The 72,089-nt window shown below is 41.9% G+C and overlaps 1 protein-coding gene across 1 annotated transcript; it reads left to right on the forward strand.

Annotated features, from left to right (window-relative positions):
• Positions 1-23,020: 23,020 nt before the first annotated feature.
• Positions 23,021-58,093, forward strand: LOC147426624 (photosynthetic NDH subunit of subcomplex B 3, chloroplastic-like). The gene is made up of 6 exons (XM_086498565.1): positions 23,021-23,376; positions 56,452-56,565; positions 56,646-56,699; positions 56,805-56,867; positions 57,643-57,705; positions 57,784-58,093. The coding sequence occupies exons 1-6, from the start codon at positions 23,077-23,079 to the stop codon at positions 57,817-57,819; spliced, it is 630 nt and encodes a 209-aa protein (XP_086354691.1). The 5' UTR covers positions 23,021-23,076; the 3' UTR covers positions 57,820-58,093.
• The last annotated feature ends 13,996 nt before the right edge of the window (positions 58,094-72,089 follow it).

A 72,089-nucleotide genomic window follows, 5' to 3' on the forward strand; every position in this document is an offset into this window, starting at 1 on the left:
CCCGGTACCTGACTCTAAATAATACAACGTTTATAGATCATAGGGTGTCTGTGTGCCGTGAGGGTTAACATGCCCCCCTTCCTGATGTAGATTCCGTCCTCGGAAGCTATTGAGTTGAAGCTCGTTCGTCGAGATAGGAGAGCAGTCAACATGGATGTGCGTAGCCTTCTTCAATCACTGCAAAATCAAACAACATTGGCACAGTAATTGCATTCTCTTAAAAAGCATATGCAGTTTTAGGTAGACAAATTGATTGGTAAAAGAATTTTAAACAGTTTGTCAGCAATGAACATTAAATTGCAATGTAATCAAATGCATAAATAGATGTAAAGGTAAAAAATTAAACAAGTCTGGGGTCGCTAATTTGACGGTCGAAAGGCACTAGAGATCGAATATTAATACCATGGGTAAGCTTCTTAATTTTCAGTGGTCAATTAAGTTGTTTAATCGCGAGAGCCAAGTATTCATGTTCGAGGGCTGACTAGAGGCTATATCTAGAAGACCTTGTAGTTAAGCTATTATAAAAGGAATTTCTCATGAAATCATCGCCTGACTGATTACTTTTTCTTTGACCCCCCAAAGTCTTTTCACATTGATTCAATTATGATGTGTGTGCTTATTTTGTATGCCTTGGGTTTTTTGCTTTTCAAGGAAAAGCGCCCACACTGGGAACCTCTAGGGCTCTAGTACCATAGGCGATACATGTGAGTGAAGTACCAATTTAAGCAGGGATTTCTCTTCCAGCTTAAAATTTTACATTGTGGCACTTTGATTTTTTGTTTGTTCATTTTCAGCATTTTAATTTTGTAACTTTGGGGGGTCATATAACACTGTTACCCTCCCCAGGCTCATCACATTAGTAAACTCCCTTTATAATACTTAAGCTAAAGGTCGATAGGGTTAAGCCCACTAGAAAGCCCTAGTACATTTCATACAATGCTGCCTAAATCGGATTAAGAACCTAAGTAACCATTGCTTATTAGGAAGGCATTCCCCATGGTATTAAGAGAAGATTTCTAATACCTAGCGTGGTCAAACTAGCTTAGTCGGACTGCTTGATTTTTACACCTAGACAAGTGATTATGACAAAACATTACATTGAATTAAATGTTTGATAGTAAGCAAATGCGGTGAATATTAGGCTACCAATCACAATCAAAGCAGACAAACATGGATGCAAAAAGATAAGGGCAATGCTAATGGACATAAAACACCTGTTTGTGTTGATGGTCACGCTTGATTTGAAGTGTGAACGAGAGAAAGGTTCCATGAAGGTCCAAATCCTACCAATAGCAACACGCTCCTGTACACACTAGGAAACAAAAGGAATACCTCCATGAGGCACATTAGTGGGAAAAGAGAACTTCGCTAATCTCTCAACTCTAAAACAGAAACACTCCTATCGTACTAATCTTACCTACCCTCCATCACTCAAGTGATGAGGATCAGAGGTGTTTTATGGCATAGGTTTCTGTTTCACTGTACCATATGTGACATGTGTAGGTTTGGGTCAATGTTTTGACTTTTAATGTGCATACTCGTTTGCTAATTGCTCTTGCTCTTTTTCTTTTTTTTTGTGAGTATAAAGCTTTATATGTACATTCCCTAAGATTGGGAGATATAGAGGTCAGGGAGAAAGGTTGAGAGGGAAGCAAGTGAATGATGGATGTCCACAAACACTCCCCCCTTCCTTGGGTAGATCATACCATTTGAAATGAGCTTGTCACCCTTTGAAACCAATTGTTCCAGTTGGTAATAGGTGAGGATTTTTGCCAGTAGTTTTCTATTACCCTAGGTGCCTCGTCAAGTTGCAAGGGTGGTAAGGTACTCTCCCACGATCGAACATGAAGTGGTTCATCAGGTGATTCTTGAACACTGGGAGGTGTGGATTCTTTTGTAGCTTCATGGAGGTCCACTACTATAGATGGAGGCTGTGTAGAAGCTTTTACCTCTATGGATGTATTACATGAGGAGCTAGAAGCTTCATGGGACTCCCCCCTTCCTGAGCTCGGTGGAACAAATCGTTCTTTCTTTGGTACCCAAACTAGCTCGGGAGCGGGTGTGTAGCAGTCTGTGATTTTTTTCTTTCCACGATCATTGATTCGTTTTGGAGCTACGGGATTGGGCTCACTTGGGTCAGGTGATAGGTAAGAGCACAATCTACGTTTTGGCACCCAGATTTGATCATTTCCTTGATAGTAGCCTTGGGCTTCCAATAGTCGTTTAGGGATCCATCGCAACATTTTCTTACTTTTCTTGGAGCGAGTGGTACGTTTCTTACAAGGCTTCTATTTTTTAGCACTAGCTATGGTCACTAAGGAAGCTTTAGGGACCCACTTGTATGTTTTCTTCGTTACATTAGTATGAGTCTTGTCGGAAGCGATATGCATTGCTTGTAGCATATTTAAGGGTACAAGCATTTCATCCCCCTCAGGTGTTACCCAGGTCGTCCCCCTATTTCCCCAAGTGTCTATGGTTGCTGCTAGGTGGACCCAATCCACATTTTCCGACTCAGTCATCCCAGGTAGGATATCCATATAAGGAGAATCTTGGCCAATGTCTGTATCCTTCTTACAAGTGTAACAATATTGTAGTGGGACCGAGTGAACTGTGGTGTCAGAGCGATGATCAATAATGGTTTTACTTCCTAGGGGGTGTACCTTACCAGTCACCAAATCCACTCTAAGGACAGAGTCTTGGAATTGCAAATAGACATGATTTTTAGACCAATCATGAACCATTTGTGCTTCCCTCATGAATGGTCGTCCTAAAATCATTTCATATGACATAAGGTGTTTAGAGAAATCCATTACAATGAACGTATGTCGTACCTTGTGTCCTAGAACTTTGATCTTAAGATCCTTGAGCATCCCCATAGGTTTGGCTATGGTACCATTTGCCATCTTTACCACAATGTTAGTAACACTGAGGCGGGGTTTTCCCATTGATTCCCAACAATCTTTTGTAACGATGCTAACTCCCGCACCACCATCAAGAATTCCCTTTATAGTTAATCCCTTGGTAGTGATGGGTAGGGTCGCATTAGACTCGTCGCCTTCAAAATATTGCCCTAATTCGTTAATGGGTACCTCGATCACAGACTTGTGTCCATCTAAGTCAAGTGATTGCACATGATTTTCCTCATCAATCATAATCGAGTCAGGCCTATTTGGTTGCACAAACTGCAGTAATCCCGTTCGTAGCTCTCCGTTAAGGAATGCTCGAAGTGCAAGGAATAACTCAGGATCTCCATACAGCTTTGCTATGATCGTGGTTCGGACCTCAGAAGACATGAAGTCCACTAGTTTGGCAACATTCATTGGCATTTTGCAGGGTGTAGGTCCTTGACTAGGAACTGGTGAGGATGGAATCTCATATTCCTCAATGGGATCAGGTATTCCTTCGTTAAACATCCTTTCCAACAAGAAGGGTGTATGCTCACTTTCTGATGTCCCGTCCTCACTCCCTTCTTGGATGATACTAGATATGGCTAACGGTCTATGGTTCATGTGGGGTGGATGAACTTGCGTGGGAAACACTGTGTCATGAATTTTGACATGCATGGGTTCTGGTTCTAGTTTCCTTTGAGTCTCCTCCACTAAACCTCTTAGATGTTTCACTTGCTCAATCTCGTCTACTGGGTTTGGGTACGTCCCAATCTTCTTTTTACGATTTTTCCCTTTTTGCCCCTGCGGTTTATCTTGGGGGTCTCGGATTGGATTTGGAAACACTTGTGGTGTTTCCAGAGGCTCTTTATGGTTTTCCCTTATTCGGTTTTCATTTGGTTCCATGTTACGGTTTTCTTTGTCGGTCTTTCCCTTTGTGGTATTGGTTCTAGTCTCCATTGTCTCGATTGAATCTGAATCATCCTCTAGGTCATTCATATACACGGGGTCATCTCCTATTCCTATGTTTGTTTTGGAACTTGGCTTTGAATTTCCCGTATTCTGCGACCTCTTCCTTCGTGTCTTCTTTTTCTTTGCTTGGATAACTGACGCGGTATCTCTCTCTTCGAGGATATGGCTTGGCCCTTGAAGCATGGACCGTGTAATCGCATAAGCGGGTGCGACGGGTGGTATTGGCGATGTCACACTAGCAATTTTGACCAAATTTAGGGGTGTGATTTTAGGCGCATTTGGGTTATAGGGGCATTGGGCAATCAAGTGATCTATGCCACAACGATTACATGTGAGTATTGGCATTGCAGAAGTGCTCCCTTGATTCATTTGCATCTGTGCAGCATTCTTTTGCAGCCTAATAGGGCACTCCGCTGCCCGATGTGGTCCACCACACTCGTAGCATTGAAGAGGTGGCCTCCTAGCCTGGGTGTTGATATTTTGACCTCTGGATGCGAGAGCAACAGCTTGATAAACCGGCTTGACGTGCCCCCAACAATCTTCCATGTAGTATATAGGACACTCTTCCAATGTATCAAGTCCGTAGGCAATACTAGTGTCTATTTCCTCCTCACAGCCATCTGCATAAGCATTAGATGGCTCGCAACCCACTTGGTTCATAGGGGCGACTCTTGGATGCGAGGGCTGCGGTCCTAGCACAGGAGGTGGTAGCGGTGTAGCTTGTACAACATTTTGAGATCTAGGGACCATGTGTTGCGGTAGTTGCTCAATAGGTGGAGCAGCCATCAATACAGAAGCTCGAGGCGCATCCGTCCAGGCTACAGGTGGTCTACTTGCCATCATACGTTTGATCATTAAACAATCCTTAGCTTGGTGACCATACCTACCACATGCGTTGCAAGTTCCATTAAATTTTACTCTAAACGTAGGGCACTCACTAGTGCTATGTGGACCTAAGCAAATGGAACACCATTGTTGCTCCCTTCTTGGATACATTTGACTATTTTGAGGGGGTCGATTATCCTTAAGAGACTCTTGGATTGCCTTGGTGAGGTCTGTCAAGAATGTTTCAAATACCTTTGGCTCATTGGCAATGGGCTTTGCAGTCATGGGTTCATACTCAATGGCTTGTGAGCTAGTGGATCTCGTGTCAGTAGACACCCTCATGCCTGCTATCATCAAGTTGTCCTCTAATTGGATTGCATTGGCAGTGACATCTTCCCAGGTTGTGATACCTCTAATCACTAGTCCATTATAGATTCCTTCATTCCTCAACCCTCGAATGAATCGATCAAGCAGTTGGTTATTGTTGAAGCGCTCATTTACAGGGCAGCGAGAGTTTAAGTGCTTTAGACGACTAATGAAGTCCCTTACTGACTCTCCTTCCTTACGTTCGGCCTTCTGTAGCTGAGATGCTACACCCCAAAGCACACCTTCTCGTATGTACTCCTTTAGAAACAACCTTCGAAGGGTAGGGTAGATTGTTTTCTCGTCCACCCTTAGGGTTCTATACCAATCTCCAGCCTTCCCACTTAATGTCAAGCTTAAGGCATTGCACTTATGTAGTTCGTTGCGTTCCCCTAAGGAATCACATACTTGTTCAAACACTTCAATGTGTTTTCTAGCATCTTCGTCCCCATTGAATTTTTGCGTGAGTTTGGCAATTTGTACTGCCTTACTTCTAGGCTCTCTATCAGATGCATGACGCATATTTTCCGCGATAGATCGACCTATGGTTTGAGCAAACGCTGCCAAGTCACCTATGTGAGGAGGCAGGGCCGGTGGAGGTACTCTTGGAATCATATGTGGGAGAGGGACGGGTACCGGTCTTGGCATATGTGTGGATGATGCAGGATATGGAACATAACCGGGCATAGGTCCACTCGGATAAGGGCTAGGGAGCGGCACTCGAGGAGCATAAACAAGTGGTACAATTGGAGGTGTGGGGGCCATGTGTGCATAAGGGGCTAGAGGCACATACGGTCGAGGCCCCATATCAGGTACTACGACACTAGGTAGTGGCACTGCGCTAACCGTAGATGTCATCGGTACATTCTCTGTCAGGCTTATCCCTGGAGTGAGCACTGTGTTTTCCTTAATAGAGGGTTGAGCCAAGTTAGGGAAGCTAAAGTTGTCGCTCGGAGGCTCAGATTGCATAGAGACCCCAGGTGAAATGACGTAAGATGGGTCCACGGGGCTCATTAGAGGAGTCTCCATTTGTGATAGAGTAGGCTGTTGAGCCTTGCTCCTATCCAGAAATCTCATGGGGCCAGTTGAGAGTATATTTACCCCTCGGTTTTGCCTTTCTGATTGAATAATGCCATGGATAACATTACAGATCATTTTCTGTTGATCTTCGATGCTCGTGGCACTAGAGGTGGATTGTACAATCTCTATCCATCCTACATGGTAGGCGTGGCCAGAGTGTAGATCCGTCAACACCTCAGTGTGGAGGTCGTATGTCCAATGATCATTAATGAACAATCCTTCTAGAGTCGACGTGTTAACGGTTTCTTGTGAGGTAGAAGCAATGTTGCTCCCCGTGGTTTTACTTGTCACCAACGGTACTCTAGAGGGAACTTCTGAAGGAGGCAGCTCAACAGGGCCTTCTTGGTAAGAAGTTGGCAGGATATCCACATGGACACTCTTTGGGGGTGTGGGGTCCACGTGCGATGTGAAAGGAGAGTCCACTTCCCCACCCCCTTCGTGTGCTTCATTTGCATCAGGTTCCAAGCGAGTAGCTCTACCTAATGTTTCCATGAAACGGCTAAACATACTAGTACTAGGCTGTGGAGCTTCGGGAGGTGCATGGCCTTCTCTCTCAGTGTTTTGGGTAGGGTATGCTTCCATGATTTCTGAGTCGGAGGAGGAATCACTAGCGGCTATTTTAGGGTCTTGGGTGGTGCTACCTTGTGTCCCAGCTGAGGGTCTAGAGCCTATCGTGGATGGGTAATGGGTGTCCGTATGAACAGAGGCACCCTCAATATGCTCGTGTTCTGGCACCCGCCCAGAGCGTAAGTGCATGTGCTTTTGATACCCTAAGGTGTCAAAAAGCTGCTCTAGGAGGCCTTGTGACTAGTTTTTAGCGTGTTTTTTGTTTGTTTTTTTGCTAGATTTTTTAGAGTGTGTCGTGGAATGGGCCGTGTGATAGCTCGAAACGAGCGTATCGCTAGGAGGGACGCGCTGTGCTTTACAGCCCACCGTTTGGTTCTATTTTGCTCCAGAAAAGCCCGAAACAGTCTTTTCCTAGTTGGGGAACTAGGCTCCAAATAGCAAGTCTAAGGGTGCAAGTGGGAAGAGAAGGGAGGAGAGTGGAGGACTTGTCCCACATGCTCTCATTCCCTCTTGAGGGAGTAGGGTATATATATAAGAGTGAGTCTCGTATATATCATAGGACTGAGGCCTGGGCCTGGGCCTGGGCCTGGGCTTGGGCTTGGGCTTGGGCTTGGGCTTGGGGAAATGATCCCGATCCCGATCTATATTTTATACAAACCAACCCGTCCGTTTTTATAACTCACGTTTTTTATTTTCGAAAATTTAACCTCCCCCTCACTCGCGTTTTTATTTTTTGGATTTTTATTTTTTTATTTTTTTTTGGTGCGCGTTTTGGTGCGCGTTGACCTCACCTACTTACTTTCTGTCTCGCCTAATTACTAGCCTGCTTAATTAACTAACTGTGCGTCTAACTGTGCACAAACCAAAAAACACAGAAAATGCAGAAATTGAAACTTGACAGAACTGTGCAGTGCAAACCAAAAAATGCAGAAAATGCAAAAACGCCAGAAATGCTAACTGTGCAGTGCAAACCAAAAAACGCAGAAAACGCAAAAAACAGAAATCTCCACACAACTACACACACTCATTCCCTGCCTTTCCTATGATAGAAATTGCACCACAAGAAAGCGTAAAGTGCTTAACCGAGCTTAGTGTAGGGCATTTTCCCGGCAGCGGCGCCAAAAATGTGCGCTCCTTGCCGCACTGTCGAAGCAAGGGACTTGCCAATACACCGTGTGCGAGCCACAAATGGCTCCAAGCACACAACAAGCCTAAACTAGCAAGCTCAAGAGAGCAAAGGGTGTGTCACTCACCGCTCTACGCTCGCCTTCGTGGTGGATTCCTCGCTGCGAAGAAGAAGAAGCTGCAGTCGTGCCGCGCTCAACCGCTTCGCCGCCGTCGTGCCTTCATAATGCTCTATCGCACACACACTCTCCCTCTCTCTCTCTCTCTCACACACACACACACACACACGAGGAGGTGAAGAAGAAGAAGATGGAGATGGAGATGGAGCAAGAGCACTCTTCTATTGCACAAATGAGAGAATGAGTGAATTTTAGGTTTAGTTGGCTTTTATATGAGCTCACCCCATTCACACTTGGGCGTCCATGCTTAGCCAACTAATCCCTTGAATGTCCCAGTTAGCGTGCGCCTCCCATCGGCGATCACTCTTACCCTTTTCCTATTGGTCCGACAAGCCCGGTACCTGACTCTAAATAATACAACGTTTATAGATCATAGGGTGTCCGTGTGCCGTGAGGGTTAACAAATATTTTGGTTGGTCTTTATGCAAGCCACAATGAGGCTAAAATTGCATTGCTGCGTAAAGAGCTGGAGTCAAAAATTATGCATGAGGAAGATGAAATGGATATTTTCCTTGCTGGTATCAAGGATATTAATGAGCAACTTATTTCTATAGGCAAAGTCATTTCTCGCAATTCCCTTATGCAGATTGTTCTTGATGCTTTGCTAGATTCCTACCAAACTTTTGCTCTAGTACTTGGAGACTTATGACCCAAGGAAATCCCAAAGTTATCAAGTTTGATGCATTATGCACATTGATGTTGCAAGAATCACTTTCAAGGAAAAACAGGGTTAAACAGCACGTAGTTGAATAGGCCTTTATTGCTACTCAAAGAAAAAGTGGTAATAGCAATGTAGCCACTTCTCATGGTTCTTCTGCAAGTGGTAAATCACTTGTTTCCAATGCTTTTGCTGGCAGGACTTTGTCTAGGAATTTTGGTGAAAAGGGAAAAAATAAGATGCGTTGCCATTATTGTAACACTAATGATCACTTGATCAAGCAGTGTCCTAAGTTGAAGGCAAAAGAGGCTAAGAAAAAAGAGGCTAGTTCCACTACAAGTGCACCTTTGTAGAGTCCTCTGTGAAAGGAGAATGTGATGCTGATGTAGATACAAAATGGGCTTTTAGTTCAGAGTGCACTTATGATCCTTGTGTCCATGATGCATGTATGTCAGTTGCAATAGATGCTCATGTGTGGTACTTTGACAATGGTGCTACAAAGAACATTACCTCTCTTTGTGACTTGTTTACCTCTCTCGAGGATGTCCCTCATGGGAATACAATCACTTGTGCCAACAATGCCTCTTATCTGGTCAAGGGAGTTGGAAAGATTATGAGATGAGTGTTATGAATGGCAGTTCTTTCACACTTGTTGTTGCACTTTATGTACTTGGGAAGAAGAATTGTTTGTCTATATCTGCACTTGCTAGACTTAGTCTTGTTGTGAAATTTGTGGATGACAGATGCACAGTTCATGATCTCAGTTTTGATGATGAAATTGTTGCATCTAGTATTTTGTGTCATGGGCAAATGTGGGCAAAATTTTGCAAATGTAGTTGTGGATTCAAAGTCTGTTTCAGATGCAAAAATTTGGCATGCACGTTCTAGGCATCTAAATTTTGCCAGTTTGTTGCATTTGTAGAAATCTGATATGGTTGCTTCTTTGCCGCCTCTTGAAGCACTTGTGAAGCATGTTTGTGAAGTTTGTATTTTGGGTAAGATGCAGTGTTCAAAGTTTAAAAGGGATGGTTCAGTTAGGGCTACATGCAGGTTGCAGCTAGTGCATAGTTATGTTTGTGGGCCCATGCAAACTTCGTCCTTGGGTAGTTACCTTTACTTCATGACTTTCATTGATGATTACTCTAGGCATGCATGGGTGTATCTGGTTAAAGCAAAGTCCGAAGTGTTTATGTGGTTCAAGCAATTTTTGGCTATGGCTAAAAATGTCTCTAAATGTACTATGGGCACCCTTCGTTCAGATCGAGGGGGGCAGTATATGTCTCATGAATTTAATGCATTTTTGGCTAATCATGGGATAGAACACCAATGTACAGGGCCATACACACCTCTGCAAAATGGTGTTTTTCTTTCAGCAAAATGGTGTTGCTGAAAGGAAAAACGGGTCGCTTATAGAAATGGCACGATGTATGATCAAAAGTCAAGCTTTCCCACATTTGTTTTTGCTCGAGGCTATCATGTGTGCCACGTATGTACTCAACAGGTGTCCTACAAAAGCTTTGTAATCTATGAATCCATAGGAAGCATGGCATGATAGAAAGCCATCTATTGATCACATGCATATTTTTGGTTGTTTGGATTATGCTTTGGTTCCACAAACGTAGCACAGAAAATTGGATGATAAGGCTATCACTGAAGAATGTATGTGCACGAATGCATGCGTTTGTGGTGTGGTGCGGTGTGGTGTGTGCATGCAAGAAGGGGAGAGAAGAGAGTAGACCATGTGTGGGTGGAGCAAGACTCAAATGAGCAACTCCTTATTCTTGATATATGTACAACCAATAAGGTGAGTAGTGGGTGGTTGCTCATAACCTGGGTGGTCGGGCAAGGCACAAGCACCTTTACCCCAACAATTGCAGAGTGCATGTGCGGGTGGAGCAAGACTCTAATGAGCTACTCCTTGTTGTTGTATATATGTACAACCAATAAGGTGAGTAATGCTTGCAAGATTTTCTAAATAGAGGACATACAATCTTGAACAGACCATTTAACCCATCATTAACAAACCTCACAAAACCAGTGAGGTTAGTAAATAGTGGAGGATCACCAAATATTGAGTCGGGTGGATAGAGATTCCCCTTTGTTGATAGATCAATGGCTTTGGCTCTAGCCATTTGAAGTTGCTCGTGTGGAATGGTAATACGCTTGGTGCGTAAAGTAGCATACTCCAAATCCAAATCTACATGCAAATGAAACTTGGATGGCTTGTTGGTGACATTTTTGCAATGGCATTTTTAAGAATGGAAAGAGAAAAACTCTATGGATGGAAGGGGATGCATGTGGAGAAGGAGACTAAGGAGAATGAGAATATGCTTGGCTTCTTGAGCTTAGAACATGGAGATGGATATGGAGATAGGGAAACGCAAAGTGGTGGAGATGGAGGTAAAGAATTGTGGTGGAGATAGATTGGTTGGTGGGGATGGAGATAGAGATGAGGATGGTGTAGATCTCATAGATATGGCTTGTAGAGATAATGGTGGTGGATATAGATTAGAGGGTGGGAATGGAGATGGAGATGAAGATGGTGTAGATCTCATAGCTATGGCTTGTAAATAGAGAGGGTGGGAATGGAGATGAAGATGAAGATGGTGCAGATCTACTAGCTATGACTTGTAGACATAGAATGGTGGTGAATAGATATTGGAGGGTGGGAATGGAAATGGAGATGAATATGGTTTAGATCTTGTAGCTATGGCCTATAAATTTAGCCTTGGTCAAATTTAGATTAAGATTTAAGAATTTTACTAAATGTCCAAATAAAAGGCCCCATTAAGACTCCATTGAAGCCCAAGCCTAATAAAAAGTCCCCCTTTACACATTTTGTGGATTGGAATAAAAATAATCCTCGTTCTTCATAAATCCATAGAGCTATAATTATAGTAGGTGTGAAGACCACTTTTTGCTATTTTAGGTAATAAACTCATAGGTTATCTTTTCTTACAGATAGAGAAAACTTTAAATATCACTTAAGTAATCTTTCTCATGGATTAGATTGAACAAGCAAAATAGTCTACAATACAAATCCAACTTAAAGTTTTTTGGATTTTTTTCCAATCTAGTTCCAATGTATATATTGTTTATTTTATAGCACAATGATTTGTAATTCAGAGAGATGAATATACGTTAATGTTAAAAATGCTAGTGACCTTGGCATGCCTTTTGATGAAAAACTTGTATATTGGAGATTGATCACCTAGAATGTGAATAATCAAGAAAAGAAATTTTAGAAATTTTAGTATAACATACTCACCTTTAAGTTTTATTTGATCCCAATTGTAAGGTCCTTACCTTTCCTAGCCTATATCTATCATTAAGAAAATTTGTTAGCATGTACCTTTGTTCATTACAAATTCCTGCCATGCTCGGAACGAGCCATGACAGCTTCAAAGTGTCATCGATACATCAATTGACAGGGGAGCCACCCCATGACAAAGGATGAGCCCACACCTTTACCTATGCAAGTCAATCATTGCGCCGCACATGGCCCTGTTCCACTCATCCGAGCTGGATTATCTCCCAATGGTGATGATCGCCCCCCTACTTTCTTGGATTATCTCTATGAACTTAGATGTTTCCATAGTGTTCTTGAAGATCTGCAGTTCCTTGCCTTCCAAACATGTTTGAAGTAACAAAATCTCACGATTTGCATTGCAATGAGTAGCGCGTGGCTCTTGAACAAGTTCCCTACCAAGAAGAGATCATTCTTGAAGAATTCTATTTTCCATGTCTTTTGAACCCATTTGCAGATCTTCCCTGCTAGGCCATAAATTGTTGGGCACTCCTTGAATAGGTGTAGGAGGTCTTCATAGCATTGTGAGCATCTATCTGGACCAATTCACTTGGATGAAGCATACAATCTTAAGTGTATCCTAAATGCCTAGATAATAAGAATTAACTTTTTCGAACAATAGAAATCTAGCAATGTGGGTGACGTTGATAACAAGTAGAAATTCTATTGAGGCCTACAAAATGCATAAAGGACCAAAACATTTTTTGTCTTTTGTTGTATGGATGATTTAGAGCTAAGATGCTAAAAGGATTCTATGAATCTACAAAGCAACTAGAATCACTATCAAGGCATTAAGGTTGAAAGAAAAATCCATAGCTTCATTAAATGGTAGAAGGTGAATTTGCAACCACACAATGATTCTTAGATGGTTAAGTTTTCTACATGAGATCTCTCTCATCTAGAAATGTCCCTTGTTGAGATCTCTATAAAGGAGAGACATGTCCATGTAGTTGTGTTTGGCTATGTACTCAAGAAAGTAATTAAGTACCTCCAAGGGCAATCTACCTATGTGCTGTGTTTGTCCATGTTTGGCTATGTACTCAAAAAATTGATTAAGTACCTCCAAGGGAAATCTACCTATGTGCTGTGTTTCATTTAAATACCTAATTTTCAAGTAGCATTGTTTTAGTACAAGTTATGGCTATTCTGAATGAAAGATACTAGTCTATCACTAATTTTTATCTTTGTGGTCTAATGAGTACTCTTAATTACTCAATTGCAACAAAATCATTAAAAGGAAGATACAAGTGATATTATGCCATGAGTTCCATGTAGTACACCAAAAGGCCAGATGATGCCCTAGCCCAAGCCTATTCTCATTTAAATAAACTTTGTTCTTGATTTGTTAGGCCATATAGTGTGATTAAAAAACATCTTTCAAAGACGTTTGCTAAACCAAAGGACAACCCTCCTTGTGGAGCTATGAGAGTCCTACTAGTAAGATGGTCTTATACATTCATAAACCCTTCTCCACATATCCCTTGCAAAACAAAGATTAGTATCCAAGCATCCTCGGATCAAAGTTGCATGTAATAGAAAAAAGTAAGGCACTAACACGGTAAGTCTTCCAAGGCCTACTTAAACCACCCATCCATAGTGTATGCATCAAATTGCAAGGTACTTTAGTAACCTTATTAGAAGGTAGATTCAGATATTATTAGAAAAAAAGAAAAAATAAAGTCTTCTTTTGTCTGCTTGAAAAGGCAAAGCCTTGCAAAATCTAGTTAGCAGGCCTTGCCTCGTGCTTTTGAAGGATGGAAGAAAAGTAAACATAGAGAGGGAATCTGTGAAGATTCCTAATAAGGGTCAATAGGAGGTTTGTTTGGAAAATATGACAATAAAATAAAAGTCTCATTTGTGCACCTCAAAAGGCAATACCGTGCAAAACCAATTTAGTAAAACACTATTTGCCTTCGCTGAAGGTGGTAAAAACAACCAGAAACCCCCAACATTTTTGCTCAATGATTACCAAGGGCAACACCCATTAAAAAATATCAAACATAGAAAAATTTTCCACATGCACATACCCGAGAGGGAAACATGTATGCGGTGTCAAATAGCGATTCAAAAAAAACATACAAGAAGGGATGAGTTCCGACCTAGCTAAATGAAAGCATTAACTTGTCCCCGACCTCAGTCCCAAGACCTCAAAGACCTTCAAAGGTGGAGAAAGCTAGCAAGGAATGAGGGAGTGGAGAAAGCTAGCAAGGAATGAGGGTAGGGAAGAGGAAGAAGTAGTATTACTACGGGAAAGAAATAGTGTCCTCTCATACCATTAATCATAAAGATTATCATAGCATAGTATCATATTAATGGAGATGAAGAAGATGGCTAGCATAGCATTAAAGCATGGCTCTTGGTGGGATTTTCATTCCATAGCCAAGAGTGTTGGTGTAGGCTCTCAACTTCTCAATCTTGGAGAAGGAGATCGGGTTCTTGCACTTTCACCAAGTGAGAATGAAAGCATGTGAGTGTGTGTGAGAGAGAGTATACCCCCAAGCACACCCCCGGCTTGCTTTGGTCGACCCCTCCTTGTAGCTCATCCCTGAATTTGATTGGACCTCTGCAAGCCTAGCCAATCACATGCATAGTGCATATCAAGCAACCATGGTAGCATTTGGACAAGTGTCCTCCTTTCCCCTTTGAGAGAGAGGGGTTGAAGAATTCTTTAAACAATTAATTAAATAAACTACATTCTCATTGGACACCTTTAGAGGTCAACCAATAGGCTTTAGGCACTACATGAGGCTAGCATGTGTAGGTGCTTGACTTTAGGGCTCGCCCCCTCCTTTGTAGGGATCATGTTGACTTTGGGACACCACAAGCCTTAGTCATGAAGCACCTTAAGCACCTCAAGACCTCAAGCACCTCAAGCAGCTTAGTCATCAAGCACGACAAGCACCTCAAGCTTGGTCACGTTCCCACCTCTAGCTCATCCCTAGCTTGCCTAAGGTCCTAGGTCTAACACTAAACTTTGGAGGTATTTAATGAAGCTAACCCTAAGGTCTTTCAAGCCCCATTAGCTAGCATTGCTCTTTACCATCTCTTATTTGGACCCATTGACTTTGTCTATATTCTAACTCTTGTTACTAATGATTCTCCCACATTAAATGATCAGTTTAATATGAGAAAATCATTTGGGTTAATTAGATATAAGATTTTATGACATTACCTCTTTCTTGAAATCATGGTCATCCTCGACTATGAGGTAGAGGAGATAAAGGCTTAGTCATTATTCTATGTTTCTTAGCGGGTAGAGGATCCCTTTTTACCCTAGGACATCATTCCAAGATGAATGACTAATCCATTTGGGATTTGGGAGACTTAGCTGCCAGAGGCATGTCTGCTCTTGAGTCCATTTCTCCCAAAGTAGAGTGACAAATTCTACTTGGTGTTTGAGAGACATCGTCATGACAAACATGACTCTAAGCATGCATACTACTTAAATTTGTGCAGAATAAAAAGAGAACTAGTCTTATAAGATAAATACATTGATCATTTAAAAGAAACATTTAGCTTACTCTAATGTTGCATTGTACGCATTGAAAGGTTCATACTATCCTTAAGCGTTGTTCCTTGCATCCATCTAGCATCTTCAAAAGAATAATTTTTAAACTTAATAAGATACCGTCGGATAATCTTACCATGTCTTAGTACCTTGTCTTCATGTCGAAGATCGATTCAAGCTGAAGCACCTCTTCTTGATCTTCAATCTCGGGCTCTCCTTTGTCAGGCTTAAGTAGGCTCACATGGAAAGCATTGTGAATGAGCCAATGGTTGGGCAACTTGAGTTGATAGGCCATCTCATTGATTGGTTTTAGAATTTGAAAAGGACCATAGTATCTTTTTGCTAATTTAGCATAATAATTTTGGTGGCCCGTAGGATTTTTGCTCGTAGTCGTCTCAATCGAGCCTTGGGAAATTTGAGTAGGACCCAATCATTTTCTTTGAAAGCTAAGGCCCTTTTGTGCTTGTTAGCAGCAACCTTTTTCCTTTGTTGCAAGATGGATATACCCTCCTTAATCTTTTGGAAAGATTCTTGTAGGTTTCGGCTATACTCATCGACATCGAAGATCTTTCCATGTACTTTAAGTAGCAAGAGACTTTTAGGTCTTCCTCGAATGATTTTGAAAGGTGCCTTCCTCGTAGTAGTATGGACAGTGTTATTGTATGCATACTCTACAAGTGGCAGATACTTATCCCATTGTGAGCTTTGATCTACTTTTGTAACATAAGTCTTTAATAGTAGATCAAGAATCGTAAGGTTAGCTATCTCACTTTGGACATCCGTTTGTGGGTCGAAGAGAAATTCAATCTTGTACACCTAGATTTTCAAAGAGACCTTTCCAAAAATTGCTGGTCATTCTAGGATCTCTTATCTGACACAATGGATGTTGGAAATCCATGGTATTTGAAAATCTGAGATATGAAGAGGGTTGCCATTTGATGTGCCTTAATAGTCTTTGTGACAGCAATAAAGTGTGCTTGCTTGCTAAACCTGTCGGCTATTGTCCATATTCCCGTATTCCCATGGATAGACTTGGGTAATCCAAAGATAAAATCCCCCACGACGAACTAGGGATTGGTAATGGTTGGAGTGATCCAGGTTGTTTCCCTCTATCATACTTGGTCTTTTGTCATACCACACATTTGGAAACATACTCTTGTATGTCCACTTTCATGGTGGGCCAATAAAAATACGTCTCCTCAAAGAGTAGGTTGAATCCCTCTATGCCCCACATAGGGAGGAGCATGGGATTCATACATCACTTTCTCACAAAGGGAGTGAGTAACACGTAGCCTATTGCCATGGAGAAGATAACCATCCTACAAGGTGAATGGTTTCTCTTTCTTCCCTAAGGCAAGGGTTGACATTATGTATTTAAAATCAGGGTCAATAGCATACTCATCTATCATGCAAGATAGATCATTGTGAGATGCTATAGACACCACATTTGACCTCGATCATTGTGATAGTGCATCGGCCACTTGATTATAGCTACTAGCAATATGAAAATTAAATTGCAAAAGAAAATTTTCCCACCTCATTTGTTTGTTGGAGAGCTTGGTTTGCGTCATGAAGTACTTAAGATTTTGGTGGTCTGTTTGTAAGATGAATGGAGTCCCCAATAGATAGTGCTTCCAAGTGTCGAGGGCATGTAGGACAGCTAATAGCTCCTTCTCGTAGATGTCCAATACTCTCTCGTCAAAATTGAGTCTTTGACTCTCATATGCTATGGCATGCCCTTCTTGAAGCAAAATTGCTCCAAGGCAATCTCCACAAGCATCACATTGGACTTCAAATGGTTTTGAGAGATCCAATAGTGTAAGTACAGGTTGAGAAGTAAGATTTTTTTTAAAGCTTTTCAAAAGCACTTTGCTCTTTACCAGTCCATGTGTACTTAACATTTTTCTTGGTCAAGTCATGTAGTGTTCTTGCTATTTGGGAGAATTTAGCTATGAAGCATCTATAGTATGCACACATACCAATAAAGATTTGTAGCTCATGTAGATTTCTTGGGTTAGACCATCCTTTTATTACCTCAAGCTTGGTTGGATCCATATGGATACCATCTTGAGAGATAATATGACCTAAGTATTGAATCTCTTGGAGAAAAAAATCACTCTTCTTTTGGTTAATAAAAAGTTTATTCTCCCTCAGAGCTTGAAAAACTACATGGAGGTGTTGATTATGCTCCTCCAAATATTTGGAGTAGATGATAATATCATCAAAGAACTCTCCAGTGAACTTGTGGTAGGGTCTAAGATTTTCTCCATTAGGCGGTTGAACGTGGCTGGAGCATTTGTCAAACAAAAAGGCATGACAAGATATTCATAAAGAACAAATGTTGTATAGAACGCAGTCTTTATGATATTTTCATTCACTATCCTCATTTGATGATAACCACTTTATCAAACAGACCTTCTACACGCGGTACGAAAAATCTGTTTTAATAGTGATACGATTTAGTGCTCGATGGTCCACACACATGCGAATTGTGCCATCTTTCTTTTGCACTAAAAGGACTAGTGAACAAAAGGGAGAGGAGATAGGCATCACCATCCCCTTGTCTACCAGCTCATGCACTGGACTCATAATCTCCTCTTGTTTAGCTTGAGAAACTCTATAAGGAGGTTTATTAGGTGATGAGCTCCTGGGTAGAAGCTCTATCATATGGTCATCATCCCCTTGTTTTGGAGGTAACTCCATGGGGATGTCATCGATAAATACTTCTTGGAATCTATTTAGAAAATTAGAAAAGTCTTATTCTTCTTGGTTCCTATCACTTTGTTTTGTTAAAACATTAGCATCATTTAGAGACTCTTTGACAAAAATCGTGTACGAGGAAACTGATCAGATGAATTTACAAGTGGTATAGTACGACCGGACTCATTAGCATCTATATACATGCTCGTTTCCCTGTAGGTGAATCAGATTCTCCTTTCAGGGAACTTCATGTTGGCAGCCATGCGGTTGAACCATGGTGCCCCTAGGATAACATCCTCATGTTGGAGAGGAGAGATGGAAAAGTCTTCTTTGTCGATGTAGCTTTGGACATGAAGCCTCAACTTCTCAATCAAGGGAGTAACGGAGGCTTGATGTCCCATGAAAGCCCCAGCGGCAGCTATAGTATCTCCCATCTTGAAAGCTTGTATGCCCTAGCTTTGTGTCCAACTTCATTGATAGAAGTTATGAGTAGAACCAAGATCAAATAGGATGAAGACATCATGCTCCCTCACCTTCCCCCAAGCATATGAAAGGGATGATCCTTTGCAATGAGCATCCTCTTTTAGAGCTTCGACCATGGAAGCTCTAGGAGCCTCATTGCGGGCATTTCTTTTGGGCAAGAACAATAACCATGTCCTTGCTCCCCACACTTAAAGCATTTGTTATCTTTACAAAAAGCCTCTAGCAATTCAGGATAGATTTTGTTTTTACCTTTGTAAACTCCTTTTTCCTTGGTCTTGTTGTTGTTGTGAATTGCCTTGGGAAGAACTTTGAGCATTGTTCTTCCCCTTTGCATCATTTTGAACTTTGTTTTCCATGGGCTTGGCATTCCTTTTAGCCCCTTGTTGGAAATTGATACGAGATGCAACCATAGTGTGGTGGATGTCTTTGGTGATAGAACTGGGCCATTGGGAGTTGGCATACTCGGACATTTCTTCGGGTAATCCCGCAGAAAATTGTTGTTTTTGCTCAGCAAATTTGATCTTTTGAAGGACTGTAGCTTTGAGATGTAAATCCCAAAATTTGTCTACATATTTGTGGATAGACTCGTGAGAGAGTAGCTTCAAGCTTGTCCATTCAATAAGCACTTTGTCCTTGGCATCGCTTGCAAGGAATTGCTTCATTATGGAAACTCGTAGAGTTTTCCATGTCCTTGGGGCTTCGCCATTCCTGTGGAGACTGGCCCACCATTGACGGGCAGATTTTTGAAAGTGCATAGCTACATGGCCCTCGTCTCCAAAGGCCACATTGAATTGCTGGATGAAGGCCAATACTTTGTCAGTAGCACCAAATGTGCCATCATAGGTGAGAAAAGAGATACTCTTTCCTCCCTCTTTGAACTTCTTAAGCTTTTGGGACCTTTTTCAAGCAGGGTAGGATTTGTGATGTCCTCTCCTCTTGTATTTTCTAAGAGAATAACCGTTGCTTTTGTCGAAAGAGGAGGAAGGTGAAGAAGAAGGAAAAGAGGGTGACCACCTTCTTGCCTTTTTCTTCCTTTATTTCTTCTCTTCCCTTTCGGAATGACGAGGAGAAGGACTTTAGGATGATCTTTTCCTCTTGGGAGGAGTTAAGGATCATTGATACTACCGTCTCCGTGGAGCCACATCTTCAGAGGAATTCAAAGATTCACTTATTTCTCGTTCATTGGGTTACTCCTCTTCTCTTATTGGAGAGAGTCTTCTTTTGGAAGTCTCAACAAGAGGCTTCCTAAGCTCTCTCTTCTTGAGGTAGGGACATCCCATAAGCACAAAGTTGTTGTGGGTAACTTCGGCTTGCAAGGCATAGTTCACAAACATTGGGGCATTATCAGTAGCACCTTCATGTGCAAAATCAAAGTTGTCAATATTCATTCTACTCTCTTGATTATTGTGAGCCATGCTAATTAAACTTATGTGTATGCTACTTTGTGCTTTGGTATTCTCAGAAACCTTAGTTGCTACCCTTCTTTACCTTTGAAAAGTAGCTCTCAAGCAACCACACCCATGGTTTAGAGACTGTTGATTGCAAAGAATAGTGGAGAGGGTCTAACATTGCCCGGTTGATTATGGTTCCTGTTGAGCTTGCTAGTAGCTCAATAATGGTTAAGCCAAAGGCAAGCCCCGAGAGACTCCATTATTAACTCTATAGTTTCCAATGGTGTACTTCGAACTGAGTCCTTTTCAACCAAGATAATAGATCCCTGTCCCACTTACCCTCTTGCAATGAATAGGTCCAACCTTTAAAGGACAACTTAATGACCTCTCTTCTTAAGCAAGAAAAGAGAAACCAATAGCTATGATACCAATGTAATGGAAATGGACTATGAACATTGAGAATAGCGGAATTATGAAAACTATAGTGAGCATTTTTATGAGGATACTTTGAGAAAATAGAGGGTGAACTTGATTACAGGTAACAACATAGACATTATGCTTAATTAACTTGGCATGAACAATACTTTGCAAGAGAGATAATTAGAGAACTTCACAACAGTTGATGACCGGATTTATGTGGAGTTGGTCCCCCCTTCAAAAGGCTTTTGTAATATAACTTCTCTCCTAAAACTTGGTACAATACAAGCTTTGTATTCCTTGAGACCTTGATGGTGCAATGAAGATAGAGAGCTTCATGCACCACAATTATGCCCGTAACTTAGCTAAATGAAAGCATTGACTTGTCCCTGGCCTCAGCCCCAAAACCTCAGACACCTTCAAAGGTGGAGAGAGCTAGCAGGGAATGAGGGTAGGGAAGAGGAAGAAGAAGTATTCTTACAAGAAAGAAATAGTATCCTCTCATACCATTACTCATAGAGCTTAGCATAGCATAGTAATAGAGATGAAGAAGATGGCTAGCATAGCATTGAAGCATGGCTCTTGGTTGGATTTGCATTCCATAGCCAATAGTGTTGGTGTAGGTTCTCAACTTCTCAAGCTTGGAGAAGGAGATGGAGTTCTTGCACTTTCACCAAGTGAGAATGAGAGCATGTGAGTGTGTGTGTGTGAGAGAGTATACCCCCAAGCACACCCCCTGCTTGCTTTGGTTGACCCCTCCTTGTAGCTCATTCCTGAATTTGATTGGACCTATGCAAGCCTAGCCAATCACATGCATAGTGCATATCAAGCAACCATGGTAGCATTTGGACAAGTGTCCTCCTTTCCCCTTTGAGAGAGAGGGCTTGAAAAATGCTTTAAACAATTAATTAAATAAACTAAACTCTCATTGGACCCCTTTAGAGAGGTTAATCAATAGGCTTTAGGCACTACATGAGGGTAGCATGTGTAGGTGCTTGACATGTGTCCTTATTACCTCTTGAGTCTTGGGCTTGTCTTGAGTGTGTGTGTGTATGTGTTCTCTGTCATGCCCCTAGCTTGAGGGCTTGCCCCCTCCTTTGTAGGGATCATGTTGACTTTGGAACACCACAAGCCCCTCAAGCACCTTAGTCATGAAGCACCTCAAGCACCTTAGTCATAAAGCATAACAATCACCTCAAGCACTTAGTCATCAAGCACGACAAGCACCTCAAGCTTGGGTCGGGTTCCCACCTCTAGCTCAGCCCTAGCTTGCCTAAGGTCCTAGGTCTAAGGACTTTTAACACTAACCTTTGGAGGTCTTTAATGAAGCTAACCCTAAGGTCTTTCAAGCTCCATTAGCTGGCATTGTTGACATACCATCTCTCATTTGGACCCATTGACTTTGGTCCCGTGTTGAGATAGATCCACAAGCACATGTCTATATTCTAAGTATTGTTCCTGTTTATTCTCCCACATCAAACGATCAATTTAATACAAGAAAATAATTTGGATTAGTTTGATATTAGATTTCATGACATCTGCTTTATATGTTTCATTTATGCATTGCCTATAACTCATGATGAATAGTTTAATGGTATGGCGTTAGTGAGCTTGAGGTGGTGAGTTAGAACACTAGTGTCCCACACAAGTGGCATTTTTGTCTTACCAAGGCCAAGAAGATTCCTTAGAATCTTAAATTATTCCCATTGCCCATGGGACACGGCCCTGGAGGCAGCTTACATGCACATTGTTGATCTCGTAGGGAAAAGGGTGTCAATTAGTCTTGTTGCCGGGGGGGGGGGGGGGGGGGGGGGGGGGGGACACTATCTAACATGAAGTCATAATGACCCCAAGGCGATGGGATTGACGACTACAATTTTTTTTGCGAACCTCGAGGAGGACGGGCGGTTGAAAAAAAGTCATCATGTTGACCCGCTTTGCCTTGGTCGAAGACTCAAACATGTCACCTCATGCTTGACAGGCCAACGCTCTAACCACGTGCCCGTGTGGGATTTCTTGTTTCCAAAGCCATTCCACTTCATGATAAAGTGCACTCGGACAAGGGGAAAAGTAAACACGCACAAAAGAAGTAAAACATGGACAGATTGGACGAGTCCGAGCTTTGCGGGAAACGCGCTTCACTTTAACGCCGTCCTAGTGCCTGCACTTCATTTAAGATCCCGTGTCAAATAGTGCTGGACACGCTCAAAGTGAAGGTATCAACGGTGGAGGTTTAATTCACAGTTGATCGAGTTAGGTTAAGCAAAAAGTTAAGGGTCCCATTGCCTCGCGGATGTGCATTGAACCCCCGATCCCCCCTTACACAGATCTACACCTTATCCATCCCACCTAGCGCATGTCGCTGAATAGGAAAGGGATGCCATGCGTATAAAACTCGTCCCCCGCTGCGGAGATCTGACGTCTCAGATCCCTCCCGTCTTGGAGATTGGCTGCCAGCCGTTGATCCCCTTACTCCTCCTCCGTTCAATGCAAAATTTCTGTTTTCGTTGATGTCGATTAGAGAGGATGCCTAACTGGTTGCCACGTGGTTGAATGCCAAGCGCAAGTTTTGGAATGACAAACAGCAGTTTCTGCACTCTGACGATGTAAAGTTAAATGGCGCCCTCTGCTCTTGGCCTTCCCTCCGCTACTCGTTTTGCTGAAGGAGTACATGCATCGTCCTCTTCGGCATTCTGGCCAGAACCTAGGAAAGGCTTCCTCAGGGTCACTTCCTGCCCCGGTAGGTCTGCACTCATCAGCGTGCGCTCTTCCTTCAAATCAAGCACTGGTGTAGCAGAGCCTTCATTGCCTTCTACAGAGGCCTCTCAGGGCCCATCATCTTCAACATACTCAGCATCATCAGCAGAGCCAACAGTCGATGCAGGACCTCCCACCATTGATCTTGAGTTCCTTGGGGTATGTTACCTTTGCACATGCTCATGTACACATTTTCAAGTCAAGTGTAATTTCCTATATAGTAGTGCAGAAATCGTGCACAATGATATGCATATGCACGTGCTTGTATGCACAAGGTCTGCATTATAGCAGTGTGCGCATGTAGCATGTGTATGTGAAACACCACCGTGATGGCTTACTGGTTTTTTTCAAAGCTACCACTCCTTGGTTCACAATCGGCCAAATAGATTGAAACTGCTGATCAGCATACTTGATCATAGGCTGGTGATGAAGTAATCTTAGAATGATGATGTTGATTCTAATGAACAATAAGGATAATTGCCAAGGTAAAGAGTGAAAGCAGGCACGTCAGGATTTTATGCATATTGGGATAGAAGGATGCTTGTATAAGCAGGAATAAGATGGGCACATGTGGCCATGTTGAAAGTTATCATTAGAAGTGCAAGAGGGTTAAGAGAGGGCTGAGTTAATCACTCAAATATCCTCGATAGATCTTGCTGATTTGGAAGGATTCATTGCAAATTGTCAAGTTATTGAATACCTAAACACTATGAAGGCCATGGAAACTAGTGGCTTTGTAGCATCAAGTCTTTCAAGTTGGCTACCTACGATGAAGAACAATCTTTATATAGGCTTTGTTGACAATGGCATATAGTACAAAAGTGCAATGGAAATAGATGGCTTGAAGGAGGGCGGGGGGGGGGGGGGGGGGGGGAGGAGAGAGAGAGAGAGATTCGACATCTTCGAGTTTTACCCCTTTAGTCAGTTCTTGCTCCACGGCAACTACCACACTTGCACCGAGCGTCATGACATTTGCCCATGCACCCTTCACCTGGACATACGACCTGACTACAGAGGGCCTAGTCAGTATCGAGGTGGCCACTAGACATTACTTGGGTCAGCCTAACTCAAGCAGCTTGTGACAGATTGACGCCATGTGAATCCAACCAGCTGGATCTGGTTGGTTGGCATTGATATGAACCTCAACAGATGTTTGACCATCTCTCTGAACTGTGGTTGAGAGTTGGCTTTGCCGGCCAGTTCTTTCTCAGGAATCTTTGAAGCTTCCACTGAAAGTTGGAGTAGCCCATTGGTATACTTAGACACTGGTTGAGGGCATGGTGGGCCTCTCCCTCTCACGCGGCACAACTCAGAAGTGGCTTCAATTTGCACTCGGTGGCTTCGACGACAACATCTTGAAGCTCATCAGGTTGGGCCATGGCATCTTTTAGGTTCAACATTTAGACGACCATTGTGCCAAGTTTCTCTACAGTCGTTCTACAGTACGACTCCTATTGTGGCTGGGACCCGCGGCTGTTAGAGCGTTGGACAATAGATTGACATTGGCTAGTAGAGGATCCCTCATTTTCGGTCACTCTTTCCTGGCCATTGCTTCTTGTACTATGCTGTGGAAGTGATTTATGGTGAATGCTCTGGATGAGTGCTCAATGCATCTTTTAGGTTCAGCTTTTAGATGACCATTGTGCCGAGTTTCTCTATAGTCGTTCTACAATACGACTCCTATTGTGGCTGGGACATGCGGCTGTTGGTTTTAGAGAGTTGGACAATTGACTTTGACGTTGGCTAGTAGAGAATCCCTCATTTTCGGTCACTCTTTCCTCCATTGCTCCTTGTAATATGTTGCGGAAGTGATTTATGGTGAATGCTTTGGATTCAATGCATAATCAAGGTTCCTTTTACTGAATGAGAGAGTTCCTTTTACTTCATGAGAGATGTACAAAGACTAGAGAGAAGAGAGAATTATACCATGAGTGAAGGTTCTGTGAATGAAGGAGAGAGAAGAAGACTTAACACCGGATTGTGTCCCATACCCCCCTGCAAGGGCCCCCCTCTCTAGTGATAGAGAGGTATTTTCTTTAGATTGCACAAATGCTGATACAATGTTCCTACATGCTGCTTATGGTGCTTGGATCTGCGAGGCTAAGGGCTCAAAACTCAAAACACTAGATTGATTGGACTGGATTTGGAAATTGACGATGAGGCTAGGGTGAAATTTGAAAACGTTGGGTTGATTCTGCTATTGAAATTCATGGGAGAGTATTGCTATGGATTTTATCTTTGGCTTACCAAAGTCTATCCATGGAAATACATGGATATGGACAATAGTAGACACGTTTCACTAGCATGCTCATTTTATACCTGTCAAAAAGACTATCAAGGCTCCACATATGGCACGACTATTCATCTCTCAAATATTTAAGTATCATAGTTTGCTAACATGTATCGTTTCTGATAGAGATCCTAGAATGACTAGTAAATTTTGGAAGTGACTCTTTGAGAATCTTGGAACAAAGCTCAATTTTTCATCAGCCTATCATCCTTAAACAAATGGGCAAAGTGAAATTGTGAACTCCATTGTGCTTGATCTACTCAAAGCCTATGTAATGGAAGTAGACCAACGCAACCAATGGGAGGAGTATCTACCTTTAATAGAATATGCATACAACAATACTGTGCATTCTTCTAGAGGTAAAGCACCTTTTGAAATAATTGAAGGAAGGTCAAAAGTTCTCTCCATTTTGAAATTGCATAGGAAGATCATCGCCGCTAATGAGTATAGTCATGGCTTACGTGATGCTTTCGCTAAGATCAAAGAAGCTATCTCTATCGCACAACAAAAGCACAAGGCTAGTGTTGACAAGCATAAAAGAACTCTTCAGTTCAAAGAGAATGATTGGGTTCCCTTAAAGTTTCCCAAAGCTCCCTTAAGGCACACTACAGGCAAAAGTTGGCATGGAGAACTCACAGGTTATCAAAAGTACTATGCAAAATTAGCACACAGGTATTATGGACCATTCCAGATTCTACGGCTAATCAATGAAACGGCTTATCATCTTAAGCTCCCCTCTCATTGGATAATCCATAATGCATTTCATGTAAGTCTACTAAAGGGCTACAAGGGTGATTGACCACAAGAGCCAGTAGCAAAGGATCCTCTAGAATTTGAAGGGGTTGAAGAGATATTGCAACCGGAGCATATAATCCGCCACGAAGACAAGGTGTTACGGAATGGTAAGGTACTACTAAGTATCTCATTAAATTTAAAGACCACTCTTTTGAAGATGCTAAATGGATGCAAGAACCACAATTGAAGAATAGTATGTCACTTGTCGCTACCTACAATGAATTGCATGCAAAGCCCTAATGTTTTTACATCGATGTATTCAATGAAAATGCAATGAAGAAAAACATGATTCTTACTATTGAGGTCTGTTTTCTCAAGTTCTTAATCAATGTTTATATGTAATGTGTATGCATACCAAATGTTGCACACTCGCGGTAGAGTTTCTCCCAAGTACCGAGTAGGCTTGCAATCTACTGCGGGAAGGTGCTTGTGCTAATAGGGTAGACATACTTGCAATAGATTTTCTCCCAAGTACCAAGTAGATTGGTCATCTACTTTGGAACGATGTCGAATGTGCTAAAAGTGGATCGTGAGCTAAAAGCCAATGGACTAAAGATATCTCTTGAATAAAAGCATAGTTGAGGACGACTATGATTTCAAGGGTGGGGGAATGTCTCCAAATTTCATTTTTGGTCTACTTAAATAAATTTCTTTCTCGTTACAATTGGTCATTCTAGTGAGAGAAAATAAAACTAGCCAATTATGTATAATGGACATATGAATGAGTTTGTGAACGAGAGAGTTCCAAAAGTTTGAATGAATTCTTCACAAGTGCCAACGGAATTCAATAAGGACTCAATCGGGATCTTATGGCGGGAAGACGGGATATTAGTGAGTCAAACGAGTCCAAAACTGATCTCGAAAGTCTCCGAAAGTGAGAAGGGTAACCAAAAGGTGGGAATGGGAGCCAAGATGTTATTATCCACACTTGTTGTAACAAACTTGGACACCCCAAGTCAAGATTCTACCGCGACACAGCAGAGATTCACTTCAAAACACTTCACATAATCAAAAGAGAGTCGACACGGCCTGGCGTAGTTCTGTGCCAAGAGATACTGGCCCCAAAGATTGGCGCCCCTTTCGGTATTTCTTTTATATTAGTCTTTGAGCAAAGTACAATAGCCCGCGGGTGCTCGCTTTCAGACTCTGCGTCCAGATGCTCTCTAGAGTGAACCCCTTGGGTTCAATTTTTAAGTTACAAGGATTGCTACAAGAAGAGTCCCAAAAGCATTAAAGTTTAAAAGCAATGGCTCCCAAAATCTAGCGCAGCCAAAAAGCAACAACAGAAATTGCGGAATTTCGTACAGTTTTGCTATGTCAGTAGCCAGCGCGTTTTACCGCAGTCTGGACAGCCATCGCTTTTTTTTTTGGGATACTGTACGCACCGTCACGTCAGCTAGTCATTGTGCAGAGCGGAGTTCCGTACGATCAGCCACTTGGATGTGTGTGTGTCCGGGCATTGCCACGCCATCAATTTGTGACATACCCCCCTCTTGAAAGAATTGTAATCGCCCTCGATTTCGCCTGCAAAATAGACAGAGGCCATAAACTGTCTTAGTAGACACTGAGTGTTAGTACCGACGCGCTAGACACGACACATCTAGCACTTGTACAAAACGACAGTCACATCACAGGACATCACTCGACATCGCAGGACATCACTCGGCATCACATAACAAATCACAGAAAAATTCATTTCAAATCTCAGACCATGACTGTCAGCAACGTATTTAGTAATCGCATCTAGATTTAGTCCGGACCTCGATGATGCCTGATTAATTAATCCTTCTTGCGATCATGTCTATAGAGATTTATGAGACCGAAATGCTGCAGTCATTTCGTCTTTCAGTTCGTGCACTTAAACAAATTAAGTGAGAGAGTACAAATCAATCATATTCATTTTCGGGAGTTCCGTGTCATAAAGTCATACAACAGAATACTAGTCAGCCCATTAGTATCCCTGAAACCCAAAGGGGACATCAGTGACCTTATTCAAAAATCGGGTTAATATGTTGACAAAGGAGCGGAGTAACTCCCCTCTTGTGCAAACCCGCTGCACTAGATTCACCTTGCTGAATTCGGGGTTCTATCAGAGTAGACTATGCTAAACCGAATTATTCAAGGTGAAGTTCCAAAATCTGAGGAGTATCTAGGGGTCCTCATCCTCCATCCACTTTGCATCCAATGCGGGATAGTTCTTGAATTTAACCAAGAACTGCCGAATCACTTTACCTTTCATCTTTCTTTCCTTGTGTGCCAAAATCTGTTCTGGAACGAGTATCTCCTCGCTTTCCTCCACTTCGGGTTGGTCATTAGGCTCCCCATCAGCTGCCATATCACCTTTAAAAAGCTTCAATAGACTCACATGGAATGCATTGTGAATCTTTCAAGTATCGGGCAGCTTGAGTCTAAAGGAGACATCATTAATCTTTCGTTTATCTGGGCCATAATACCTCATGGCTAAGCTTTGGAAAAAGCCGTTTCTTTCCCTTTCGTTTTCTTAGGCGTGCCTTCTCAAAAGGTAAGAGCACCCAATTGTCTTCCTTTAATTTCAAATCTCGTCGATGTCGATCTGCTGCCTTCTTATCTTGTTCTTGAGATTTCGCTAAAGCCTCCCGGACCTTGGCAAAAGCAGTGTCCAAGTCCCTCGTGTATTGGCGGCGTCAAAAATCTTGTCTTTAGTGCTGAGAAAGGGTGGAACCTTTGGAGCACCTTCAATTATCTCAAATGGCGCCTTCCCTTTCGAAGAGTGAACCGTGTTGTTGTAGGCAAATTCCACCAAAGGCAATTTTTTTTTCCATTGAGTCTTCCGATCCAAAGATGTAAGACTTCAATAAATCAAGAACAATTGAATTTGCAATCTCAAATTGCCCATCTGTCTACGAGTGAAATGATGACGAGAACTGCAACCGTGGGCCAATGTTCTTCCAAATAGCCCTTCAAAACAAACTCGTAAATCGAGGATCTCTGTCGGAGACTATTGCTCAGGCATGCCATGTAATTGAAATATCTGTGCAATGAACAGTCTCGCTAAATGGTCCGGCTTGACTGTTTTCTTCACTGGAATGAAGTGAGCTTGCTTGCTAAATCTGTCGATGACAGTCCAAATGCCATCGTGCCCACTCTGTGTCTTCGGGAGATAAAAAAGTGAAATCCATTGCAGTACTTTCCCAGGGGTGGGTGGGAATAGGTAAAGGTTATAGTAATCCTGTGCCTTATGCCTGTCAAACTTGACCTTGTGGCATACTAAACAACTGCGAACAAAGTGGTCCACATCCTTCTTGAGTCTCGGCCTAAAGAAATAACGCTCCACACCTTTCAAGGTGTGTCGATGCCGTGGTGACCTGTAAAAGGTGGACAATGGCACTCAGTCAAAACCTTTTTCCTCAACGGCTGTGTGGTGCACAACATCGTTTTCTTCATCATGTAGCCATCTCGTATGGAATATCCCGCTACTACCTCCCCATCTTGTTGTCACGTGACACATCCAACCCTATGTGTCCGTGGACAAGCTACACCATAACAGCGTTTCTGTCCATCTAGTAAGTCTAGATTAGAAGTGATCTAGCACTTTTTGTGAGTCTATTCGTAGACCGTGCATGGCCAGTCACTTAGCATAGATGCATATCCTTTGGTTGCACACAGCATGATCATCAGTATTTCCATCAGAATCCATTAGAATCAGTTAGGGGATTTTTCCAGTGCATTTAGCCTATTTTCCCTATTTTTAACATTTTTCACTTATTAATTTAAGTGACTTCCCAACAAAAGTAGGTAGGGCAATTTGGGTAAGAAAATATATAAGCAAACCAAAGTTAGCTCTAAATGGCAGATGAGCAAGGAGAACAGTAGGCTTCGGCGAGACAGGTTCCCCCCTCTCTCAGCAAGACTCGTCAGGATCCCCTTGGCGTTTTCCCTCAAAACCTAGCGTTTTGCATCCTCGCCAGCAGCCCACTTTTTACCTTGGCGTTTTCAGCAAATGCTGGACCGCAGCCCCACCCTTACACCTAGCGTTTTCAGCCCAAAACGCAGCAGACCCATCAGCGTTTTTCAGCCCAAAAACGCAGCAGTAAATCAGCGACTTTATTAGGCTACTGCAGCGTTTTCAGCAGCATAAAAACAGCCTCGAAATCAGCGTTTCATCTCGCAGCAGATTTCAGCATTGAATGTTTTTGGACAACAGTCAGAAGGTTGTAGATTTCAGCCCTTATGTCAGTGTAGCCATTCCCGTCGTTGTCACCGACATAGCCTTGAGTTGCATCAGCCCATGCATCATCATTGTACCCATTTGTGCAATCATAAGTAGACCACTCTCACCGACGAGAGTGGGGCCTTGGGAGGAGGGTTTTACGTCTCTGGTGTCGTATCTCTCTTCTCTCTCTATCTCTCAAGTCTCATACACTTGCACGCACAGTGTCCATTCACTTTGTTTGTGATCATAGCATTCTCTCATCAAGAACGGAAGGCTCTACCTTCCATAAGAACAAAAAGGAACCTTGAGCACAGTTCGGAGCACTCATCTTGAGGAAAGCGCAAACATTCATTCCGCTGCACCTAACATTGGTATCAGAGCTTTGGCAGTGCTCTGTATCACTCAAGGAAAGAACCACAAGAATCACAAGATTTTTTTTTGCTTGTTGCGGTCGCACGAACCCAAGTTCGCTTGGGCGTGTTGATTCCTAATCGTGTTTTTGAAGAGTGACAGGAATCCCAGAAAAGAAGGGCTTGTCTAGCCTCCCCTTGTGTCTCTTTTCACTCATTGAGAGCGGATCGTGCACTTAGCGGCCGGCCAATCGACGTGAGGTGGGAAAAAGCAACCTTGGTGTGAGCGCAAGGCCGCCAAGGGGTGCGCCAGCAGAAAGGAGTAGAACTCGGGTGAAGAGAAGATCCTTCTCAAACGCGGTTTGCAAGCGAAAGAAAACCTCAAGAACCTGAAGGCCCTCAAGAACCAAGACCCCCAAGAATCCAAGTTCCGTCTGAACTTAAGAACCCAAGACCCCCAAGAACCCAAGTTCCTCGTGAACTTAAGAACCCAAGACCACAAGAACCCACAAGAACCCACGACTTCAGAATGGTCATCACTCGAAGCGGAATGGATACTTCGCTTGGAGGTGATGAGCATGAGAGAGGCAAAGAAGAATTTTCCCCACTAGGAGGTTTTTCCGACCCTCCCCCTTTCCCATCTACGTCAAGGATTGCGCTAACTCCTATGGAGGAGTTGGACCAAGAAAGAGAAGCAGACAGAAAGGCATACGAAGAAGAAATGGCAGCCATAGATCGTGACTACAAAGAAGAAATGGCAGCCATAGAGCGTCAGTACGACTTGGAAGAAAAAGAAAGTCAAGCAAAATTTGATCGCAAGAACAAAGAAAGACTAGCAGAATTTGATCGCGAGACCAAAGCAAGAATGCAAAAGATGTTGCGACTCTTTTCTCAAATGCAGGCACAGATGCAAGAGATTCGGGAAAAGGAGACTCTTTCAGTCTCTTCTTCTCCAAAGCATGACACAGGATTTGCATGATTGTGAGAAGCATGATGAATTGAATGATTGTGATAAGCATGATGATTTGAATGCCAATGATAAGCATGATGATTTGGATGACAATGACAAGCATGATGATTTGTATGATCAAGATGTGATTTCTCACGAGCATGATGCTTTGCATGATCAAGATGTGATTTCTCAGAAGCATGATGCGTTGCATGAAGAAGATGTGATTGTTCACAAGGATGATGTGTTAGTTGATGCTTTTTCTAGCGAAGCTAACCTCGTTGCAGATTCGCTCAATCACGAAGGGGCGATCTTGGCTCTCGAGCCTAGGTCCAACGAACCCTCACAGGAAGTATATTGATACGCATGCATTGTTCGAATGTTTCATTCGTGATCGTTTCCTGTATTTTAGTCAGCGTCTTTATGTGATCCCTTTTCCTAGGCATGACATATTGTATGTTGAGCACGTTTCTCTCATGGATGAGCACAAATGTATGTGGATTTCTCATGAAAAGCTGAAAAGTGCGTATGAAAGGAAGTCACATTCCATGTCTCTTCCTTGGCATGACACATTTGTAGAACGAGCACATGAAAGTATGAGCACCAACCATGGGCATTTCCATTGTGATTTGCCACAGTTGATTGCTCTAGATCATAAGAGAGAGATTCGATCTCATTGTTTGTGTGTATGTGGTGAACGGTTTGGCATTCCGTCTATTGGTTCATTTACATTGCATGCACAATCTTTAGAGAAGACGAGATTTTTTCCACTCACTTTACATGGAATGGGTATGTTCATGGTTTTGTGTTGGAAATGGTTTCAGGAATTTTCAACCATGGAGATTCTTGAAGAAGAAAGAAGCATGACTAAAGACGAAGTTGAAGCATCGAAGGAGCCACAGAAGACTTTGTGTCGCTTTCGGCACGGCCCAAAGAAGCAAGCGTTGCAGGCCTTTATGAAGTTCAAGTACCGCACGACCCACACATCAGAGTGGGCCAGCGAAGAGTCCCTTCTAGGATTTCGGATGCTGTTGGCGATCTCCCTCGACGCCATACAGTTCGGTATCAGTACCTCACTTTGAAAAGGAGGGGATGTCACGTGACACATCCAACCCTATGTGTCCGTGGACAAGCTACACCATAACAGGGTTTCCGTCAGTCCAGTCAGTCTAGATTAGAAGTGATCTGGCACTTTTTGAGAGTCTATTCGTAGACCGTGCATGCCCAACCACTTAGCATAGATGCATATCCTCTGGTTGCACACAACATGATCATCAGTATTTCCATCAGAATCCATTAGAATCAGTTAGGGGATTTTTCCAGTGCATTTAGCCTATTTTTCCTATTTTTGACATTTTTCACTTATTAATTTAAGTGACTTTCCAACAAAAGTAGGTAGGGCAATTTGGGTAAGAAAATATATAAGCAAACCAAAGTTAGCACTAAATGATAGATGAGCAAGGAGAACAGCTGTAACAGACTTGGACACTCCAAGTCAAGAATCAACCGCGACAGCACCAAATAACCACTTCAAAACAATTCACAGATCACAATAGATTTGCACTGGCCTGGCGGAGTTCCGTGCCTAGAGATATTGGCCCCAAAGATTGGCACCCCTTTCGGTATTTCTTTTTATATTAATCAATCATCAAAGTACAAGAGAGCGGTTAGGGTTTCACTCTGAGACTCTGCGTCCAAATGCTCTGAGAAGTGAGGCCCTCACCACTAATTTAAAGGTTACAAGGGATGCCCAAAAGCAGAGCCCCAAAAGCTTTTAAAATCAAAAGCATCAGTTCTCTCTCTCTCTCTTAGAGAGTCTTTTGCAAAATTCGCGTCGCTCTTCATTTTCCAAAATTTTTTTTCCCCCTTTTAGCCTTCGCGATTTTCGGAAATTAGGGTTTTTGGCAGAAATTAGGGTTTGCAGGAATTTTAGGGTTTCTGGCAGAAATTAGGGTTTCTGATGTCCGCCACGTCATCACTTTGTGACATACCCCCCTCTTGAAAGCATTGTAATCGACCGCGATTACGCCTGCAAAACCGACAAAAGCCATAAACCGTCTTAGCAGACACTGACTGTTAGTACCTACGTACTAGGAACACACATCTAGCACATGTACAAAATCGACAGTCACATCACACGACATCACATGACATCACTAGACATCACATGACATTCAACATTCATTCGGATCTTAGACCATGATTTATTGGCAATGTAGCTAGCAATCACATCTAGGTCCAATCGGGACCTCTTCGATGTCCGATTGACTAACCGCTATTGCAACCATGTCTATTCGAGATCAATCAGACCAAAATGCTGCAGTCATTTCGGCTATCAGTTCCTGCACTCAAAAGAAGTCAAGAACAAATCAGTATCATTATCAGGAATTCCATTTCATAAAGTCATCCAACAGAATATTGTCAGTTCTCAGTATCCCTGAAGCTCAAAGAGACATCAGTGACTTTAGTATCAAAATCGAGGCATCTGTTGACAAGGGAGCGGAGTGACTCCCCTCTTGTGCATCCCACTGCACCAGATCTTCGGCCAAGTTGAATTCTGGGTTCCGTTTGGAGTAGACTATGCTAAACCAAAACATCGAGGTAAAGTTTCACAATCCGAGGAGTATCTGCTAGGTCCTCCTCCTCCATCCACTTCGCATCAAATGCAGGAAAGTTCTTGAACTAAACCAAGAACCGCCTTCGGACTTTATCTTTCTTCGTATCGTTATGTGCCAAAATCTGTCCAGGAACAAGGATCTCCTCGTTTTCTTCCACTTCGGGTTGCTCATCAGGCTCCCCATCATCAAGCACATCACCCTTAACAGGGTTCAAGAGACTCACATGCAATGCATTATTAATCCTCCAAGTATCTGGCAGTTTCAATCGGAAGGAGACATCATTTATCTTGTCAGTGATCTGGAAAGGTCCGTAGTATCGCATACTAAGCTTTGGAAAAAGCCTCTCCTTTCCCTTTTTCTTTCGTAGGCGTGCCTTCTCCAAAAGTAAGAGCACCCAATCATCCTCCTTCAATTTCAAGTCGCGACGATGGCGATCCGCTGCCTTTTTCTGTCGTTCTTGAGACTCCTGCAAAGTCTCGCGAACCTTGGGAAAAGCCGTATCCAAATCTCGCGAATATTCATCTGCTTCAAATATCTAATCTTTCGTGCTCAGGAAGGATGGAACCTTCGCAGCACTTTCAACAATCTCACATGGCGTCTTCCCCGTCGAAGAGTGTATCGTGTTATTGTAGGCAAATTCCACCAAAGGTAAGTTCTTTTCCCATTGAGTCTTCTGATCCGAGATACAAGACTTCAATAAATCTAAAATCACTGAGTTGGCAATCTCAAATTGCCCGTCAGTCTGCAAGTGGAACGATGACGAGAACTGCAACTGCATGCCAATGTTCTCCCAAATTGCCTTCCAAAACAAACTCATAAATCTGGGGTCTCTGTCGGAGGCAATCGTCTCAGACGTGCCATGTAATCGGAAAATCATCGTGATCATTCTGTGTTCTTGGGAGATCAAAAATGAAATCCATTGCAATACTTTCCCAGGGGTGGGTGGGTATGGGTAAAGGCTGTAACAATCCCTGTGCCTTATGCTTGTCAAACTTGACCTTCTGGCATACCAAGCAACTGCGCACAAACTCTTCCACATCCTTTTTGAGTCTTGGGCCAAAGAAGTATCTCTCTACCCCCTTCATGGTGGTAGCAATGCCGCGGTGACCCGTAAAAGGTGGACAGTGGCATTCAGTCATAACCTTATCCCTCAACGGCTGTGTAACGCACAACATAGTCTTTCTCATCAAGTAGCCTTCCCGAAGGGAGTATCCCGCTACTGTCTCCCCATCCCGTATCCATGTGAAAATATCTGCAAAATCTGTATCTGTGGCATACTGATCGACCATATCCTCAAAGCTCCTATGATGTATCGCGGAAATAGACAGAACCAACGGTTTCCGAGACAAATCATCTGCCACCACATTCTTTTGTCCCTGCACATGGACAATCTGGAAGTGGAACTGTGACAAGATGTTCGCCCACCGCATCTGCTTTTCCGAAAGCTCCTTCTGTGACAAGAAGTAGCGCAAACTCTGATGGTCTGTAAAGACAGTAAAATCCGCTTCGAGTAAATAGTGCTGCCACTGAGTAAGAGCATGGATAACCGCCAAAAGCTCTTTCTCATAGATATGTGCTGTCATCTCCGGCCTAGAGAATAAACGGCTCTCGTAAGCTATGACATGGCCTTCTTGCATCAAGACCGCACCCAGACTACGACCACAAGCATCACAATATACTTCAAATGACTTCTGCAAGTCCGACAAAGTCAAAATAGGTCCCGTAGTCAGTTTCTCTTTCAATGTCCGAAAGGCAGTCACCTCTGTGGGTCCCCACGAAAAAGGTACTCCTCTCTGTGTCAAGGTATGCAAAGGGGAAGCAACCTCTGCAAACTTTCTATGAACCACTTGTAGTACGAACACAGTCCGAAGAAGCTTCTAACTTCATGGACATTCCTCAAATCAGGCCAATCACGGATAGTCTCTATCTTGGCCAGGTCCATTTGCACTCCTGCTGTGCTGACACAATGTGTCCCAAAAAGTGTATCTCTGGTAGGAAAAATTCACTTTTCTTTGCATTAATCACTAACGTGTGATCTCGTAATGCCTGAAAGACTTGAAGCAGATTATCTCTGTGTTCTGCCTCATTCTTGGAGAAAACAATGATGTCGTCAAAGAAAGTGCCAACAAATAGCCTGTACTCTCGAAAAATCCTGTCCATCATCCGGTTAAATGTCGCAGGAGCATTGGTTAAGCCAAAAGGCATCACCAAAACCTCAAATAACCCAAAAGTCGTCCGAAAAGCTATCTTGTAGACATCTCCTGGCGCTATCCTGATTTGATGATATCCACTCTTCAAGTCAATCTTGCTAAAGCACGAGGATCCCTGTAACTTGTCGAGTATATCATTGATCCTAGGAATCGGAAATCTGTTCTTGATGGTGATTTCGTTGAGAGTGCTATAATCGATGCACATTCTCCAAGATCCGTCTTTCTTCAAAACCAACAACACTGGAAAGCAATACGGTGAAGTACTAGGCTGGACAAGACCCTTTTCCAAGAGGTCTTTCACTGGGTTTATAATCTTTTCATTCTGTACTCGGCTCACACGATAAGGTGGCCGATTCGGTGGCATGCTTCCAGGTATCAGATCAATGGTCTGACCTTCAGGCCCTCTGGAAAGCAATCGGCATGAGTGTGGAGAAAAATCTTGGCGTTCTTTTGATCAGGTCAAAACATATTCAACCTTTATCCAGCGTTCAGTTCTCTCCCAAAAGAATGAGTAAGAAACTGAAGTTCATCAAGTACAATCTCTAAGCCCTTCATTTATCAAAGTCGCTTTCTCGGCCCGGTAGTCAACCACGGCGTAGTTCTTGTGGTACCAAGGGATCCTGAGTAGAACGTCACTCGCCTGCCTTGAACACCCCTGTCATTGCAAACAAAGTTTGCCAATGCTCGGTGTAATGGCAACATCCCATCCGAGTGCCAGTCGAACTACCTCTGCCTGTGGCGTCAGTCTGTTGGGCGTAATTCCAAATCGAGCCGCCAATTCCAAGTGAAAAGAAGTTGGCCTTGGCTCCTTCAAAAGAGCTTCCTGATCCTTCACTTTTCCCCAAAAGCGGCAAAGTTTGTACTTTCATTCATTAGATTCGGTGCAGGTCCCATGCCATGTGGTACCAGTTTTGCTTTTCTATCTGCCTTTTCTGCCACATTCCTCAGTTGCTCTCGAACTCTCAAGCTTGGCGTCGTCTGTATCATTCTGTTCTTTCTGTGCCTTTTTAGGGCACTTCGCGGAGATATGTCCATGTTCCCCGCATCCAAAGCACTTCCCCTCTCTGATGAAGCGAGCTCTCTCCTCAGGAGTAAGCTTGGGTCGTGCATCCTTTTTCTCTGGGTTGCTCTTTTTCTTTCTACTTTCATTCCCAGAAGTCTGTTCGGCTCGTTGTGTCATGGCCTTATCTGTGGGGTGGGTCAAACTGCCAGAGTGAATGGCAAAGCCCTGCTTCGCATGACTCATCAACTCCTAAATAGAAGCTGACTTCTATTCCAAGCAGTGATCTCGGATCTCTGTAGGTAGACCCAAGGTGAACCGTTCAATCTGTTCTCTGAACAAGATCTTCTTGAATGAAGAGGCGGGTAGAATCTTTCACAATAAGCATTGCTTGTGTCTTTCTTGGTCATCCGAAGATGGTTCCAAGCAGCTCGTATATCTCATTCATATTCTTGCGTCAACCAAGAAGAAATAAAAAGATTTTCAAATTTCAGCCATTTAACTGGCGCACTCTTGTTTAAAAGAAGCGTGGACCACCAAGTACGAGCATTCCCCTTAAGGTAAGAGGTAGCTCTCTGAATCTTGTAGTGCTCTGAATAGCGTCCTCGCGCGAAAGCGATGTCGAACTGCTGTATAAAAGACAAAGCCTTCGAAGCATCTGAGTATCCTGAAAAGTATCAAACTTGATCGAGTGGCTACCTTCCTTAAACTCTCGGACTTTCTTGCTTTCATCTTCGAGAAAGTCATACTGGTTGGCTTTGTAAAAATTCTTCTTGTTCGCATAAAAGTTTCCATGATCACAATCTGAGCTGTCTGTAGACAAGTCCTCAGTAGAACTGTCAGTCTCTGGGTGAGATGTAGCCTTCTTCTTGCCCTTTCCGAAGCTTTGTTTCTTGCTTCGCTTTTTACCTTTTCTGTCTTCTTCGCTCGAATCTGAAGAGCTAGAAGAACTGTCAGAAGAAGAAGAAGAAGAAGAACTGGGTACTCCTTCAAATCGAACACGCTTCTTCTGTTTCTTTGCCTTGTCAAATGTCGACCGACGACCCAAATATCCCGGGAAGTCAGTGCCTTTCTTCTGCTTTTTGCCGTGCTTTTTGCCTTTCTTTTGCACGTCGAAAAGCTGAGCAATCCGTGCATCAACCACGTTCTCTAGTTCCTTCTCCGTATATTTCTTGAAGGCAGAAGGTTTCTTGAGAGCGGGTTTCGGGAGTCGTGTTGTGGTTCTCTGCCACTCCATCTTTACCTCTTCCAAAGAGGTTTGGTTCATATATTTTGCCATCTTCGGGTCCTTGGCAAAATTGAGCATCATCTTTGTTGCATCGCCGATCAATTGACGACGCTCCATCTCTTGCTGCTCCGCCTGAGTAGGCCAAGGCGGGCTATACTCTCTGCCGAAATCTTCGTTGTGATCGCAGCCCGCATCTCCAGATGCAGAGGGAGTCGATTGATCATTGCCTCAAGACATAGGTGCCGCGGAATTTTTTTTTCGGAGATCGGATTTCCTGTAGAAGAGAAATCGGCCGTGCTCTGATACCACTGTAACAGACTTGGACACTCCAAGTCAAGAATCAACCGCGACAGCACCAAATAACCACTTCAAAACAATTCACAGATCACAATAGATTTGCACTGGCCTGGCGGAGTTCCGTGCCTAGAGATATTGGCCCCAAAGATTGGCGCCCCTTTCGGTATTTCTTTTTATATTAATCAATCATCAAAGTACAAGAGAGCGGTTAGGGTTTCACTCTGAGACTCTGCGTCCAAATGCTCTGAGAAGTGAGGCCCTCACCACTAATTTAAAGGTTACAAGGGATGCCCAAAAGCAGAGCCCCAAAAGCTTTTAAAATCAAAAGCATCAGTTCTCTCTCTCTCTTAGAGAGTCTTTTTCTCTTTTTTAATAAAAAAAACAAAATTCGCGTCGCTCTTTATTTTCGATTTTTTTGTTTTCCCTTTTAGCCTTCGCAATTTCCGGAAATTAGGGTATCTGGCGGGAATTAGGATTTGCAGGAATTTTAGGGTTTCTAGAAGAAATTAGGGTTTCTGCTGTCCGCCATGTCATCACTTTGTGACAACAGCAGGCTTCGGCGACGGGTTCCCCCTCGCCAGGATCCCCTTGGCGTTTTCCCTCAAGACCTAGCATTTTGCATCCTCGCCAGCAGCCCACATTTTACCTTGGCGTTTTCAGCAAATGCTGGACCGCAGCCCCACCCTTACACCTAGCGTTTTCAGTCCAAATGCAGCATACCCATCAGCGTTTTTCAGCCCAAAAACGCAGCAGTAAATCAACGACTTTATCAGGCTACTGCAGCGTTTTCAACAGCATGAAAACAGCCTCGAAATCAGCGTTTCATCTCGCAGCAGATTTCAGCATTGAGCGTTTTTGGACAGCAGTCAGAAGGTTGCAGATTTCAGCCCTTATGTCAGTGTAGCCATTCCCGTCGTCACCGACATAGCCTCGAGTTGCATCAGCCCATGCATCATCATTGTACCCATTTGTGCAATCATAAGTAGACCACTCTCGCCGACGAGAGTGGGGCCTTCAGAGGAGGGTTTTACATCTCTGGTGTCGTATCTCTCTTCTCTCTCTATCTCTCAAGTCTCATACACTTGCACGCACAGTGTCCATTGACTTTGTTTGTGATCATAGCATTCTCTCATTAAGAACGGAAGGCTCTACCTTCCATGAGAACAAAAAGGAACCTTGAATACAGTTCGGAGCACTCATCTTGAGGAAAGCGCAAACATTCATTCCGCTGCACCTAACACTTGTATTCGAGTGAATACATCGGAAAAATGCGGATCGGTGGCGTACTGATCAACCATATTCTCGAAGCTTCTATGATGAATCGTGGAAATAGCCAAGACTAGGGGCTTCTGAGACAATGCATCTGCCAGCAAGTTTTTCTGTCCCTACATATGGACAATGTGGAAGTGAAAGTGTGACAAGATGTTAGCCCACCGCATCTGCTTTTCTGAAAGCTGCTTGTGTGACAAGAAGTAGCGTAAACTCTGATGATCAGTAAAGACGGTGAAATCGGCTCTGAGTAGGTAAAGTCACCATGCATGGATCACTGCCAGTAGCTCTTTCTCATAAATCTGTGTTGTCAATTCAGGTCTTGAAAATAATCTGCTTTCATAAGCAATCACATGGCCTTCTTGCATTAAGACCTCCCAGACTACGACCACAAGCATCACAATATACTTCAAATGGCTTTTGCAAGTCTGGCATAGCCAATATTGGTCCAGTAGTCAATTTTTCCTTAAGTGTCTGAAAGGCAGTCACCTCTGTCGGTCACCACGAAAAAGGGACTCCTTTCGGAGTCAAAATGTGCAAAAGAGAAGCTACCTCTGCAAACTGCCAAATGAACGGCTGGTAGTAAGAACACAAGCCCAAGAAGCTTCTAACTTCATGAACATTCTTCAAATCTGGCTAATCGCGGATAGTCTCAATCTTGGCGGAATCCATCTGTACTCTTGTTGCTGAGACGATGTGTCCGAGAAAGTGCATTTTCGGCAAGAAAAATTCACTCTTTTTGGCATTGATAACTAATCTGTGATCACACAATGCTGAAAGACCTGTAGCAGATGTGTCACAAACTGGTGACATGGCTGCCCAGTACACACACACACACCCTCTTGCAGTAACCCCTAGTGAATGATGACGTGGCTGCACTGTATGGATAGGCCCGCATTTTGCGGCGCATGTCACGGAGATCCGTACAGCTGGCGGGCAGTTTTGCGGCAGTTTTGCCTTGCTTTATTTTGGCTACGCAATTTGAGAGAGAGAAAGAGAGCTTTTACTTTATTCTCTCAAGAGAGAGAGCTTGTGAGAGAGACATGCTTTTGATTTTGAAGCTTTTGGGCTCTGCTTTTAGCATCCCTTGTAAATCTATTAATTAGTGGCTTGGGCTCTCTCTTCTTAGAGCATCTGTATGCAGAGTCTGAGAGTGAGTCCCGACCACTCGCTTGTACTTTTGCAGTAGATTAATACAAAAAGAAATACCGAAAGGGGCGCCAGTCTTTGGGGCCAATATCTCTAGGCACGAAACTTTGCTGGGCCAGTGTCGAATCAATTGTGAACTGTGAACTGTTTGAAGTGAATTCTTGTGGTGTCGCGGTAGATTCTCGACTTGGAGTGTCCAAGTCCGTTACAGTGGTATCAGAGCGCGGCCGATTTCTCTTCTACCAGGAAATCCGATCCTTTTTACGCGGCACTTATAACTTCAGACAGAGATCAATCAACTCCCTCTGCATCTGGAGCTGTGGGAGGAGATCACGAAGAAGATTCACGAGGAGTACGGCCCGCCTCAGCCTACTCTGGTGGAGCTTGAAGAGATGTAGCGTCGACGACTGATCGACGACGCAGGAAACATGATGTTAAATTTTGCGAAGGACCCGAAATTTGCAAAATTTATGACTCAGACCTCCTTCGACGAGGTGTATGCAGAGTGGTAGCAAACCACAGAACCACCCCCCAAACCAATACTCAAGAAACCTCCTATCCCAAGGATGTTTACTGAGCAAGAATTAGAAGAGGTGGTTAATGCACGGATTTCTCAACTTTTTGATGCGTAGAACAAAGCAGAAAAGCACGACAAAAAGCAGAAGAAAGGAACTGACTTTCCGGGTTATTTGGATCGTCAGTCTACTTTTTGCCTTGGGCAAGAAAGCAGAAGAATCGTGTGCGGTTTGAAGGATTATCTAGTTCTTCTTCTTCTTCTTCTTCTTCTTCTTCTTCGAGTTCTTCTAGCTCTTTTGATTCGAGCGGAGAAGACAGAGAAGGCAAAAAGCGAAGCAAAAAGCAAAAGAGCAAGAAAAAGGCAAAGAAATCTCGCCCAGTTTTGGACAATTCTACAGAGGACTGGTCTTCGGATAGTTTGGACTCCGATGACCGCAGATTCTATGCGAAGAAGAAGAATTTTTACAAAGCCAACCCGTATGACTTTCTGGAAGATAAAAGCAAGAAAGTCTGAGAGTTCAAAGAAGGTGGACAGTCAGTTAAATTTAACACATTTTCTGGTTTTCAAGATGCTTCAAAGGCAGCAGTTTGACATAGCTTTCTCTGGAAGGCGTTACTCAGAGCACTCCAAGATTCCGAGGGCTACTTCCTACTCTAGGGGAAATGCTCAAACTTGGTGGTCCACACTTCTATTGAACAGGAAAGCGCCAGTTAAATGGCTGAAATTTAAAAGGATTTTTATTTCTTCTTGGCTGACTCGAGAGTACAAACGCGACATACGAACTGCTTGGAACCATCTTCGGATGACCAAGAAGGATACTTTGGACACATATTGCGAGAGATTTTGGAGCTCTTTTCTACCAGCCTCTTCATTTAAGAAAATCTCGTTCAAAGAACAGATTGAGCGGTTTACCTTGGGTCTTCCTACAGAGATCCGAGATCACTGCTTAGAGCAAAGTCAGATTCCATTCAGGAATTGATGAGTCATGCGAAACGGGGTTTTGCCATTCACTCAGGCAGTTTGACCTATCCCACATATGAAATCATGACACAAAGGAATGAACAGACTTCGAACAATGAAAGTAGAAAGAAGAAGAGTAACCTAGAAATGAAAGAAAAGGATGCACGACCTAAGCTTACTCTTTCCCAGAGAGCTCTCTACATCAAAGAGGGGAAGTGCTTCGGATGTGGGGAAACTGGGCATATGTCTGCGAAGTGTCCTATAAAGGCACCGAAAGAACATAACGACAAGGATGAAGACAGGCCAGAGGGTTCGAAAGCAGCTGAGGAACGTGGACGAAAAGGCAAGATGAAAGTAGGACTGGTTCCAGATTGCATGGATACTGACCCAAGCACGATTGACGAGAGTACAGAACTTTGTCGAGCTTGGGGCAAAGTGAAAGACCAAGAAGCCCTGATTTTTCTTTGATGGAGAAGCCAAGGCCAACTTCATTTCACTTGAATTGGTGGCGCGGCTCGAGATCACACCTGATTGTGTGGGATCACTAGTAGAGGTAGTTCTAGCGACACCCGGTAGGGACGTAGCCATTACACCTGTCATTTTTTAAACTTTGGTTGCATTGTCAGGGGTATTTGGGGCATGAGGACTCTACATAATGCCTTTAGAAGGTTGTGATGTCCTCTTGGGAATTCCCTGGTACCACAAGAACAACGCCGTGGTTGACTATCGGGCGAGAAAAGCGACTTTGATCACAGAGAAGGGCAGAACCATTGTACTTGATGTGAAATTTAAGGGCGAGTCTATCCCTATTTTATCGGCTTCGGCCATTTCAAAATTAATGAAATCCAGTGTGTTTGTTACCTGATCTTCTTGAGAGAGATGAATGATGAGAATAGGACAAATATGTCTGAACTTGATAAAGAACGCCAAGATTTTCTCCACACTCATGCCGATTCCTTTTCAGAGGGCCTGCCAGGCGAGTTACCACCCACTCGTCCTAAGGATCATACCATTGATATGATACTTGGAAGCACACCACCGAACCGGCCACCTTACCTTGTGAGCCGAGCCCAGAACGAAGAAATTATGAACACAAGTGAAAAACCTCTTTGAAAGGGTCTTGTCCAGTCTACTACTTCACCGTATTGCTCTCCAGGAGAATGTGCATCGATTATAGAGCTCTCAATAAAATCACCATCAAGAACAAATTTCTGATTCCTAGCATCGAGATATACTTGACCGACTACAGGGATCCTCGTGCTTTAGTAGGATCGATTTAAAGAGCGGATATCATCAGATCCGAATCGCGCCAAGAGACGTCTACAAGACAGCCTTTCGGACGACTTTTGGGTTATTTGAGTTTTTGGTGATGCCTTTTGGCTTAACGAATGCTCCTGCGACATTTAATCGGATGATGGACATGATTTTTCTAGAGTACAGACTATTTGTTGGCACTTTCTTTGACGACATCATTGTTTTCTACAAGGGTGAGGCAGAACATAGAGAACATCTACTTCAGGTCTTTCAAGAATTACGAGATCACAAGTTGGTGATTAGTGTGACGAAAAGTGAATTTTTCGTACCAAAGATACACTTTTTGGGACACATTGTCTCGGCAGCAGGAGTGTAGATGGACCCGGCCAAGATAGAGACTATCTGTGATTGGCCCGATTTGAAGAATGTCCATGAAGTCAGAAGCTTCTTGGGCTTGTGTTCGTACTACAGGCGGTTCAGTAGAAAGTTTGCAGAGGTTGCTTCCCCTTTGCATATCTTGACTCATTAATTTGGAAATGGCCAAAGCCGATACTATAGGGACGGACTCACCCTTCAGTTTTACATCTAGTACAATATCTCTTTCCTTTTAATTTGTCAAAGTTGCTTTCTTGGCCCGAAAATCGACCACGACGTTGTTCTTATGGTACCAAGGGACTCCTAGGAGGACGTCACACCCTTCTAAAGGCATGATGTAAAAGCCCTCGTGCCCTAAATACCCCTAACAATGCAAACGAAGTTTGCTAATGACAAGTGTAATGGCTACATCCCGTCCGGGTGCCGCTAGAATTGCCTCTGCTGGTGGCCCCATCCTGTCGTGCGTAATCTCGAGCTGTGTCGCCAATTCAGGTAAAATGAAGGTGGCCTTGGCTCCTCCATCGAAAAAGATAAGAGCTTCCTGATCTCACTTTGCCCCAAGCTCGGCAAAGTTCTGTACTTTCATCTATCTGGCTTGGGTCAGTTCCCATGCAATCTGGTACCAGTCCTGCTTTCATCTTGCCTTTTCTGCCACGTTCCTGTGCTGCTCTAGAACTCTCTGGCCTCTCTTCAGTCTGTCCTTGCTGTGCCTTTTTGGAGATGTGCCCTTGTTCCCTGCAACCAAAACACTTCACCTCTTTGAGATAGTTAGCCCTTTCTCTAAGAGTGAGTCGTGGTCGTGTATCTTTCTTTTCCTCGGAACTCTTTTTCTTTCTACTTTTATTGTTGGAGGTTTGGTCCTTTGAGTCAAGGTTTCATCAGTGGGGTAAGTCAAATTTCGCGAATGTAAGAAACCCCGTTTTGCATAATCCATTAATTTCTTGAATAGAATCCGACTTTTGTTCAAGGCTGTAATCTTAGATCTTTGTAGGGAGTCCGTAGCAAAACCGCTCAATCTATTCTTTAAAGATGACCTTCTTAAATGAAGAGGTTGGTAGAAAAGAGTCCCAAAACCTCTCGCAATATGCATCCAAAGAATCTCCCTTGGTCATTCAAAGATGGTTCCAAGCTGTTCTAACATCCCGTTCGTACTCCTGGGTCAGCTAAGAAGAAATAAAGAGCCGTTTGAATTTCAACCACTTGACTGGAGCTTCTTTCCTCAGAAGAAGAGCGGACCACCATGTTCGAGCATTTCCTTTGAGAAAAGATGCAGCCCTCTTGATCTTGGAGCGCTCTAAGTAATGCCCTCCTGAGAAGGCTATGTCAAACTGCTGGATAAAGGCCAAAGCCCTCGGAGCATCTCGGAATCCAGAAAAGGATTCAAATTTTATCGACTATCCACCTTCTTTAAATTCTTTTTTCTTCTTGCTCTTGTCTTCGTCGTATTGGTTGGCTCTATAGAAGTGCTTCTTCTTCGCATGAAACATGTGGTCGTCTAGTCCGAACTGTCAGAGGATGACTCCTCTGTAGAGCTTTCAGAATCTGATCGGAATCTGAGTTTCTTTGCCTTTTTCTTGCTCTTCCCGAAGCTTTGCTTTTTGCTTCGCTTTTTACCCTTTCTATCCTCCTCGCTCGAGCCAGAAGAGCTAGAAGGACTGTCAGAAGAAGAGGAAGAAGAACTGGGTAGTCCTTCAAAACGCACACGCTTCTTCTGCTTTCTTGCAGATGCAAAAGAAGATTGACGGCCCAAGTAACTAGGGTAGTCTGTCCCCTTCTTGCGCTTCTTCAATTGCTTTTTCGATTGATTCTTTGTGTCCAAAAGCTGACTGATCTGGGTCTGAACCACCTCTTTAAGTTCAGAAAAATAAGACAATTTACCATAAGAAACCTATGCTTTGGCGAAGGCATCCGAAACCCGAGTTAGTTCTCCCTTCAAGTCAGTTTAAAAGAAGTTGGATTCCTAAAGGTTCTCGTTTAGATCCGCCTTCTATCCTTGAAATCAGTCTAGTTGTCTTGCACAACACTATTTCTAGTAGAGTACAAGGTCTCCCTAGGGCTTCAATCTTTAGAATTGAGAGTGATGACCCTTCTAACCATATAATTTTTTCTTATAGAGATTTCAAACGGAGATTGATTTACCTATCTAGAGCCATGGAATTGGGTTCTTTTTCTTATAAATTATTTGAAAGGTATAATATAAGGATCCTATTTAAGCTCTTGTATACCCTTGAGAACTACTCTTATGAAGATTTGGAGCTAAGAGAGTCTCATAGTACTCAACTTCGAGTACTGTTAGGTAAATTTCTGAAGTCCAAATGTCCTAGTTTGAAAAATCCCTTGGTTGGAAAGAAAGATTTGTTGATAACTATCTTTACCTCCCCTGACTTAGACAAGATTGGATTAAGCTCTATTTTGAGATCTCAAGAAGCTTTGGATGCTCTCCCTCCTTGTGTGAGAAAGGTATTGTCATAATAATCAATATCTAATTCTCCTAAATGATTTTCTCATATTAAACTGATCATTTAATGTGGGGAAGTGCCAGGGGAGAAAAAGCTAGAATATTGGTTAAGCTAGCAGACCGGCCACTGTAGGGATCCAAAAGGGGGGCCATCTGCAAAAGAGCCATGTGCAACAATGGGCTAAAAGGACCCTAAGGTTCAGCCCATTAAGACTTCCAAAATGCTAAGGTTCCAAAATTCAAAGGTTGTGTCCAAAGGTCAACCCTAGAGGAAATTGGATGCTTTGTGTGTGACCAAAAAGTCTTTGCAATCCCTACTTGGGAGGGGGGGAGCCTTTCTTCTAGGAGATGAGAGAGAAAGCCATACACACACACACACAGGCTCCCTTTACCCAAAGGGAATTAGGGACACATGTCAGCTCCCTAGCCCAGATGCCCACAAGGTGTGCCCAATTCCTATTGGATGGCCTTGGAGGTGGACCAATGAGAATTAGGCTAGAGTAAATCTAGTTTAATTAATTTAAAAACACTTAATAAAAGAACCAACGAGAATTAAGTCTCCTAGAAGACTATTGGACAGTCTCCCAAGGGGTCCAATGAGCATTCAGGAGCCCAATGGCTTGCCTGATTCCTATTGGCCAGGAGGTAAAGGGGTCCAATGAGAGTTTAGTTTAATTATTAAATTACCTAAAGCTCTCACAAAAGTGGAAAGGGGGACACATGTCAGAAGGCTATCACTTAATGCTGCTTAATAGCCATTGGCTTGACTTGGGGAGGTCCGAGGAGGCTGCAAGAGTAAATAGCAAGAGGGCTCGCCCAAGAGAGAGAGGGGGCTGATTTTTGCAAGGCATTATCACACACACACACTCACACACAGTCTATGTGTGAAGTAAAGAAGACTATCTCTTCCCAAGCTTTAATGGAGAGCTCATCACCTACTCCAAGCTTGTGAGATAGAAGCCTACATCAACACACTCTTGGCATGTGGATGCAAATCCAACCAAGAGCCAAGCTTCAATGCATGCTCATCTCCTCTACCAAGCTAATTACTAAGCTAAGCTATGCTAATATGAGTGATTATGTGAGGAGATGTACATCTTTCTCGTAAGATACTCCTTCCTCTCAATCTACTCTCATACCCTGCTAGCTCTCACCATCTTCGAAGGTGTGTGAGGTCTTGGGTCTGAGAACGGGGATAATTAAAGTTGTGTTTGCTAAGTGTATTGCTTAGTGTATGAAGCTTTCATCTTCATTGCACTAGCTAGTCTTGAAGGAACACAAAGAATTGTATTGTACAATGTCTCTCTTGATGGGAGAAACCATAATACAAAGCCTTTTGGAGGGGGGACCGGCTCCATGCAAATCCGGTCCTCAACTGTTGTCAATAGCTTAATTTCTCTCTCTTTTGAAAGTATTGTTGATGCTATCTAACAAGGTGTTATGCTTTTTGTTGCTCTCTTCACCCAAGCACTCTTGTAATTCTCATTAGGAATCTATTCTAATGAAATGCCCACTATGTTCATGCTAATTTCCGCTACACATAAGTTTTTAGACCATTAAATGTTATAGGTATGGAACCATCCTGTCGTAGCTTTCAAATATGTGAAAACTTTAGGACAAAAAGATTTCAACTATAGTGACATAGGACGTAATCTTAAAAATCAAGAAAGGCTAGCAATCTCAAGTATTGATTGCCCTTGGAGTAAAACTGCCTTTTCTTCTTACGTAAATGGAGCTTTGGGTCATGTAGTTAGTGCCGATTGTTCTATCCTTCCTTCGGATTCCTTGAAAGATCTTTCTCAAGAGGTACTAAATATAGGCTCCCTTCCTCAAATGACTCTTGCCTGCTCAAAGCCATAGAAAAAGGAATTTCTAGTTTCGTAGTAAAGTTTGAGGAGTCTTTAGGAGTTCAAGGTATTTTTACCCATTGGAAGTCTGTAGTCCTCAAGAAAGCTTCTTTGAAATTAGCATCCTGCTCTTGGAACGCTTCTTCAGGAAGGAATAGCTTATCTTCTTCTGATCGTGATGCTCTTATAAAATTTCATCGTGATTTTGTAATCTCTTATGTAGATAAGTGCTCTAATAACTTTGTTGTTACGTGCAAAAAGTTCTATTTAGAATGCTTGTTAGGTGAAGTAAATTCTCAGACTTACAATGATTGTGATCTTTCAATGCAAGAGGTTATCTTGAAACATCAAGACTTTTGTAAGTCTTTTGGTTTCAAGTGCCAGCCTAAATTACCTTTTTTATATACCGTTTGGAAGTTCCACAAGAACCCTATAAATCCTAGATTTATAGCTGCTTCTTGTAACACCTCTTTGACCGAGGTTTCCAAATGGCTTAGTTATTGTTTCAAAGCCATTTTACCTAGCGTAAATGAATTGTGGAAAAATATACTAAAGGAAGCAGACGTACCTACCGATTCAAGTTGGACTTTAAATGATTCAGTAGGTGTGATTCCTGTTCTTGAACTCTTCAAGAAGCTTAAGGAGAAATCTTCTCCTTTATGTCTCCAAACTTTTGACTTTACTATGCTATACACGAAGCTAAATTTGGAGGACCTTAAATTTAGAGTCAAGTCTCTAATCTCAAAAGTTTTTGCGTACAAGCTTGAGAAGGATAGGTACAAGGCATTGGTAGTAGAAAAGTCGGCCTTGAACTTTGACTTCTTATGGTTTAAAAAATAAGAATGTAGATGTAGACAAAGGAAGAAAGAGATTCACCAGGATTGTAGATGACATTGACATCATATCTTGGTTAGATTTTCTTTTGGACAATTTATATATAACCATCGGCGACTCTCTTTTCAAGTAAACAATTGGTATCCCTATGGGCACCAATTGTGCTGTTTTTCTTGCTAATTTCTATCTTGTTACTTATGAGCTTGATTTTATGGAGCATCTTGTCCTTGCTAACACTTGCCCAATATTTGTGCACAAGTTATGCAATGTAAGACGCTTTGTAGATGATCTTTTTGTCCCTGACGTTCCTTCTTTTCAAGATTTTATGTACTTGAATTCGAGTTCTGTAGGCGGAGGAATTTATCCCAAGGAGTTTTGTGAACTTAACTGTACCACAAATAGTGATTGTTGTGCCTTTTTAGACCTTAAGATTTTTCAGACTCCCTTGGGATTAGAAGTAGATATCTATGATAAGCGCCTTGAACCAGAATATGCCAATCTAAAAATCATCCATATGTCTCACATTTCTCTTTTAGCTAAGTATGGTGTCATTTGCTCTCAACTATTTAGATTTTCTCGTCTTTGTTCTAGTAAATCTACTTTTGTTGTTCAATCTTGCCATCTTGTTTCTTTACTAGTTGAAAAAGGATACTCATTCAAAAGAATCATGAAAAATGTTCGTTCATTTTTGCATCGTAGTAAGTTTATTTTTAATGTTTCTTCCTTTGGAATGTTCAAGATAATCAGTAGTAAATTCAATAGAAGTGGGGAGCTAAAAAGCCCACTTATTGTTTGACTTAATAACACCTTATGTTGTTGTTTTCATCTTTAGCGCTTCTAGTATTTTTACTATAGCTTGACAAATGCTAGCCTTTATCATGGCTGAGTATGCCCATCACCTCCAGAGGGTGATAGAAACTCAACCCGTTGGTTTTGTAGAGTACGTTCAAAGCATGAATAACCTCTGTATAAACCTGCACCTACTCTTGGGCACTGACGACGTGAGTAGGGATGTCATAGCTGTTGTCCAAGCTATGCATGATAAAGGTAATAATCTTATTCTTCCTGTTTGGATAAGCAACGAAGTTGAGATTACATATTGTCAAGTTTGGTTCTTTGCTCTTTGTAGATTTGTAGTAGTATTCATTTTTCGATTTCGTATTTAGCTTACCTGAGGACTTAAGAATGTGTTCCGTTAGAAGTTGTTGTGTGAAGTTTGATTTCTAGGATTAAGTTTTTAAGATGTCTTATCCTTTTTTTGCTTAAAGTTGAGTACTTGTTTTAAGCCAAGTAAGTTGCGCCAACTTATTTTACACATGCCTTTTCTAAAGACATTTTTAAGTTAATAATGTTTTGTTTTATCTGTTTTGTTTCGTAGCAAACAAAGTGATTTTAGCAAACAAAGTGATTTAGTTAGTTCCCTCTTATAATTCGTGAGTTCAGACTATTCTGAACTCACGAAGGTATATCTTTAAGTTCTTGTTCTGTAAACATCCTTGGAGTAGGAGGTTTCTTGATTGCCGGTTTAAATGGTGGTTCAATGGCTTTCTGCCATTGAGTATGTACTTTAGCCATCGACTGCTGAGACAAAATTTTTGCCAAGTGGGGATCTTTAGCAAACTAAAGCATCTGCTTTGTGCAATCGTCAGCCTGTTGTCGACGTTGCATCTCCAAAAGTTCATACCGTGTAGGTAGAGGTGGCCCATACTCATCTTTTGTTAGGTCATTTAAATCTTCTGTGTTGCCTCCTCTCGCCTCAACGGCTGCAGAAGAGGTCGAATATTTCTTTTCGAATCCATAAGTCTCAAAACAGAGATTCACTTCAAAACACTTCACAAAATCAAAAGAGAGTCGACACGGCCCGACGTAGCTCCGTGCGAAGAGATACTGGCCCCAAAGACTGACGCCCCTTTCGGTATTTCTTTTATTTTAATCTTTGAGCAAAGTACAATAGCCAGTGGGTGCTCGCTCTTAGACTCTGCGTCCAGATGCTCTCGAGAGTGAACCCCTTGGGTTCAATTTATAAATTACAAGGGTTGCTAAAAGCAGAGCTCCAAAAGCAATGGCTCCCAAAATCTAGGGCTGCCAAAAAGCAGTAGCGAAAATCGCGGAATTCCGTATAATTTTGCCACGTCAGCATGCAACACGTTTTATGGCAGTCTGGATAGCCAATGCTTTTATTTCGAGATTCTGTACGCACTGCCACGTCAGCCAGTCAGTGTGCATAGCGGAGATTTGTACTGTCAGCCACTTGGGTGTGTGTGTGTCTCGGCACTGCCACGTCATCAATTTGTGACACTTGCCAACCTAAAGCTATGTGGAGATAAGGGATATGGTCCACAAACCTCCCATGCAAAAGAGAAGGTGAGAGTAGTAGCTCTAAAAAAGTAGAAAATTGTTCTTTCAGGGCCTAGGGTGAGTATTTTTGGAATAACTCGAAAAAGAAAGCGTTTCTGTAAAAAGGACCTGCACGGCTTATCGGAAACGGCGAGATGAACAACTTTGTAGTTCAGAGTTTTTTCATTTGAGGACCGCAAGAGGGAGTTTTCTTTGTTTTTCTGCAGGGCTGCGCTGGAGAGATTAGGGAAACTTTTGTCTTCTTGTCTCATGAAGCTCCATGCAATCCTTAGCCAAAAGAAGCTCTCCATGCTCTTCTCAAGGCTCATCATTCTCTCTCTCTCTCTCTCTCTCTCTCTCTCTCTCTCACACACACACACACACACACACACACACACTCACAGACACGCACAAGTCTATATAGCTATGGTTGCTCAAGTTTTCACATAATTAACTATGCAGGTTACTACTTTTTAATGCTTACTTATCTTCTTTCCAACCTGATTCTTGCTTAATCTCACAGATCCTATTACTTGCGAGGTGTTTAGGGCCTTGGGATTGAGTTCAACGAGGTGTTTCAGGTGAAAAGTGTAATCGCAAAATGTGCCAAATTTTAGAGCTTTTGTCTCTTCAATTTGTGCAGTTAAAAGTGCGATTAATTAGTTGTATTGATCAGAAGCTCTTCTGAAAAAGAAGAATTTATCAATACAATGTCTTTTCAGAGGGGTGTCGGCTCCAAAAAGTCTAGCCCTCTACTGGTGTCAAATTCTTCTCTCTCTTTCTTACAGTTTTGACACTTCTGTGATGTGTGATTGAATCTAAGTTAATGCATGCTCTGCAATTGTCATGCTCAAATATGCTCAATGTTACATAATTGATTGATTATTTTAGTTAATCTATAATTTCCGTTGCACCTTACTTTCAATTCTCTGACAACATGTGATGTAAGCGGAGAACAAATGGAATGTGTTTTATGTTAGGAGGGAAGAGTTGTTGCATATGAATCTAGGAAATTGAGAAGGCATGAAGTAAATTAGCCTGTGCATGATTTGGAATTAGAAGCTTTTGTTCGTGCTTTTAAACATTGTATCATTTGTTCCTTGGTGTGAAATTTAAATTAAGGAGTGATCATTAGAGCTTTAATTATATTTTCACTCGGTCATTACTCAATAATAAGCAGAAGTGATTGCTTCAACTATTGTGTGAGCATGATTTTGATGTTAAATATTTTACTGGAAAAGAGAACAAGGTTGCTCATGTTTTGAGTCGAATATCTATTTGTAATTTGATTTCTGTTGTACATAGTGATTTGATTAATCAAGTTCAAAGTGAAGTGAATAACGATCCTTTCTACTCTAACATTATCTCTATTTTGAATTCTCATGTGGGAGAGATGTTTTGAGGAATAATTTTATTTGTATAAGGATAACTTGTATTATCATGATTGCTTGTGTGTGTCTGCAAATTCCTTTTAAAAATATCAAATTTTGTAGGCAAGTCACAACACTGTTTGCAAGACACCCTAGTTTTAATAAAACTTATGCTAAAGTAAAGAGCTCATTTTTTTAACCAAGCATGCGAGCTGATATCTTGTTGTATGTACATGGATGCTTAGAATGTCAACAGGTGGAGATTGAGCAGAGACACTTACCTAGTGAGTTACAGTCTCTAGATGTTCCTGGTAAAAAGTGGGAATCCATACCAATGGACTTCATCATTGCATGACCTCATTTTTTTGGCCAACCATACGAGCTGATATCTTGTTGCATGTGCGTGAATGCTTAGAATGTCAACATGTGAAGGTTTAGCAGAAACACTTACCTGGTGAGTTACAACCTCTAGATGCCCGTGGTAAAAAGTGGGAATCTATACCAATGGACTTCATCACCACATTACCTACAACTAGAGAAAATTTTGACACTGTTTTTGTTGTGATCGATAGATTAACAAAATCTGGCACATTTCTTCCAATGAAGAAGACCGATACTACTTTGCATGTTGCGAAATTGTTTGTTAAGGAGATTTTTTGATTGCATGGTATGCACAAGAGCATAGTGTTTGACTGTGACTCTAATTTCACCTCCTAACTTTTCGAAGGCTACATTCCAGGCCCTTAAGAACAAAACTAGGAATGAAGCACTGCTTTTCATCCTCAAACGGATGGAGAAACAAAACAGGTAAATCAGGTATTGGAAGACATGCTTAGGATATACGTGAGTGGGAGAAAGACTAATTGAATAGACTACTTGCCTTTAGTGAGTTTGTTTATAACAGTTTTTGGCATGCGTCTATTCAAAAGACACCTTTTGAAGCAATGTATGGTTGCAACTATTCTACTCCTCTAAAATCTTCAGCTTCTGAGAAGAGGGTAGAAGTCTCTAAGCAAATGCTTTAGAGAATGGACATAGAACTTTCCAAGATTAGGCGTCACATTAAGGAAGTCTAGAAAACGCTGTATTATGATTAGCATCGTCTTAAGCGTACTAATTTGACTCTTGGTAAGGATAAGGGATTGTCTCCAAGATTCATTGGTCCTTATAAAGTTTTGAAGATAATTGGATGACTTGCCTATAAATTTGAATTGTCTGCGCATGTGAAAGCACGTCCGGTTTTCCATGTAGGTCTACTAAAGAAGTATGTTTGTTTTGCAAGAGAATTATAATCTTTGTGATGATGGGTCATTGAAGATAGAACCAGAAACCATTTTTGATCATAGAGCTAGGCAACTTAGAAGTAGAACTCTTGTTGAAGTTTTGGTTACGTGGGATGTGTATCTTGTAAAAAATGTCTCCTGGGTTGATTTAGATGTTTTGCATGTTGGATACCCCTCCTTCTAAGACAAAGTTAATTTTTGATTAGAGGATAATGTAGTAGGACTTTGTTTTCAAAGTTTTAGGAATAAATTTTGTTTGAAGTAAAATATGGTCGTTTGAAAGTTTGTCACAGTTTTAGGAGTTCATTTTGATTGTTTTGTTCAGTTTCAAATTTTGACGGGGGGCGTACTTTGGGAGCCACTTTTGAGGGCGTTAAGATCGGATTTTGGAAAAGTTTTGTATGTAGGAAGCGTAGTTTAAACACAAGGAAAAATATTGGTTCTTTGAGTATTTTCAGATTCCATCATTTTGGTGCTAGTTTCAACCCGTAGATTAAGAAAAAAGTGAGAAAATGCTATTTTACACCGTGTTTGTAGAAATTGTCAACTTGCAGGTTGATTTTCGGAGAATCCGAGCAAGATGTGACTTTTCCATGTCACATGACTATCGAAAAGCGCGACGAGGCAAACAATTTCGTGTGAGATGGAGCCCAGACAGATCCGGAGCCGTTTGGGAGTTACGGGCCGTTGATAATGACCAATATTTAAGGACTTAGAAAAAAGTTTTTCAATTTTTACAAATTGGCATGTGGGGGATATTTTTAGTGCCTTTTTTGTGGTCGTGTGCAAGACGCCTCTTTTGGACCCTTCTACGAACTTTCCGGCTACCTATTCTGGGAGACCGTCTCCATCATCAGTAGAGGCTGCGTTATTATGATTCTGATTACGAATGTGTGTGAGATTGAGAGTGAGACATGATTGAGAGTGACATTGTGTGTGAGATTGAGAGTGAGACGTGATTGAGAGTGAGATAGTTCGAGGGTGGTAGGGAGGTTGTGAGATAGAGCTATGCTCCTTTTGTAATTATCGTACATCAATAAGATTCTCTTTTTGTTCTGTTTTCTGCCTACTTCGTGAATTTTCTCTTGTCGATCTATTTCGCTATCCTGTGTTGAGCGCGCGCGAGCGCGAGAGAGAGAGAAGAAGGAGAAGAAGAAGATTGTTTTAACGTCGTAGGAAACTATCCAGAGAGAGAGAGAGAGAGAGAGAGAGAGAGAGAGAGAGAGAGAGAGAGAGATCTTTTTACATCTATTAGAGGCCAAAGTCAGCCTGTGAGACGAATCAAATATACTTGTGTGTGTCTCATAGGCTGGACAAAAGTTCAAGGTAACAAAATGTGGTCATGTGGTTTGGGGGTGGGGGGGCACATCTATATGCTGAGGGAAGTACAATCATAAAGTGCATCAAGCTGACTAGCTCTATCCTATGTCAAACTGCGGGAGTTTTTCTTTTCCCCCTTATTTTTTGGGTTTTTGGGGGTGGGTGCGTGGGGGGAAACTGTGCCTGTACGAAAAGGTAGGTAGGCTGCTTGCATACTAACATCATATTTCATCTGTGTTTGTAATATTGTTGGCTCTGGAGCTGAAATAAAACAAAAAATAGTACTTTATTTACACTCAAAAGTGCTTTTGCCTTGTGTATTTCATGTGAAGTTAGAGCAAGGAGAAGATGGCCTTCCTAAAGCAGATACAATTTCAGTGGGGAGTGGAGAGAAGCTACTGCGAACTGTAATGAATGAGCAAAAACTAGAGCTGTACGACCTCTATGTGAGTGATTTACTATTTCATTGTCAGTGTCTTTTTGGTTTGGGCAAGTGGCTCGAATGGTAATTTGGTACTTAATTCAGGGGAAAATAATGAACTGTGGTGGTGGTGGAAGCTGTGGAACTTGTATTGTTGAGGTCTGCTCCTGGCTTCTCAATGGACATGAAAATTTAGACAAGTTTTCCTTTTTTTCACACTCAAGCATGCAGTAAATTGAACTTATATGTTATCGCTGGTCCCAGGTGCTGGAAGGCAGTGAGTTACTCAACGAAAGGACAGATGCTGAAGAGCGTTACTTGAAGAAGGTACTGACAAACTAAAGGGCTGAATGGCTCAAAGCAAGTTTAGATGAAAGATGCTCCTTGCAAGAGTCTTTGGGGAGCGTAAACTTCCTGCTTCAGTTAGGGTTGCCATACCACAGATTCCATGTTCCACAATGTTGACATGAAGCGAGTCTATGATTCCTCACAATATTTGAATGCATGAACTAGCTGCAGTGGGACATTTTTGTGTATTTGTACTGCTAACATTTCAATTTGTGATCAGCACGCAGAGCCGCTGTTTGTGAGATGTGCGCGTGTGCATCCCCTGTATTATCTTCATAAATCTCCTGGTTACAATTTCATTGGCCCTTGATTTTCAGGGTCAGAATCTGGGAATTGAGTTCTAAATTTTGGTCAGTAGCATAGATTTTTGCATTAATCCTGGTTGTCTTGTTAGTTTGCTCTGGAAAGTAGAGGCCAAAAGTTGATTTGTCTCAAGCATTTGCCTCTAAAGGTCATGTTCTCATACTATTGGTAAAGGTGTCGAGCTACCTACCATGCCAGTTCCTATTTTCTCAATTTTGGTTGTGCAGGGTACATGTCAGGGTGCCAATCAATGCCCCAATGGAAGTAGAGATTAGCAAGCTACATCCTGGGTTTAGCTACCTTCTAACTCACCCATAGTGTCAGCCAGTTGGTCTACATAAAGTTTGGAGTGTGAAACGTAGTAACATAAGCTCAGTGTAAACTGTATGTTTTTTAAATTAACTTTGCTAGATTAACTAAACAGTCCGTTTTGTAATTACTTATTTTTCAGAAGCCAGGTACTTGGAGGCTTTCTTGCCAAACCATTGTTGGGGATAAGACAAATTCTGGCAAGGTATAAATTGTTGCTGGCTTTGTTTTAAACTGATTTTGGGAATTTTAATCTCTCTTCTTGTTTTGGCATGGGATATAGGTAGTGGTGCAACGGCTACCGCAGAAGAAGAAATAGGAAATACTATTCACAAACCGTGGTGATGACATTGGCGATAGATCCATTTGGCGGTCATCCTCATGGGTTTGAAGAGATCATGTTTGTCAGCTGTCATAGTATTGATGTAAGTTTCAACCAAGGTCATCTTATATTTGACTTTAATTGTATATCTTCATTCACAGCACTGCTCATTGCTTTGGGTAAAATTTGTTTTGCGATTCATGCAAGGCTTGAATTTGTGACCTTCTGTATCTGTACATATATACAGCATTGCTCATTGCTTTGTGTAAAATTCGCTGAAGTCACTTCACGTTTTCAAGTTGAAACAGTGTTTGGGAAAAATCATTTTCCTAACCATATCCAATCCCCAAACAAAATTTTTGAAAGAGGTATTTTAACACCAGCTTTCACAATTTCGAGGGAGAATTTCTTTTTCCACCTGCTCCTAATGGGAATTATTGAATTTTCAAGCAGCATGATTGTAAGCTGACACACTCTTTTCCTGAACATTGCTTGGAAAGCTTTGACCTTCATTGTTTAATTAATATTAACGTGCTAAAGAAGTATAATCTTTTGTGCCAGGGTTTAATCCCATAATTGGTAACTTACAATCCTTTTATGCTAGGCTATTCTTGAGTTTTATGAGGGAGAAAGTATTGTGCAAGTGGCACCTAAAGCATTGTTGAGAAAGTTGGAGTAGCTTAATGACTTGCCATGAAGACCATCTTCAACCATGAGCACATCGCACGATTGCAAAGGTTTTGAAAATTCTACCTCTCGAACACGAGCGCCTTGTGAAATTGGAATGGAAGATGGTTAAAGGTGATTCTTACCATCAATCCGCATTGCCACGTGCTTATTATATTTCCATCCCTCATGGCTGACATGCAACACTAAGGGCTCTGCTTTGCAGAAGAGGTGGACCTCCCTTTACAAACCATGCTCATGTGATTTGGTGGTGAGGTCATTAGAAAAAATTCCCCTTGTTTCTGGCTTGCTCAATCTAGTAATCTGCCTGCATGTGCATGGAGGTATGTCTCCAGTCAATAGTCCATCAACTGCCTACATGTACATATGTATGTATGGGTGTAGGTATGTCTCTGCAATGCTCTTGGGCATTCGAGTAAAATGATCCTCTTCAAGTTTATGCTCTTGAGATTGCACAAATTCTTTTTGCTTCCTCCCGACAATAAGCGCTTGTATGTCGCCTTTTCTTGTATGTTTTTCAATGTGGATTTTTAAAAACAGGTTAATGGAATGCTACAACGCTCAAAGGTTGCTCTCAACCTACTTATTCTCTTCTCACGAAGAAGAAGAAGAAGAAGAAGAAGAGACATTTTAACATAGCATGAACAAATCCCAAGAGACCTTAAAGATCTATACTTGAACGAGATTTGGTGCAAAGAATAATTAGTGCATGAGGAGGATCATCTACTCGGGCAAAAGCTGATCTTTTGCGAATGATGCACCTATTTTTGCCACTGGTATTTCGAGATCTTATTTTCCCAATCAGTAAACACAGACCTCTTGCATAGTGCCAACATGTATGTACTTCTTCCAACAATTGAAGCTTGCTTCTAGGTGATGACATCCACTATGCCATAATTTGATAATGGTCCTTGCTGAATAGGATAGATCTTCTGACATTTCCAAAGTGCATTAAAATTCTCTCTTTATCACCCAAGTGTGGTAGATTGTTTATCCGAGTTCCCTCTTGAATAACAGTACATGAGCTCAAGACTCATTTAAATAGATATTCACATTGATTTTTACCATGATTATTTAGGATTGCTTTGGAGAACACCCACACCAAGTTTTGCCATGTGGAAATGGTGAAATTAACAAAAAGTTTATTAAAAGCATTTTAAGTGAAACTTTGGATTTTTTAAAATTTTTGTTAAAATGATCAATTGCCACATTATGTGGGTTATTTGTACAAACAAAAAGGAGAAAGATACAATACTACTCATGCAAAGTGACTTTGCTATGGGGACTTAAAGACGACAAGACTACATGAGCCTACCTTTTACAAGGAGGTAACAACCCATTCAAAAATAGCTTTAAGATAACGATAGAAAGCTACTTCTTTTTTTCTTCTTTAAAAAAAAACAACAACACAATAGACGGCCCACAAGGGGAGGTACTTATCCCTTCCAAATATTAGCCATGAAACATGATCAGACAAGGGCCACGTACCATCAGGGAAGAGCCACGCGTAGGCATCACCATGGCCAACTAATTGATGCACCACATTTACTGGGAACAATGGAGAGAACACGTAGTAACAAGCTAGGAACCTCCTCCTCGGGTGACCTACCCCATGAGGAGGATGCACTGAGTGTTCAAGGGCAAGAGCCCTAGCAACATGAACATCAGGTGTCCCTCTAGAGGGGACCCAACATAGGATTTGAACCCACAACCCATAGGTTGAGAGCTACTTCTTTTTTATCAGACTAGTACTGTAAGAAGAGCCAGGGACACCAACAAGGTTGCTAAGGAGATTTATCTTAGGTATGTGGTTGTCTTTGACTAAGCCGTTGTGTGTATGGGTTTCATTGATTGTCAAGGTCTCATGCAAGGTTTTGTCCTCCTTACTCTTATCCTCGTGCTTTTCTGTTGAAGGATGACAACCCTCGTCAACCGTTGCATCCTTACCTCGATCATTTAACTCCTCCTCTAATCATTGCATCCTTATCCCGATCATTTAACTCCTCCTTTGGTATGCTTGTATTCGTAGCCATAGGTGGCTTGGCATCTCTTGATACACACCTCCAAGTGGTTTTGACCACCGGTTTGTTGACAATCACAGCCTCAGGACACTCCTGGCATAGTGGCCAATTCTGTGACATTGGTAACATGCATTAAGGAAAGAGATAAACGCCAGCTCTTGCCGAAAGGTTCCAAAGCATCCTATGTTGAGATCCACATATTTGGGGATGGGTCTACTCATGTTCCATAATATGCATACCTTAACATTTGTACCATAGATGAATAGCACACGGCCCATCATAGAGGTGATGGAGTGAATGTGGCATGAAGTCAGAGAGATGGTTTTTAGTGTTTTTACACGGAGCAAAAATCCATAAACTCTTCATTAGGGAAAAAACTCCGACGTCCACGACATGGCATAGGCAAAAAAAGGAAGCCCCCTATATACCTCCTCTCATGATAAGATGCTAAACTGTTTGCTCAGATGTACAAGCTGCCACATAGAAACCTTTGCCAACCGCTGTGAAATTACCTACCTCATTTCTACTTATGAGCGTCGCATACGTCCAATCCCATAGTCCTTGGGGCATCATTTGTATGCCCATAAAGTACAACACTATCGACTTAGCATAACATTCCTCCGGGCTCTGCAAAGCTAACTCTGAACTGAAGTTGATATTCATCACATAATTGTCCAGATCCTTGTTTTGGTTGAACATATTGACCCCATGTAGAATCTCCTCAGCTTTTGTTAACAAAGACAACAATGGATACAACTAAAAGTACAGCTAAGGAGCTGCTGCTAGTTGCGATCGAAGGTTGAAGTTTACTTGTGGATACTGCATTTGTTACACTTTTTTTGTCCAATCTGTAAAATTTTAATAGTGCAAGAGAAACCAATCAAACTAATTGGCTTGTAGCTTGATTTCCATATGCTTTGCGTTGTTGAGAATGTGGAGGTGTTGTTGTTGCCACGACTAAGAATGGTAAAGAAAGCGTTGTGTGCAATGATCTACAATGAGAGAGAAGAAACTGTAAGTTCAAAAGAGAGAGCCTTGAGTGATAGAGAACCAATTGTTTTTTAGTGACATCCCAAATAAAGAAGTTGGTTCAAGATAAAGTTGGGTGATCACAGGGTTGCATAAGGGTGGTAATAACCACTAAACTGTGTTTGAAAGTGGGTAAAATTGCTTTTGGAAATTCATAATTGTTTAGGATTTGACTGCATTAGGGTCTTCTTGACCCAAACCTTTCTGATTGCCTTGGTTGAACGCGAAGGTGTAGGTTTAGATTGTCCTAAAAGAGGTTGAATTTCCCAAAAGTGACCTGTTTGCGCCAATGGAGTAGTGAAGGATGTGTCATTGAAGTTGAGTTGTAATGTGTCATTCTGTCAATTTGGTGTTTCCTTGTATGTGTGCATCCAAGGTACTCCAAAGATCACTGCTTCATTAAGATCAGTATCTTCCATTACATCAAATTGACAAGGGAAGCTTCGACCATCGACATTGATTGATAAATTGGCTTGGCTCATGCTCAGCATTGTCCCTTGATTGGATGCCTTGAGCTCGATCTGGTTTTGTGTTAGAGGTTCCGTGGCAACGTCGAGTATTTGACGACATTGGCTCGTGTTTCGATGTCTACTAGCGCTCGTTCGGTGGAACCATCAAGAAGTTGAAGGATAATTCAAACATCCATACCACCAAGCCATGTAGGTTCCATGTGAATTGATGCTATTGGAGGAGGATTGAGGCCTTTGCAATGCTGCCAAATTTTCCTATGGTTGGCTTGTTCCTTCCAACTTAATCTTCCTCCTTGGCCTGTGCTTGAATAGCATGGGCTCGATTCTTCTGCTGTGCTGCCACATGAATTGTTCCTAGCTCCTCTTGTGTCAATGGGAGAAGATAATTTTTTAACCTGTATCCACTTATCCAATTAGGCATCTCCTCACCTACCAATGTTGCAATTTTGATGGTGCCACTTTACGTCGTGGATCACAAAAGACCCCATCCCTCCCTTTTTGAGTTTTTTGGAGTGTTGCTTTAGGGTATACACCGATACGTAATCCCATTTTTGAAACTCCTTACTTATTATATGTTGGTCATGGAAAGCCTTCATTTTTTGTTTTTGGACATATATCCTTACTACCCTTACTACTGCCTTTAATTTAGTTTCGTCTAGTTGTTCCAAGATGTCTAGTCTTTTAGAAAGTTTGTGTCCCATCCAACCTAGCTGTGTTGCAACTCAAAATATGGGAATTAAGAATTTCATGGGTAGAATAACATTTATTTTGAACACAAGGTTAAATGGAGAGGTTCCAATGGAAGTTTTAAATGCTACCCTGTAAGCCCATAACGCTGAGTGTAGCTTTAGGTCCCAATTAGTTCTTGAGTCACTCACTATTTTGGTTAGCATCATGCATAAGATTTTATTGGTACTCTCTTCTTGTCAGTTAGCTTGTGGGTGTTAGGAGGCTAATTTACAATGAACCACCATAAATTCATTGAGTAAACTTTAAATGACAATGTTCACAAAGTGGGTTCCTCGATCACTCACAATCTCAATGGGTCGGCCGTATTTGATAAAGATGTTTTCAAACGGGAACTGTGTCGTAGCCCGTGCATCATTTTTTTGTGTTGCTTTCGCTTCCACCCGTTTGGTCAAATAATCTATTGCTACTATAATATATTGAACGTGTGTGCGATATGCAAGAGGTATGATAGGGCCTACAAAATCTATGTCCCACTTGGCAAAAGCTTGAGCTCCTATTATTGGTAGTAAGGGAATTTCATCTCTCCGCAGAGGTGCTTTAGTGCGTTGGCATTCATCACATCGTTTTACATATGTTTTCGCATTTTTGAACATCATTAGCAACCATATTCCTGCAAGAAGTATCGGCTTTGTTGTTTTGTCAGCAGAAAAATGTCCACCTGACTGGCTTGTGTGTGCTTGTTTTAGGATGGAGAAATATTCGCTCTCACTAGCACACAACCTCAATTGGTTGTTTGTTCCCCGTCGGTACAGTTGGTTTGAGATCAGCACATAGTGTTTTGCTTCCTCCTTGATAGTTTTCATTATTGCCTTAGTCAATCTCTCCGGGAAGCTTTTGGTGTTTAAGTACTCAATACATTGGGGAAATTTTGGACTCTCAAATGGGCCCTATAAGGACTTTAACTTTCTCCCTCTTGTTCAAAATGGGTGCACGCTAAAATTTTTGCAAATGAAATCAAAACTTGCAAGACCTTTTGGACTTAGAGTGTACTCATCAAGATCTATCCATTGTATATAGCATGCTAACAGATTTGTTTTTGAAGATTCCATTTTTTTAATTGATAACTTTGTCTTATATGGAACCTCTCCCCACATTTCAGCTTCAGTGGGGAGGCCATGACTTCTACAAATCAACTCCAAATTTGCTGGTGTTTGGAGATTTATAACCTATTTTCTAAGATCTTTCCAATGATATGTTGATTGATGGGTTTTGACAAAGCGTTTATGTACTTCACCGGGTTGCCCACTTTGGACAAGAGAGGCAAAGTCAAACCTCCTTATAGGGCCCCTTTGAGAGTCCTTTCCTAATTATGCAAGTAGTCCATTTGGGCGCTCCAATTACTCTAAAGAGCGTGGCGTGTTCCACTAGTGGTTGTCTCTTTACAAGCTTCACATGATTTTATGTAATCATGGATACTTTTTTCCATGTTTATCCAGTAGACACCAAGTCTCATTAGTCTTTGTAATGTTGTGTTTTTCTATTATGAAACCCCGTGTGTTGTATATGAGCAAGTCTCAGGTAGTATTCATTTTTTTCGGCTATATACGTAGTCTCAAGATATCGCGATTACCTTTCTTGTATAGCCGTCTAGCTAAAAGCTGGAGATTTTTGGTATGATTAATGATTGACGGTTGTCTTTATACTTGTAACGATCCAATGGTGAGTAGAGGAATGACCTCTTCACTCCACCTTGGAACCATTTCAACGTTGAACATATAAGAATGTGGAAGGTCATCATGAGTACCTTTGGGTGCTTCTCAATGGAACATTCTCAAAAGATGGTTTGCTTGTTTGTGCGTTGTGTCTTTCTTGACGACCAAGTTGAAATCAAACTCAAGCAATATGATAAACCAATGAACAATCCTTTGGGTACTGCAAGGTTTGTTTACCAGGTACAATAGTGCTTGGTGGTCTACAAAGAAAACAAACTTGTTCACGAGAAGGTAGTGTCTAAACTTTTTGATGGCTTATATCATTCCTAGGCCTTCTCTTTCCGTAGTGCTATAACTTCTCTGCACCATTTAGCTGCCTACTAGAGTAACAAATGGGAAAGTTCATTTTTTTCTCTCCAGGTTGAGCTATGGTATAGGCTGATGCATCCACATGGACATGGAAGATCTTGTTCTAGTCAAGGGCTTGCAAAATTGGAGCAAAAATTAAATCTTGCTTCAATTTATGAAAAGCCTTCTCAATACTTCCGTCCACTCAAACTTGGCGAAAAGAGCATATGGAGGCTTAGCTATAACAACATACATGTATATGAAGCGTCTATAATACCTGCAATGGCCCATAACTGCTTGTACTTCTTTTACTTTGGTTGGTCTAGAAAGTGCAATGATCACATGTATCTTATCTTGATCAGTGAAAATCCCATTTTTTGGACACAATGTGTCCCAAGATTTTACCTTGCTTTACCATGAAGACACATTTTTCAGGGTTTAAGAAAATACGATAAGATCTGCACTTGTCAAAGACTTTTTCCAAGTGTGCTAGTTGCTCACTCCTAAACTGAGAATGCAAGCATAGATGATCCATGTATATTTCCAAAAATTGCATGAGATACTCTGTGAATGCATAACTCATTAGTCTTTGAAAGGTGGCACGTGCATTGGTCAATCCAAAACGCATCACCCTATATGCAAATATGTCCCATTATGTTGCAAAAGCTATCTTATGTTGATCCTCTGGTTTTATGGTCAACTGGTTGTAGCCTAAGAACCCGTCTAAGAAACTATAAGCTTCTTTTCTTGCAACTCTCTCGATCACATGATATGTTATCGGTAAGGGATAGTTGTCTCCCATGGTAGCATCATTTACCTGTTTCAGATTAACACAGACCATTAACTTTTTATTCTTTTTGGGTACTGCCACAGTTGAGGACACCCAATCAGTGTGTTCAATCTCATAGATAAACTCAACATCTTTGAGTTTGTCTATCTCCTCCTTAATCTTTTTGGCAAATATCTCATTGTACGTATAAGGACATTGTCTGTGAGGTTTGGCATCACTCTTAAGGGGTATCGTGTGTTGAAAGTTTTTGGATCTATTCCCTTTAGATCCTTGTATGACCATGCAAACACATCTTTATATTGTCGGAGTGTTGCTATCAATAGCTTCTCTTCTTCTCCCATGAGGTCAGTGGCAATGTATGCCGGCTTAGGTTCCTCTCCTGCTTCTGCTAGGTCTATACACTTGGATTTTTTTGGCCCATTCTATGAGGTTCTAGCATCAAACCTATCATTATCGGATTCATCCTCAATCTCCAACTCCGTTGCCCAAACTTCTTTCAAAGTTCGTTTCAATTCTTTGTATCTTTGTTTGCACTCTGTTTTCGATAATTTTGTTGATTTTTTAGAGATGTTTTCAGTTTGTTATTTTGGTTTGCTTGTTTTTTCGGATTTCCTTTTTCTATTGAGATGGGTTTCATGAACCTCCATGATATCTTGTCTTTAATGCACTCACTTGCTTCAACCAGCCTCAAATACTGTATTCTGTTTTTTTAAGAGAGGTATATGTTTTTCTTTCCTTCGATTTTGTTTGTTCACGCGTCTTTCTTGGTATCTTTGTTGTCTTTTTGGATTTTGGTTGGGAAAATCATAAAAAATAGCTTGTTGATCTCTGAGTTCGATGTCTGTATCGGAGCTACTAGAGCGCTCAAATGGGTCGTATAAGGACTTTGACTTTTTCCCTCTTGTAAAAAATGGACGCACGGTAAAATTTTTACAAATGAAATCAAAACTTGTTAGACCTTTTGGATGCAGAATGTACTCATTGAGATCTATCCATTGATATATAGCATGCCATCAGATTCCTTATATCCTAGAAGATTTCATTTTTTGATGTGACAACTCCGTCTTATGAATGGAATCTCTCCTCACATTTCAACTTCAGTGAGGAGGGCATAACTTCTGCAAATGAACTCCAAACTTGTTAGAGTTTGGGGATTTAAAACCTACTGTTTAAGATCTTTCCAATGGTATGTTGGTTGATAGGGTTTTGACAAAGCGTTTATGTACTTCAGTGGGTTCCCCACTTTGGACAAGGGAGGCAAAGTCAAACCTCTTTATAAAGCCCCTTTGAGAGTCCAATTTTTCCTAAATCGTTTATCGCTTTTGCTAAGGTCTCTTATGGAGATCTTGTCCACTATGTGTCTGAAACCTGTAACTCCTTCCACGTCAGTTTCTTCTGATCCTGATTTTGTATTCAAAATGATGCTTGTCATTTGGAATGGAATTATATTATATCCTTTCTCATCACAAAATTTGGTTATTGTCACCTCATTCACACACATGTCAAGGGTGGCCAGTATCTGCTGCCATCCAAATGGTTCTAACAACTCTTTTGGAAAGGGCTCCGGTACATACGCTTCATCCCTTACTGGTCTGTCAAGAATGCAATCTTCTTTTTTTAGACTTCCACACTCCGAAGTTCCACACATCCAAATACACACTTTGCTTTGCAGCCATGCAAGTATCTCCCCTTCTTGTTTAGTTGTGGAGTTTAACTCTTCCCCAAGGGTTCGCTTGACATCTCTATAAGTATGATCTCTGACACTGATCTTTGTAGTGACATCCTTATGTCTTAGGTAGATATAGTCATAGCCGCAGTCTTGTACCATTTTAAGATGACACATAAATGGTCTGCCCAATATAATATCAAAATTGCTACTCTTATCAAAACTCATCATAGCAAAGGTATGTCCATATGCTATGCCACAAGAGGATACATTTTTTTTAAAACCAATTGGTATCTCCAGGTATCCATTCGCTAATTGCAGTTTCATTCGGGTTTTCCTTAGAGCATGCTTTCCCACATCGCCTTGGTTGCTATGGCAATTCCAGTCCCACTGTCTAACATTGCAACCGTTTTTATTTTTATTCCACATGTAAGATAGTGATCCCTTCTTCTCTTTTGTAGTTGTCTCCCACCTTATTTATTGGTACAAGTTCTGCTCTAGTCTGTTTTGGCGTTTGGTTGTTTCATGTTTTTGGAGGAATGATTGATATTTAACATTAAACCATCAGAAATACCATCGAATATGTTAGCGTACATAATGGATGGGAGATCAAACCTCTTGATGATATTTTTGATGGTTTTGCTACAATAATTTTTTCTTTATTCTTCCTTTCCAATCTCAACTATCCTTCGGTTTGCTGCAACTTGGTTTCTAAGTCCGATTCTTTCAAAAATCATTTTGGCTTTCATCTTGTCCCTTTTTGCTTTCCAAGATTTTTTGGGGGTCCTAAACGACAAACTCTCTATTTCAGTTTGAGTGGGTGGGATGTTTTTGTCTCCCATAGGCATATTCCTTACGGCTTCCTGGGCTTGTGCCCTCGTTACAACATTCATTGGAATCGTTGGTTCCATTTCTGATCCACTTGAGCTTGACACTACTCCAATTATGTTTATGGTAGCTTTCCCTTCATTATCAAGATTTTTTGGACAATGTGGAATTATATGGTCATTTGTACATCCCTCACAACACCCAAATATTTTGATACGTTCTCCTTTGTGTGGACAACTTCTTGCTCAATTATCACCTCCACACTCATAGCATGGTCCGAATGGTGGTGGGAAAGCTTGTGGAGCTTCCATAGGTTGTCTTGTTCTAGGAGGGTATCCCCTAGGTCTGTAGTTCTGATTTGCCACATGAACATGAGCATCCGACTAGGTAATGGTTTTTTGTTGGTTGTGTTATGTACGATGATTCTATAATCCCCTCAGAACCTATTCAGTCCTTTAGAGGAATAGACACTACTATCTAAACCTCTCTCATAAGTGCTGTTTGAATATTCTAAGTATGAAACTACCGGCATCATTCTTTGATCTGCAGGTGCCTCTACGGGTTGTGAAATTCTCACCATGGCTCTGTTTTCCTGGGGTAAAGGAGGTTGTTGATCAAACATAGGTTGAGGTCCCTCCCCCCTTGGACTACGTTATTTTGTCCTACTTCGGTATCTTGGGGGTGGTGGGAAATGTTGCCCTTTAGGTGGCCCATATGGTCTTTCCCTAACATAGTTTCTGTTGTAGAAACATTTGTGGGTCTCATGGTTTGCCCCTTTTTGCTCAATAGCACACCACTTCAATACACACTGTACATTTGCTCTTGGCCTCAGCTGCATGTTGCACCACTGAGTCGGATGGTATCCTCCACAAGTGTCACACTTTTGTGCGCTTTCGTATGGGATGTTGTCATGTGTTCAGGTTTGGTCTGTTACCTTGGTTCATCCTTCTGATCATCTCTTCAATCATTTGATCAACATTTGGCATAGTTTGATTCTGCCCATCCAGTTTCAATGTAGATTCACTAGTGGTCGAAGAGATGCTACTTGTCCCTTGGTCTGTATCCTCAGTCACCTCCCCATATGCTTTACAATTGTCTACTAGATACATTTCCTCTCTAATGAATTGCTCAAAAGTAACACATGCCTTCAAGTGCATATCTTTTTTGAGAGTCTCATTCCGCAATCCTTCTATGAAAATGACTGACAGTTTCTCATCCTGAGGTAGCTCTCTAGCGGTACATCTTTCAATGTACTGCTTGAATGAAAGCGAGGCTTCTTTCACCATTTCTTTTTCCTTTTGTCTAAATGCATAGATTTGGGAGATCGTATTGAGGCGGTCCGGGGCGGGCAACAAGAGAGGTGACCTCTAAACACCCCTCAAGGCTCTCGTGCTACTCAATGGGGGCTGGGGCAAGCACAAGCAAGAAATAACAACAACAAAACCACAACCAAACAAGTGAAGGGGCACCACGTATTATGGTATGCGAACTAGGATGCAAGAAGAGAGATTTTGTCACACCCAAGAAGATGCGCCACAAAACACACACAAACAAACTCACACCAAGACACACACTGTTAGGTGCAGTGGAAGTGAATGTTGAACTTTGATCAAGATGAGTGCTTTGAATTGTGCTCAAGGTTCCTTTTTACTTAGGGAAGAAAGAGCCTTCCGTTCTTTATGAGAGAGTGCAAGTGATCAGAAACAAAGTGAATGGACACTGTGAATGAAGAATGCAAGTGACCGTGCGGCGAGGAACTGCTGCGAGAAGGTGAGATCTGCGAGGTTCGGGGACTCTACTGTGTATTTGACTACTGAAAACTGAAAACTCTGGTGTTTCTTGATGTTCTGTTGCGGTGAATTTGCAAAACGCTGAAGTGTGATGCTGATGCAAAAACGATAGGGCTAAAAATCTATTGCTGGGGAAAATCTTCTAACGCTAGGGCTGATCTGCTGTCGTCAAGTGGATCTGCCGTGTCTGCTAATGCCAAAGCTTCTCTGCAATGCAAAAATGCCAAGGCTGATCTGTCTTGCAAAAAACGCTAGCTTGATGCTGTTGCAAAAACTATGGGCCATGCTGTTCTCGTCCTGCTGAGAAGTTGCCTATTGAGCAAGGTGCTCCTGCTATCTCTTCTATTGGAGAGGTCTAGCGCTAGATTTGCTTATACACAAACTTAGCAAAATTGCCCTATCTACTTTCTAACAAAAGTAACTTGAAAATAATAAGAAAAATATCAAAAATAGGAAAAATAGGTCAATGCACTGTAAAAATGCTCTTGATGGGATCTGATGGGAATTTGATGGTCATGCTATGTGCAACCAAAGGATATGCATCTAATTAAGTGTTTGGACATGCACGGTCTACGAACAGACTCACAAAAGTGCCATATCACTTCCTATTCTAGACTGTCTTAACTGAACCGAACCCAGGTCATGTTGTAGCTTGTCCACGGATACATAGGGTTGGATGTGTCATGTGACATCCCCTCGTTTTCAAAGTGAGGTACTGGTACCGAGCTGTATGGCGTCGAGGGAGATCGCCAACAATATCCAAAATCCTCGGACTCTTCGTTGGCCCACTCTGAGGCGTGGGTCGCGTGATACTTGAGCTTCATAAAGGTCTGCAACACTTGCTTCTTTGGGCCGCACCGAAAGCGGCACAAAGTCTTCTGTGGCTCCGTCAATGCTTCAGCTTCGTCGATAGTCATGCTTCTTCCTTCTTCAAGAATCTCTGAAGCTGAAAATTCTTAAAACCACTTCCAACACAAAAACATGAACATATCCATTCCATGTAAAGTGAGTGGAAAAATACTATTCTTTCAAACAAACTGTGCATGCAATGCAAATGAACAAATCGATGAAGTGCCAACCCATTCATCAAACACAGGCAAACACTGGGGTCGAATCTTGACTTTCTGATCTAAATCAATCAACTGTGGCAAAACACAATGGAAATGCCTATGCTTGGTGCTCACACATTCTTGTGCTCTTTCTGCGTGACCGTGTCATGCCAAGGGAGAGACATGGAATGTGACTTCCTTGAATGCATACTTTTCAGCTTTTCATGAGAAATCCGCATACATCCGTGCTCATTCATAAGTGAATCATGCTCAACATACAATATGGCATGCCTATGAAAAGGAATCACATAAAGACGCTAACTAAAATACAGGAAACGATCACGAATGAAGCACGCGAACACTGCATACTGACTAATCATGCAAACACATAGTACTTCCTGTGGGGGTTCTTTGGACCTAGGCTCGAGAGCCAAGATCGGTTCTTCGTGTTTGATCGAATCTTCCTATGGGGTTTTGTGGATCTCGACTCAAGAGCCAAGATCGGTTCTTCATGATTGACCGAATCTACAATGAGGTTAGCTTCACTAGAGAAAGTATCAACTAACACATCATCCTTGTGAAAAACAACAACATCATCTTCATGCAAATCATCATGCTTGTAAGAAATCACATCTTGATAATCATGCAAATCATCATGCTTGTCATTAAAATCATCATGCAAATCCTGTGTGTCATGCTTTGGAGAAGAAGAGATCGAGAGAGTTTCCTTCTCTTGAATCCGATCAATCTTCACCTGCACATTAAAAATGAGAGAGGAAAAATGAACAACGTTCTTGGGATCCGATTTTTTTTTCTTTCTGCGTACTTGCGATCAAATTCTTTGGCCTCCAAGCGTAATTTCTCGCGCTCACGCTCCATGGTTGCCATTCTTGCTTCGTGCCACGTTGTCATCATGTCCATCATCGTCTTGCACCAAAACTCCATAGGATCTCATGCAATCCTTGGCGTAGATGGGGAAGGGGGAGGGTCGGAAAAATCTCCTGGGTGAGGAAATTCTTCTTTGCCTCTCTCATGCTCATCACCTCCAAGCAAAGTATCCATGCTGCTTCGAGTGATGACCATCCACTGAAGTCATGGGGTCTTGTGGGTTCTTGTGGTCTTGGGTTCTTAAGTTCATGAGGAACTTGGGTTCTTGGGGGTCTGGGTTCTTGGGGTTCTTCAGGTTC

This window comes from Adiantum capillus-veneris, chromosome 24 (genome assembly GCF_014529385.1).
Source record: "Adiantum capillus-veneris isolate H3 chromosome 24, ASM1452938v2, whole genome shotgun sequence".
Lineage (NCBI taxonomy): Eukaryota > Viridiplantae > Streptophyta > Polypodiopsida > Polypodiales > Pteridaceae > Adiantum > Adiantum capillus-veneris.

Bases quoted from the DNA above. Each gene is read 5' to 3' on its own strand.
- LOC147426624 (XM_086498565.1), top strand. From the start codon at position 23,077: ATGGCGCCCTCTGCTCTTGGCCTTCCCTCCGCTACTCGTTTTGCTGAA. The intron at 23,377-56,451 runs GTATGTTACCTT...TTTCATGTGAAG, and splicing joins TTGATCTTGAGTTCCTTGGG to TTAGAGCAAGGAGAAGATGG. The intron at 56,868-57,642 runs GTACTGACAAAC...CTTATTTTTCAG, and splicing joins AAGAGCGTTACTTGAAGAAG to AAGCCAGGTACTTGGAGGCT.